The sequence below is a fragment of the Magnolia sinica genome, chromosome 1 (assembly GCF_029962835.1).
Source record: "Magnolia sinica isolate HGM2019 chromosome 1, MsV1, whole genome shotgun sequence".
NCBI classification, from domain to species: Eukaryota; Viridiplantae; Streptophyta; class Magnoliopsida; order Magnoliales; family Magnoliaceae; genus Magnolia; species Magnolia sinica.
Window position 1 is genome coordinate 26875758 of NC_080573.1, and position 52100 is coordinate 26927857.

Here is a 52100-nt window from a genome sequence, read left to right on the forward strand (position 1 = left end):
CCGTGCGTCAGGCCATGAACAGGGTAGAACCAAAGCTCTGTTTTAAACTATGAGCAGTCATAGGAATAGCCATAGTTCATGGTTTGCTGCAGGCCTCTGTCCAGACTAAAATCAGGCTTGGAGAAGATGGTGGGAATCAGTTACAATTGAGCTAAAGTCGGGCTCCATTAGGCCACGTTTTTGGCTGAGAACCGACACCAAAGAGGGGCCTGAGTTGAGCTCTCAGTGGAGCTTCGAAGAGGGACCCATCAGGCCATAATTGGATGAAGGTCGAGGCCTGTTTCAGTCCTCTACCTGGCCGTAATCAAGCTTCGATCTTACCCTCTGAACAGAGAGTCGGGCGCTGCATGGGAGCAGCTCTCAGTAAATCTGAGAACATGTTTGGGTGGACTGCACTGTATTATGCCTGCACAAATGCAGGCGGGTCTCAACCAATGTTAGTGGGCTACCCCAACGTGGGCCCTGCAAAATCGCAGGTGGGCTGAACCATCACTCTATTTAAAACAGTGGGCCACACCTGAGATTCCAATCTCAGTGGGCCATGTCAGATGCTGAAAACATGTTCAGACCGTCCATTAAGTGACGGCGTGTCCAGACCATCCATCAGTGGATGTCCAGTACTGGATGACCAGCTAGTATGTTTAAAACAAATAGAGAAAGAAAACATATGTAATAAATTCTAGTAGATAGGTATATATATATAAAATACTGTATATAAGTGGTGGGCTCCATGTGGGACCCACGTTGATATATATATCATACATACGTGATGGCCCTACGTGGGACCCACGTGCTTGGGAAACCCACCTTGTATGGGTGTTGGATACAGACCGGCCAAGGTCTGGACGTAGTCCACCTGGACGCATATCCACTCTGTCCACCTGTGTTGCCAGCTGGGTGGGACCCATCTTGCATGTTGTATATGTGTGGGGTGTGGGGCCTACCATGATAAATGTATTATGTGCCCACCATCTAGGGATTGGACGGTGGGAGGCAGCTTGGCTGGAAACTTTAGCAGGTGTACCTCACATCCTACCTGGGACCCACCAGGTGCTCATGTTTGTGTGTGTGTGTGTATTATACTTGATGTATACATATATACTATGTGATACACATATAATGTAATGTATACATATATACTATGTGATGAGCTCGTCCATATGGCGGTGGGCCACGTATGTGGACCCCACCATGATATAAATGTTTATCTCCACGGTCTATGCAGTGGATCCCACCAACTAGATAACTGTATATTCACATCAGGAGGCCACCTTTGGCCCCGTTTTGATGGGTCAGGTCAGGCCCAAGTTGAGCCCACTCGTTGGGACAAGTGTTGTTGGGCCTAGACTCCTCTCAAATGAGAGTCAGACTATCATGATTTGGGCCATTCAACCGACCATTGGTGTTCTAGAACTTTAGAACTTATCAGCTAATGCAAGAGATTTCTTTAGGGGTCTGTTCAATTGACGTGGAGGCGCTAGCTTCTCAAGAGAACTCGCACCAGGGGACGCCCTACAACGTATCTGGTGATGATTTCCTCCCCTTAAGCTTTCCATCCCTAACTAGACCAGAAATAGTAGTTTTATGAAGTTTAATGGATAGTTGGACTAAGGATAAATTGTGTGTATAAATGAACTTCTTTCACTTGACATATCTATTTAAATACAATGATTCTCATGCTTACTATTATTTAGGCTCTTGATTATATATACTTTGAACTATCTAGGTAAACAACCCAACCACTCATGTCATGTATCTTATGTAAATTCAGTTAATGTGTTCTGATGGAAATACATGTATTATTTCTTATTTCCCAATTTATGATAAGATCTATGTTATTGATATGATGGTGTGACACACATATTGCTGAAATCTCTCCATGGGAAGTCCGATAAAAGAAGAGTCCATGCTTGGGGTGTAACTAGCCTAGTTGTGACATAAGTAGGCCCCTAACATGGAGGTTTTGTTGATTGATCACATGTTGGTGGGTACTACACACACCCTAAGATGGTAGTCTCATGGGCTAGAGATGGTAATCATGGGATACTATGCCCGAGCCGTCGGCCTACGCTGGGCCATGTGCTTCCCGTAGTGACTGTGAGCTTATTTAAATTGGCTGGTCGAAATTGGACTAATAATGGGTTGACAGATCATGCATGCATAACACAGACCATCATATATTGCTGTCGTACGTAATATGCAGATTTACCTGTCTAAATGTTTTGCCCGGGGCACAAACCATCATCTATTATTATCGTACATATTTGCCTATCTGGATGTTTTTCTCGGGGTATAAACTATCTAAACGTTTTACCTGAGTCGATGATTACATGGTTGACGACCCCAATGTCCATCAGGATGTTTTACCTGGGATAATGATTGCATTCATATATTCATGCATTTAACAAGAATGCATCTACTGTGTTTTGGAATGTCTACGTGTTTTATGCTATTTCTTATTTAGGGCAGCGGTATGAAATCTTGAGAGGAGATCACACTGAGCTGGCCACTCATTCATCAATGTTCAACTGTACAAAGGATACAGGGACAGATGGACTTATGGCGGATTTATAGGTGGCTGAAATCGAGGAGGAGCCTTACAATGAGGAGCCGTACCAGGAGGCGGCTACTTATTTTAGATTAAATCAGTAAACTATTTGCTTATTATTATTTCAGTTCATTTTGGGATTTGAGGTTTTGTATGTGGACCCTAGCTGAGTAGCCCAGGATATTGTTACTGCTTAAGCTTCATATATATTACGCTTGGTTCCGTTAATTGCACTTTGATTGGGTTTGATTATCCTTTTGCTTATCAGTTAACACCCGGGTTTTGAAGAAATGAGTGGTATAATCGGGTCTCGAAAATCGGGATGTTACATTGTGACCTTCTCTTAGGCCTTGTTTGGCCCATTCTCATCATTCTCCTAGTCGGTTAAACCAAATCATTCGGCCCCATTAATGTTGCATGGTCCATTATCATCGTAGACGGATGGTTCTGTGCTATCAGATTTGACTTATCCATGGCCGAGGGCCGATCTTTATATTATGGTTTGGATCGGCTGTTCATCTATGGATCCCGCCTTGCATATAGGCCAATTATCGATGCCAATTATCGATACCGATTATGAGTAAGTGACAGCATAGCATTATGATACATACACATATGCATCATTTACATGCTTGTGATGAGATGAGGTTAACCATTGCATATACTTTCTGGTAAGTTATTTATGGGACTCCCTGATAGGCGGTGTTATCCCTCATGAGCACACAGTATACACAAGATTGATGCATGACTGGATTGTATGACTCATGCATCTTGCATTGTCTGATATGGTTACTATATGCCCTAGCGACACCAGTGTGGTAACCTTTACAGGCACATCGTGGAGAGCCAGATTGGATATTGAAAATACTGTTACTAGCATCGGGGCGCTATATATGTCCATAGGTGAAAATCCTTAAACCCGATGGTACCAGAGGATGACTCCAATGTCAACACCGAGTAAATAATGAGCGCATGAGGACCGAAAACCAAGAGGACGTGTCTCCCATTATGTCGTGGTCGGTTGGAAGGGGGTGTGGCCTTACCCACCCGAGGGTAGAGGGCAATTGCTAGGCTAAGTATGACTAGCTCGTAAATGTATCCACTATCGATGAACTAGATAAGTATTAGCAGGCTATTGGCCAGGCGGATAGTGAGGTTTCTTGGATCGCTTGAACTGCGCTCTTAAGAAAGGGGCAATGCCATTTAGAGTGTACTAAACCCCGGTGATTATTTAGAGTGAAAAATGTACTGATATTTGATGCTCTAGTGATGAGTTGCATTGATATGTGGATTCGGATGAGGACTACTATGCTTAAGTTGCATCTCGCATCGCATGGCCTTGGTATGGCGGACATCATTCACGCCTTGCATCATATGGCCGATTGCATTCATACCTTGCATCGCATAGCCTTGGTACGGTTGATAGTATTCATGGATTCGCCAGCATATTCCACATTACTCTGATATTGCATTCTGAGCACACTTATATTGCGCACACACTCTCACCACCCTCTAAGCTTTTTATAAGCTTATGCATGCTGGTTGTGTGCAGGTGATGTTATGACACTGCAGCAACATTGAGATTGGAGCGTAGAGCGGGCTTTGAGAGCTTCCAATTTTGTTGTTGTATTTCCCTTTATATGCATTGAACCTTAAAGTTTTTTATCATAGTAGATTTTGTGATGGTGTCTTGGTTATTGTTCATGGGTTATGCTTATGGTTATACATGTTACGGCGTTGAAAATCCTCTTTGTAGGATCCCAGGATCGGAACCTGGTATATGGATGTCAGGAGTCGAAAATGGAGTACTACGGAGGCTGTCAGCGCCAGTTTTGGCGATCGGGAATTTTGTGAGCCCAGTTTCTAAGTTTAGAGTATGACACTTGTTGTTGAACTACTTCTCATTGTTTGATATAATAGTCTGAGAAAATCCGAAATGGCAGATAATGTTCTTCCAAATAAAATTTGTAATTTTCTACTTGGTTATCTTGGTCAATGGTTCGGCATCGACCCATTTGGTGAAGTAGTCTACAGCGATGATGGCAAACTTGGTCCAACCTTTCCCTGTGGGGAAGGGTCCGATGATGTCGATCCCCCACTGAGCGAAGGGCCATGGCCCAACCATGGGAGTGAGCTCTTCTGGTGGCTGATGAGGAATGGTCGTGAACCTCTGACACTTATCACAACTCTGGACGAGCTTTCATGCATCATGCTGGATAGTCGGCCAGTAATAGACTTGTCGTATAACCTTATGGGCTAAGGGTCGCCCTCTAGAATGGTTTCCATAGATGCTTTCATGAATCTCCCTTAAGATAAATTCAGCTTCGTCAAGTTGCAAACATCTCAGGAGGGGTGCAAAGAATCCCTTCTTGTATAAAATTCCGTTAAGCATATTGTACTGAGTAGCTCGGATTTTTAGTCATCGGGCTTCGGCTCGATCCTCAGGCAGCTCGTCAGTCTTGAGATACCGAATGATAGGGTTGACCCAAGTAGGCCCCGAGTTAATGGGGAGCATAGTCGTGGAGTTGGTTTCATCAACGCTCGGCTTGGCGACATACTCGATCGGGACAGACTTGGGGATATCATGTTCATCGGTCGATGCGAGTTTTGCCAGAAGGTTGGCTTTAGCATTCTCAGCTCACGGGATTCGGATGACGGTGTCATGTTGAAAACCGCCGATCAACGCTCTGGCTTTTTTTAGATAAGCTTTTAATCTCTCTTTTCTGATCTGGTAAATATTGGCTATTTAGTTGACGACCAGCTGTGAATCACTGTATATGTTGAGGTACTGACTCCCAAATTAGCTGCCAAGCGAAGTCCGAGGAGCAATGCTACATACTCCGTCGTATTATTGAAGGCTTGAAATCCAAGTCTCAAGGCATACTGCATGTAGGTATGGTCAAGTATTTCTAAGACGACCCCTACCCCGCTTGCCTTAGAGTTGGATAAGCCATCGACGTATAGTCTCCACTTGGGTGGCGCAGGAAGTGAAGAGGGCTCAAAATTCTCTTGATCTTGCAAACGATCTGCCTCGCCGAGTGAGTTGCCTGCTACTGACTCAGATTTCTCTGTATTTTGTAAACGTCCTGACTCTCCAAGAGAGTCAGCTGCGACTGGCTCGGATTGTCATGTGCCTTCAACAATGAAATCGACCATGGCTTGGCCTTTGATCGCCATTCTGGGTTTGTACTGGATATCAAACTTGCTCAGTTCGATCACCCATTTAGTGAGGCATCCAGAGGCTTTAGGTTTTTGTAGTATTTGTTGTAGTGGTTGGTCAATCAGGACAATGATCGAATGAGCCTGAAAGTATGGCCGTAGGCGTCGGGAGGAGATAACCAGCACCAGGGCTACTTTTTCCAAGGTCGGATACCTCATTTATGCAGGGACAAGGGCTTTGCTAACATAATAAACTGGGAATTACTGTCCTTCATCTAAGGCTCATTTCATCCATAGGCTTTTGCGGTCCTTCCGGTCAAATTTCGGTAACCCTCGACCCGTATCTGACATTTGAGCGCAATCCTAAGCTGAGTCCTACATCCAAAATCGGCTTAATCCGAAACTTGTACCCTAACGACCGTGCCGTCACCGCGGTTTTAACGTCGTGACTCGTGCACCAATCTGATACCCAGGCTAGAAGTTGTGGGCCCGCGTTCATTTCAAGAAAAACGCCGCGCGTGCGAATTTCGAGAGAATCTCTACGACCTATCCTATCAAGTACATATCAAGTACACATCACCTCACACCCTATCCCCAAGCAACCTCATAAGTCAACAATTTCTTACACAATTCATACCCTTCTTACACAATCTACCCCAAAAGTTAACAATTTTTTACACAACCCATCCATCTCTCTCATCCATCACTGCATCACCTATCTCTCTTTCTCCTTACAACCCTCCCCTTCTCATTTTCAAACCCATTTCCAAGCAACCCAAAAAAAAAAAAATCTCACGTCCAAGCTCTTTCTCCCAAAATATGTGTGGCCCACTTTCTTAATCTCTCATCTCCCATCTCAACCATTCATTCATCATCTACCACCATCAAAGTTGAAGGCAAGGAGCATATGAGTCTAATGAGCTAAAGAAGGATGCCGATAGGTGGGTGATCCACCGTTGATTTCAATTCTAGGGCCCACTTGTTGTGGGACCCACATTGATGTATGCAATATAGAGATGAGCATATAGTGGCGGGGTCCCTCTATCTCACTGTTTCTCTCTCTCTTTTTTTTTTCTCTCTCTCTTCCTCTCTCTCTTGCATGGATGGTGTGTGTGTGTGTGGCCCACCACGAAGCATATATTTTATCCATGCCATCCACCTTGTGGGACCCACCTAATGGATCCGTTGGACGGAAAAATGCAAATATCGGCTCTTCTTGAGCTGGTGGGTTACACATGTGGGACCCATCTAATAATGGATTAGCTAGTGGCCGTTGCCATGTGGGCCTTACCATATTTGAGGTGTGTGTTTTATCCCCACCATTCATCTAGGATGGTGGGATTTCACCATGAAAATTGTCCAGCACACTGGACTAGCTTGTTTCAAAAAAAAAAAAAATGTATATATAATATAATGTATATGCATGTGTGTGTGTATATATATGATGAGGTGGGCCACACGTATGGATCCACCACGATAGGCGCATTAGATCTGCGCCGTCCAGAACCTCGAGGGGTCTAGACGGTGGACTCCTTATATCTTATATATAAGATATTATATTATATTATAGTATGTATATATATATATATATATATATATATATATATATATATATATACCTTCTGGAGGTGGGCCACGTACGTGGGACCCACCTTGATGCAAGCAATCTGCACCGTCCAGAGTTCTGGACGGTGGGCTGACCACCAGGTATGTACAATATCAGGCCGTTTAATCCATCCTAAATTCCAAACCGTCCATCCATTTTACGGTGGGGCCTGCCCAGCTTGATGCATGCGTTTATATCAAGCCGTCCATCCATCATAGGTCCCCACCGTCCGTCTAATTTGAAGGTGGGGGCAGGGCCAGCAGCGGATACCAGCTGTGGCTGTACATGCAACAGTAGTACTCTGGGACAGAATATCCATGTCATCCGTCCGTTTGGATTGGACGCCACAATGATGTATGAGTTTCATTCCATGCCATCCAGCTCACTGGAGGGGTGGACCCCACCTCTGATGGATGTGTTCTACCCATACCGACCACCCATCTACGTGCCTCAGGCGCCCCACTTTGATGTACTTGTTCTTGCCATGCCGTCCATCCATCCGACGTTCTCATGGCCCCACTCTGATGGATGTGATCCATCCAAGCCGTCCATCTATTTGGCCACCTCGCCTCACAGCCTGAGACTGAAAATAAGGCAGATCTAATATCAAGTGGACCACACTGCATAAAACAGTGGGATGAACGTCCACCATTGAAAACCCTTTTGGGTTACAGGGTTCAGGTCCTGGACCAATGTTATATTTGTTTTCCCTCTACATCCAGGACTTTGTGACGTTATGAATAGTATGGATGGGAAATAAATGCTATGGTGGGCCTTTTAAACTTTTAACTATGGAAATCATTATCACCGCTATTAAATGTGGTATGGTCCAGTTGATCTCTTTATATGATTCATTTTTTATATACTCTATACTGATTTCTAAAAGTAGATGAATTTTGTTGTACACAGCTATTTGATTCGTCCTATTTGACTCGGCCTATTCGACTCGGCCCATTCGATTTGGCCCATTCGACTCGGCCTATTCAACTCAGCCTATTCGACTTGGCTATTCCACTCGGCCATTCAACTCGGCCCATTCGATTCAGCCTATTTGATTCAGCCCATTTGTGTCGGCCCATTCCATTCGGCCCATTTGTATCAGCCCATTTGATTCGGCCCATTTAATCAGCCCATTTGAGTCGGCCCATTTGATTGGCCCATTTAATTTATATGAGGCCCAATGAGACGTATGTAAGGCCTTTGTATGGGCCGAATGTGATGTAGGCCGTCTAGGTCCCTCTTTGTTATGAACAGGATCCATCACCACATAACATGTTTAGTATAGTTCTATGATTCATGCTCATACGCATTATATGTATGCTTGATATAAGGAGTGACTGATCATAGCATATGCCTTAGGACAGATTGTTTATGGGCCCCTTGATAGGCGGAGTTGCCCTTCATGAGTGTGCGATATGCGTAGGATTGTTGCATGACTGGTAGTATCATTCATGCACTCCGCATTTATATGACATGATTTCTATACGCTTTATCAACATTGGGGCTATGACCTCCACAGGCACATCGTGGATGGCAGGATCAGACACTGGAAATATTGTTACTAAGCATCGGGGCACCATAAATGTCCCTGATGAAAATTTCTAAACTCGATGGTACCAGAGGATGACTCCAACGTCGAGACCGAGTGGATACATAGCGCACAAGGGCTGAATACAGGGAGAATGCGTCTCCCACTGTGTCGTGGTCGGTTTGAAAGTGGTGTGGCCTTACTCACCCGAAGGTAGGGGGCATTACTAGGCTGAGTTTGACCAGCTCGTGAATGGGTCCGCTATCGACGTGCCGGATAGATATTAACAGACTATTGGCCAGGCGAAGAGTGAGGTTTCTTACGCTCACTTAGACTGCGTGCCTGGGAAAGGGGAATTGTTATTTGGAGGGTACTAAATCTCGGTGATTATCCAGACTGAGAACCATACTGATATTTGATGCTCTAGTGAGGAGCTGCATTAATATGTGGATGAGAACTGGCATGCAGGAGTTGCATTTCGCATCGCATGGCTTTGAAATGGCCGATAACATTCATGTTTTGCACCGCATAGCCTTGGTACAACTGATTGCATTTACGTACTCATCAGCATGATTTTACATTACTCTAACATTGCATTCTGAGCACGCTCATGTTGCGCACACACTTACACCGCCCTCTAAGGTTTCCATAAGCTTATGTATGATAGATGCATGTAGGTGACTCTAGGACGCCACAACAACGTTGAGATCGAACCATGCAGCAGACTTCTGGAGCTTTTTGATTTTTGATATTGTATTTCCTTTTACGCTTGTACCTATTGTATCTTTAAAGTTTTTGATCATAGTGAATTTTGTGATGGTGTTCCTTTGTTTATTGTTCGTGGGTTATGCTTATGGTTCTGCTCATTACGAATTAAATTAATATTAAAAATCCTCCTCGTAGGATCCCAGGATTGGAACCTGGTATCTGGGTGCCGGGAGCTGAGAATGTGGTACTACGGAGGCTGTCGGCGCCGGATTCGGTGATCGAAAATTTTGTGAGCCCAATTTTCCAGTTTGGGGCATGACAGAAGTTGGTATCAGAGCGTAACTTGAGAATAACTCAGGACAACATCACTATCTAATATGAGACCAGGCCAATTAGGTCTCGAGTGCGTACCTTCTGATCTAGTACTCTAACGTGCCTTCGAGAGTTCTCAAGGATTGATAGGCACCTTTGTTCTCCCTTGTAGGACATGGTGGTTAGGAGAGTGGCTCGAGCGAATCCGCTCCACCACTTGAGTACTCCCGCCCTACCACCTAAGACTCCCACTACACCTCTAGAGATCCCTTTTCTCCAGCCTGAGGATGTCATCCCTCCACTTGAGACCGTTGCGGATCCAACTGTACATGTGAGTGCCTCCCACTTACAGCAAATGTTGCAACCTGTGACCGCTGCGCTTCATGGACAGGGCAAGCGCTCATTTTTTTCACCAGCACAAGCAGAGCAAGAGCGTGCGAGCGCTCTACTTCGAGAGTTCCAACAGCTCGATCTCCCGCGTTTCCAAGGCAAGCCAGATCCAATAGTAACCAAGAGATGACGCTCCGATGTGGAGAAGATTTTTGATACTATGGCATGTACGACCCAGTAGCGAGTCCGGTTGGCCGTATTTATTCTCCAAGGTGAAGCCGAGCATTGGTGGACCTCCATTACCTGTGTTGTAAGGCTTGATTTTGTGTAGATATGGGAGGATTTTATTGACCGATTCGGGCAGCGGTACTTTCCCGACCACATTCGTCGACAGCGAGAGTTAGAGTTTGAGACTCTGGTGTAGGCGGACATGTGCGTGGCACAGTATGCGGCCCGTTTTGTGGAGCTATCGAGGTTCGCGCCATATTTAGTTGATGATGAGGGGTGGAAGCCTGCCGTTTCGAGAATGGCTTGCGTTACGGTCTTAAAGGCCGTGTTGTTGGGCATGAGCTCCTGACTTTATAGGCGGTCGTGCGAAGGGTTTAGATTTATGAGACTGAGTGGGCCGGCGGGCAGAGTGATCGAGATCAGAGGAGGGGTTGGGAGAGGTAAGCCCCCTCTAATAGCTCCTAGCAGCATCGATGACCATAGAGGTACAGGAGCCACCCATCTGCCAGATCACCAGCAGCACCGGCGACACCTCTAGCACCACCCCAATAGCCGTTTATAGGGACTTATTTGGTATGTGGTGGGATAGGGCACTGCGTCTATGAGTGCCCTCACCCTCATCTGCAGCAGTCAGGGGGGCCAAAGCAGCCTCCATTGGCTGGAGTGTCCTCGCCTTCAGCTCCAGTAGCAGCAGCCGAGAATACCATAACAGCTGAGGTAGCAGTTCCTTCTGCAACCGCAACAACGGCAGCAGAGACCTCAAAGGGGACATGCACCTCCCCATCCAGCTCAGTCTAGGTTCTAAGCGGCTCAGCAGGATCCGTAGTCATCTGAGGGAGTCATTGAGGGTATTCTTTTCGTCTCCGCATGTGTCACACGTGTACTATTTGATTTCCGTATTTCGCATTCATTCATGTCCAAGGATTTTTATCATTCAACTGGATTGCCGACAGAGTCTGCTTATGAGGGGTTAACCGTATCGATGCCCTTTGGGAAGACTACAGTGTTGGGCCGTTTCTTTTCGTCTTGCCCAGTTCTGGTTAGTGATATCTTCTTGCCCACCGATTTATTTGTGCTGCTGATGTCAGATTTCAATGTTATCCTGGGAAGAGTACTACGCCATTTTGGACTGTTCCGCGAGGACCGTCATATTTTATATACCCGGCTTGCCTCAATTTCAGTTCGTTAACGAGCCCAGAGGAGAGTCGTTGTCTTGTTTGATGTCCTACGCTGTTGAAGAGCCTATTGCCGCATGTATTGATCAGTTGCCGATTATTTGTGATTTCCCCGACATGTTCCAGGAGATTCTAGGGTTACCGCCTCATCGGCATATTGAGTTCCAGATCGATTTTATGCCTGATACCGCGCCTATTTCGAAGGCCTTGTATTGTATGACACCGATGGAGTTGAGGGAGTTCAGCGACAGTTGGACGAGTTGCATGAGTTGGGATTCATTCGTCCGAGAAGTTCTCTGTGGAGAGCGCTGGTAATCTTCATCAGGAAGAAGGATGGCTTGTTGAGGCTCTTCGTCGATTACCACGAGCTCAACCGGGTCACAATTAAGAACAAGTACTCGCTTCTGAGGATAGATGGTTTGTTTGATCAGCTGCAGGGTGCACAATTTTTTTTAAAGATTGACCTGCGTTCCAGTTATCATCAGATTCGAGTCTGAGAGGAGGACATTCCGAAGACCACCTTCAGGACACGTTATGGTTATTTTGAGTTTCAGGTCATGTCCTTCGGACTGACCAATGCACCTGCGGTCTTTATGTAGTTGATGAATGAAGTCTTTTATCCATATCTTGATCAGTTTGTTGTGGTATTCATCGACGACATCCAGATATATTCGAGAACCCATAAGGACCATATGCAGCATCTGGAGATCACATTGTAAACCCTTCGTGCCGACCAGCTGTATGCGAAGCTAGAGAAGTGTGAGTTCTGGCAGGAGGAGGTGAAGTTCCTCAATCACGTGGTGATGATGGAAGGTGTCGCAGTGGACCCCTCGAAGGTTGAGACAGTGCGTTAGTGGGACCAGCCCACAACCGCGTATGAGATCCGTAATTTTCTTAGTTTGATGGGCTACTATCGGCGTTTCATTGAGGGCTTCTCCCGTATCGCAGTCCCATTGACCAGGTTGACTCGGAAGGGTGCAGAGTTTGTTTGGAGTGATGCCTATGAGCAAGTATTTATGGAGTTGAAGGATCACCTCACGTCCGTTCCTATCCTCACTCTTCCCTCTATGAGTGATGGATTTGTTGTATTTACTGATGCTTCGCGTATTAGCTTAGGTGTTGTCCTTATGCAGCATGGGAGACCAGTGGTTTATATGTCTCATCAGCTCAAGGTCTATAAGCTGAACTACCCTATGCACGATTTGGAGCTAGCAGCAGTCATCTTCACACTGAAGGTGTGGAGACACTATCTCTATGGGGTCAGGCAAGAGCTTGAAGTACTTATTCTCTCAGTCCGAGCTAAACATGAGGCAGAGGCATTAGATGGAGCTCCTGAAGGACTATGATTTTAATCTCCAGTACCACCCAGGCAAGGCGAATGTGGTGGCAGATGCCCTCAGCCGTCAGCCACGAGGCCTGTTGGTACACATGATGATTCAAAAGTGGAGGATGCTCGAGGATATAGTAGAGTATGACTTCGATTTTAGTTTGTAGTCTTCTATCGTTCAGCTACCGAGCCTATCGATTCAACCCTCTCTTGTCGCTAGGGTAATTAAGGCTCAACAGACAGATGAGTCATTACAGGATTACCAAGCAGAGGCCACATCTGAGAGTCATACAGATTGGTAGATTGGTTCTGATGGTGGACTTCGCTTTAGAGGTCGATTGTGTGTCCCGAATATTCCTGAGTTGTGCAGAGATCTTATGACCGAGGCACATCGATTGTGATTTTCTATCCACCAGGGCTCGATGAAGATGTACTGTGATATGAGGAGGTAGTATTTTTGGGTGGGGATGAAGTGTCAGATCGCCAGTTTTGTGGCCGAGTGTGACACTTGCCAACGTGTCAAGGCTGATCATCAGAGACCCCCTAGTCCATTGCAGCTATTGAGTGTCCCGACGTGGAAGTGGGAGCACGTGTCGACTGATTTTACCATAGGCTTGCCGAGGATTCCGCGTAGTCACGACGCCATCTAGGTCGTCATTGATCGTTTGATGAAGTCAGCACATTTTCTTGCGATTCGTGCGACTTGGCCTTTGGACCGTCTTGTGAGGTTATTCATTGAGGAGATTATGAGACTGCACGACGTTCTAGTCTTAATCATTTCTGACCGAGACCCGAGGTTCATGTCTCAGTTCTAGAGGAGCTTTCAAAGAGCGATGGGGTCTATTTTGCAGCTCAGCACCGCGTACTATTCGCAGATCGATGGCCAGACGGAGAGGGTCAACCAGATCCTTGAGGATATGCTTTGGGCTTGGGCGATTGATTTCCGGGGTAGATGGGATGAGAATCTGCGATTAGCTGAGTTTGCTTATAAAAATAGCTATCAGGCGACCATCGCCATGGCCCCTTTTGAGGCATTGTATGATAGACCACGCAAATCTCTGAGTTATTGGACCGAGGTCGGAGAGCGGTGTCTCTTAGGTCCCGAGCTTGTGCAGCAAGCGTCAAAGGCTATCGATATCATCAGGCAGAGGATGCGCACAGCTCAAAGCCGGAAGAAGAGTTTTGTTGATCACCGACATCGTCCCTTTGAATTTGATGTAGGGGACCATGTTTATCTCAAGGCCTCACCCATGAAGGGCGTAGTTCGATTTGGAACTAAGGGCAAGCTTGCCCCGAGATTCATAGGACCTTTCGAGATCACTGGGCATGTTGGTGCCGTGGCCTATTGGCTTGCCTTGCTATCTCAGTTGTATGGCGTCCACAGCATTTTCCATATCTTATGCTGAGGAAGTGTGGGTTAGATATCGTTCCTGTTATTGATTGGCAGCCGTTGGAGGTTCGTGAGGATGCTTCTTACATTGAGCAGCCAATTCGTATCCTTGATCGGAAGGAGCAGGTCCTTCGGACTAAGGTCATTCCCTAGGTGAAGGGTCAGTGGGGTCACCATTCCGTTGATGAGGCGTCTTGGGAGCACGAGTCCTAGATTCGAGAGCGCTATCCTCATCTCTTTGATGATTGATGATATGTTGTATCTTGTATGCTGTCTCCGATTTTATATCATGATGCTATGTTTCCTCTTTCTTTTTTGAGTTATGTCTAGTTGTGATGATTGTATAAATTTTGAGGATGAAAATTTTATTTAGAGGGAAAAGTTGTAAGGCCCGTGTCATAGACCGTATCGTTCTGTAGGCTTCCGCGGTCCTTCCGGTCCAATTCCTGTAACCCTCGACACGTATTCGACATTTGCCCGTGATCTTAAGCCGAGTCCCACATACCAAAATTGGCTCGACCCAAAACATGTACCCTAACGACCGTGCCGTCGCCACAGTTCTAATGCCGCAACCCACGCACCTATCCGATACCCAGGCTTGAAGTTGTGGGTCCGCGTTCATTTCGAGGAAAATGCCACACGTGCGAATTTCGAGAGAATCTTTACAACCTATCCCATCAATCAATCAATCAATCCCATCAAGTACACATCACCTCACACCCCATCCCCAAGCAACCCTATAAGTCAACAATTTCTTACATAACCCATACCCTTCTTACACAATCTACCCCAAAAGTCAACAATTTCTTACACAACCCATCCCTCTCTCCCATCCATCACTCCATTACCCATCTCTCTCTCCTTACAACCCTCCCTCTCTCATTTCTCAAACCCATTTCCAAGCAACACCCCAAAAAAAATATCCCACGTCCAAGCTCTCTCTCCCAAAACATGTGTGGCCTACTTTCCCAATCTCTCATTTCCGATCTCAACCATTCATTCATCATCTACCTCCATCAAAGTTGATGGCAATGAGCATAGGAGTCAAATGAGCTAAAGAAGGAGGTCAATAGGTGGGTGATCCACCGTTGATTTCAATTCTATGGCCCACTTGTTGTGGGACCCACTTTGATGTATGCAGTGTAGAGAGGGGCCCATAGTGGTCGGGTCCCTCTATCTTACCATTTCTCTCTCTCTTTTTCTCTCTCGTTCTCTTCCTCTCTCTCTTGTATGGATGGTGTGTGTGTGTGTGGCCCACCACGAAGTATATATTTTATCCATGCCATCAACCTTGTGGGACCCACCTAACGGATCCGTTGGATGGAAAAACACAAATATCGGCTATTCTTGAGCTGGTGGGTTCCACATGTGGGACCCATCTGATAATGGATTAGCTAGTGGCTGTTGCCATGTGGGCCCCACCATATTTGAGGTGTGCATTTTATCCCCATCGTCCATCATGGAAGGTGGGATTTCATTGTGAAAATTGTCCAGCAAACTGGACTAGCTTGTTAAAAAAAAAAAAAACAAAAAAGAATGTATATATAATATAATGTATATGCATGTGTATAATATATATATATATATGATGAGGTGGGCCAGACGTGTGGACCCACCATGATAGGCTCATTAGATCTGCACCGTACAGAACCTCCAGGGGTCTGGACGGTGGACTTCTTATATCTTATATATATGATATTATAATATAATATAATATAATATCTTATATTATATTATAGTATATATATATATATATATATATATATATATATATATATATATATATATATATATATATATATATATGGATATGCATACCTTCTGGAGGTGGGCCACGTACGTGGGACCCACCTTGCACTACAACAAAATACGGTTTAGCCGACTGATGGGCTTACCCTTTGCCCGCAGCCCATTTTAACAGCTGCGGGTAAAGGGTCCCTAGCTATTAAAAAAAAACCCTAAAGCCGTATCTCCCTCTTTCTCTGCCTCTCCCTTGCGCCGTATCTCCCTCTCCCTGCCTCTCCCTGTCCACTGCATCTCGCTCTCCTTCCCTCTCCCTCTCCCTATCGCACGCTCTCCTTCTCCCTCTCCCTCTCACTCTCGCGTGCTCTCCCTCTCCATCTCCCTCCTTCTCTCTGCCTCTCCGGCCCACTCCCTCTTGCGCGCTCTCCCTCTCCCTCTCCCTCTCCCTCTCTGCTCGCTGTCCTCTCACTCTTTGAAGTTTCAAGTGTTCCTTCATCTCCACGGCGGAGATCGGAGGAGTTGGTAAAAAACAAAAAAAACCCTAGATCTCTTTCGCTCGCTTTCTGTGAGATCTCGATCTTCCTTCGATTCCATCATAAGCAGGTGATTTTCCCATCTCTGCCCTAATTTTTCTATTTTCTGCACTGGATCTTCTGTAGATGCGTTTTCTTGATGCGATTTTCAACTTGAGGCTATTTTCTGTGCACTGAGGGTTTCTGTATTTGATTTTGTAGAATTGACAACTGGAAACGTGAACATATACGGCAGTTCCTGAGAGAGAAGGTGAAGCTGGTGCATCAGCAAGCTAAGATTTGAATCTCAGGTTCCGTTTCTCCTCTCTTAATTGCTATATAGGAGTCTCCATCCTATTTGATTTAGTTTCAATAATTAGATTTACTCAAAATTTCAAATTTGCAATTATGATGTTGTTGGTTTGTTAAATTTAGATTTCGTTTCATATGTTCATATGAAGATTGTTCTATGGTATTGACAAACAGGTTTCTAGCTCAATCTGAATGCTTTCTCATAACACAGATAGGTTACTATGTAGCTCGAGCATTCAACACGAGCACAATACGGTGATCAAGAATACAAAAGCAGAAAATCAGGAAATTTTCATTTTTTTTTCCAAATTCCATATCAGTCTGTCGACTGTGCTCTGTTCAATTGTGTTAGCTATTGCGATTGTAGATTCCATTTCATGCATTCATGTGAAGATTATTCTATGGTACTGACAAATGGTTTTCTAGCCAAATCTGGAAGCTTTTCAAAAAACAAACAAACAAACAGATCAGTTACTATGTAGCGCAGGCATTGAAGACAAGCACAATAAGGTAATCAAGAACACCAAAGCGAAGAAAATTAGGAAATCTCATTTGGGTTTTTCCATATTCCATGTCAGTATCTGTTGACTTTGCTGTGTCGAATTGTTTTAGATATTACCTTAGTAGATTCTGTTTCATATGTTCATATGATGATTGTTTTATGGTACTGACAAATGGTTTTCTAGCCAAATCTGAAAGCCTTTTTTTCACAAAAAAGAGTGGTAGCTATGTAGCTCAGGCATAGAACACAGGCACAATAAGGTAATCAAGAACACCAAGCCAAAGAAAATGAGGAAAATCTCCTTTGGGTTTTTCTGATTTCCATGTCAATGTTGGTTGACCGTGGTCTCTGTATCAGATTGTGTGAGATATTGCGATTGTAGATTCTGAATCATACGTTCATATGAAGATTGTTTTATGGTACTAACTAATGGTTTTCTAGCTAAATCTGAAAGCTTTCCTCACAAGTCAGATTGGTTATGTAGCTTAGGGACTGAACATGAGCACAATGCAGTCATCAAGAACACCAAACCAAAGAAAACATGGAAAATCCCTTTTGGGTTTTTTCCAAATTCAATTGCAATGTTGGTCCACTATGGTCTGTGTTGAATTGTGTTAGATATTTCCATTGTAGATTCCTTTCATATGTTTGTATGATGATTATTTTATGGTACTGACAAATGATTTTCTAGCCAAATTGAAAGTTTTTTCTCACAAAGCAGATTGATTGTTATGTAGCTTGGGCATTGAACACAAGCACAAAATGGTCATCAAGAACACCAGAGCAAAGAAAATGAGGAAATTTTCATTTGGGTCTTTTGAATTCCTTGTCAATGTTTGCTGAACGTGCTGTGCCGAATTTGCATTAGATATAGTGATTGTAAGACTATGGAATGTCAAAATTCCTCCTACACATTTCCCAAACTACCATCATTGCCTAGTGCTGGTTTCAGCTGATGTTAGATTCTATGATACCTAGATATGGATATGATTCAATGGGTTACAGCCTTTTCTTGTGAATCCTGACAATCCTGACATTGCAAGGTGGAATGAGAGAACAGGATTCATGTAGCCAACCTCAAGTAGTTGGGACACAGCTTAGATGATGATGATGATGAACATGTCATCGTACAGATAAGTGGTCCACTAATGGGCGGTCAATGGGCCATAGGAGGTAGACATCTCAACTACCTGCTACCAATCAGTATACTAATCGCTTGCAAACCAACAAGCATTGTCTCACCACTCTCTAATGCATGTATACACAACCATTGAACTTTAAGAAGCATGCAGTGTAAGCTATGAACTTTATAGATATCAAGACAATTGTATTTCAATCACACAACATCAGATTAGGGAATTCAAATGAAGGTATTCATATGAATGAACAGAGATCCCATTGGAAAATTAAAAAAAAATAAAATCAACTTCCCCCTCCAGTCTGATCATCTTTGTTTCGGGATGCTTTGGATATTTTTGATATTAGACACTGATTATTTCTGTTGTTGGTTTGGTTGATTTTGAAATCTGGGTTTTTTTAGGGGAATGAGAGGGGAAACTGGCTTCAGAACCTCAAATATGGTGTTTTTGGGCTTGGAAACAGGCAGTATGAGCATTTTAATAAGGTTCGGGGAAAAAAAAGACATTAAATATTACGGGCTTTTAGTCAACACTTCTTTTACCTTTTGGCTGCTGCTGACATTTGGTTTATGCTGTGTTTTAAAAAATAGATAGCTAAGGTGGTGGATGACTTGATTGCAGAACAGGGTATGTGTTTTGGATAGCCTGATTCCCTTTTCTTTTTCTTTATTATTTTTTTTTACGTTTGGACGATATGGGCTTGTTGAGGTCATTGAAATTGATTAAGTGATATGTGACTGTGTCATCTTTGTATGCATTGTTAAATACCTACCTATTTCCATGAATTAGTTACAAAATCCCATCTTAACCAATGAACTTGCCTCTATCAATGGTATCTGCCTTACATTTGCTGGATTAATTTTATGGTTTACTTCAATTGATGAATTCATGACCCATTGTAATTGGTTGGAAACTTTGTGTCCTTTTCTGTTGAAATAAAAATTGCAGCACTGATTCAATTGGGATTTTGATCAATTTAGTCATTTGTTACAGATTAATAAATATGATTTGTATTAAGTGCCATTCATTTCTCCTCATTATGTTACCTGTTAACGTCATGAGGAAAATGTGTCTTTTTAACCGATATAGGGCAGGGTCTTGTTCATTAGCTTCGTATTTTTTTGTTTTATACTTTTTAAAAAAAAATTCTCTCATTTATCGTTGTACAATCTAAACCGATATTTTTCTATTGCAGGAACAACTTAATGAACAAATTTCTCAGCAGCATGATACCTCACAGAATAGCACAGGAAGGAATGACTTGTTCTCTCAAGTAATGGGAGAAGATCGACATGGCCGAGTCCGCACTTATGGGTTAGGCCCCACTCCTACTGATTTGTGGGGAACAACACGTAGCCAACGAAGGATTGCCTCCACTGCTCAGAGTAGAAATGAAGAATATGAAGGACTGCAGATTGAAGTATCATCCCTAAAATCGGAAGTTTCATCCCTAAAATCGGAAGTATCATCCCTAAAATCAGATTTTTCATCTTTTAAAGAATCCATGGCGCAGCTGATATCCTCTAGGACAAATCTGAAATCCACAGTATCAGATAATTCAGCTAATCTCAACCTAAACCAACCGGCCTCATCATCAAGCCAGGTAATTATATGATATATATGCATATATTTACATGTGTATTATGTCCTATATTATATAGAGTTTAGTCGGTATATGATGATTGACATTGATTTATCATTTGTAGGGACACTTAGCGAAAAAGGGAAAGACTACGACTTGCAGTAGTACCGGGGTAAATTTTCACACAAATCAAATAGTTCTTTTATTATGTTTTGAGATTATTGTGTTCTTAATTAGATGTGGTATAAAAATGATGCAATGTATTGTGTTAAATAGTAACTTTTATTTGTAGGACGTAATCGAAGTTCTTCTTACTAGTATCCGTGGGGTTACTGTCGCTAGAGGGATTGTCTTGAGTAAGGATCCGCTCACAAAAGTAGGCGGGTTCCCACTTGGAAATGGTTTTTGGGAAGTATATATTCAGGTGGCAATTGTACGTGAAGAGACTTTAATGAGACCCTATGGATGATACAGAACAATTGGGGATGCAGATGGAACAAGTATTTGTTGGCCTGATTGTTGTTGTTTGGTAAGATTTTTTTTTTTCATATACAATAGAACTTATATAAGATTGTAAATATTAACTAATTTCTTCTTGTTATTTTATTTTGTAGGTTGTGACAACTATGGATTGAGCTAAATGGAGGGATCTCTCTCTCTCTCTTTTTGTTATTTCTGAAAACAAAAATAATTGATTTTGACAGTTGGTTGTGATAGCTAATGTTTGTTTCATGTTAGTAGTTTTGCTTGACTAATCTACAAAGATTTATATTGTGATTTGTTTCAGCTTTTCATCTTCTTATGCGTAACAGAAGGTACACATTTCTATTATGATTTGTTTTGATTTTTTCTCTACTTATGCGTAAAATATTCTGATTTAAATATTAAGAACTACATAGTGGCTTGATCCCAATCTTCCGAACATTGGGTACGTAGGCAGCCGTTCATACTAGACCGTATCGGTGCAGCCACAAACTATTTTTTTTCCCCTTCTTGTAGTGTAGATGCATTTTCATCAGGACTACTTGGTAGTAAGAGAGGTGGATGATCAATATATACCCTTGTGTTCAGTTTCTATGCAGGTAAGCAGATATTCCACCCCGTAAGTTTTTGACATGTTTGTTTAATTGGAGCTTCAGTGAATCTGACTGTCATAAGAGAAACTTTAATGCTCTGGCATGGTGTGATGGATGATATGCAGGGTGCTAAACACAGTCTTTCAAAGGCCCTATCATGATGTATGCATCCTCCACGCCATCCACATGTGGGACCCACCTGCCTTTAGCTTGGCTTGGGTCTGCTAATCTAGACTGTCCATCCATTTAGTTGTTGGACCACATGCATGGCCCCCCACCATGATACATACGGGACGGTGGGCTAGTGATCTCACCCGCTATATAGCTGCTATGTTAATCGGCAAGTCGGTGGGGACCCGTGTGACGTATGTGTGCATTTAAACCATCCAAGACCCAATGGTCCGATCGTATTGAACCCACCTCGATGTAGATGTGTGGCCTCCAACCAACAGTCAGGCGGACCACCTTGGGGGCCGCCTAGATGGGTCAGATCAGACCCAGATTGGGCCACTCCTTGGGCAAATCACGGCTAGATCTGGGCGCTCCTTTAATGTGAATTGAACCATTGTAATTTCAGGTCATTCAATTGACCCTGGTGTTTTGAAAACCTTAGATTGATTATCTACTTGGTAGTTTGGTTTGATGTTTGTGTTTTACTGGTCCTTCAATTTAACAATGTCAGAATTGTCTGCAGTCTGTTTAATATTGATTAATATCGTGTTCTCCAAACATTGTGGATCTCATGTTGAAAGCTATCTATCAGGTGGATGGTAACTTATGATCGGATGCCATCATTTCTCATACACATAAGCTCATGTACACACATGTATATTGAAAATGATCAAGTGCAAACATTTTCAATACCACAAACTTAAGTACAAATGACTTGTGTGGGCTCCCCTTAACATTACTTCGAGAATTTGGCATGCAACCCAATTTCAATTTGTTCCTTGCTACAATACCTTGTTTTGGCATGCAACCCTTTGGCACTTAGCAAACTAGATTTCTAAAAAAGACAAATACGAGTAAAGACTTGCAGTTACTCTTTTGTTCAGCTGAGAAAACTGAAAGGGCATTTATTCAGCTGAAAAAACTGAAAGGGCATTTATTCATCAATTGTTAGGGACTGCCAATTCCAGCACTAGTAAAGACTTGCAGTTACTCTGTTGATAATTTATCTTCCGAGATTTTGATTGTTTTGGATCTTCCAGTTTCACATTTTAGATAACTAGCCTGGTTTTTGGGATAGGTTATCTACAATGGGGCCAACTGATTTTCGTATGTTCCACATCCTCATCTGCATGTGAAGATGTACATGTGAGCTAGCAAACATCCACTATATTTTTTTTTTCTTTAAGTAGTTCTAAGTTCTTTTTTGTTATCTTCTCCACATGTTTCATTTATTACAATTTGCAAGCAGGTATTGTATTTATCGAGCTTTTCATTTCTTTCAGAGCTGTCCCGCATCTATTTCAAAGCTAGTCAGCGAGTGCATGGGGAGCCCATTGGAAGATGTCAGTGGCATGGTGTCTTCTTTACTGTCATTTGGGGCATATGGAATGAGAAAAATAAGAGAAAATTTCAAGGGAAACAATTCCCAGTCTGTGGCATCCTTTGTAGGATCAATGGAGGCCTAGATTGGGCGACGACCATCCAGCACTTTAGAGGATTCTCAAGGAGGATGATCTATCAGGGCATGCACTAGCAATGGTAAGCAATTTTTTTAGGTGGTAATTATTTAGACATTATAGGGAACTATACTATGAAACTATTATGTTCCTTAGTGTTGTATTGTTATTCGTGAATTGTAGGTGTTCTTCTTTCTTACTTTCCATAGAAACCAAAATCAAGCCTATCCAAAACATGGAGGGCCACAAGGATGCCTAAGTAGAGTATCTTAATATCACATGGTGGACTAACCAATTGCCAAAATGTCTAAGTTAATATCTGAATGCCAATGGCCTTTTGAGGAAGGGGAAAAAAAAATTGAGTTGAATTGAGTTTTTTCTCCAGCTTTTCCTGTTTGTGTTTTTGTATATTGAGTTGAAGTGATTTGATCATTCCTCAATGCCGGGGTATTGAACATGCTAACTCTTTTAAACAGGCCCAGAAGAAGCTGTCGGCGATTGGATCGTGGGAGAACACAAAGAAGGCTTCTGTGGAAGCTCAGTTGAAAAAGATAAGAGGTAAGAAAGTTATGCTTTTGCATTAGATGTAGAGGAATGATCCAATACTAAACATTCATAGCTAAGTAAGTTAATCAAGCCTTCAATCTTCTTACTCGAGGGGCACTTGTACAAGATCTGGGCCATTCATTTATTTTGACCTAATGCAGATGGGCCATGTCGCTGAAAAACAGTCCAATTTCACTTTTATGCATTTATGATCTTCTTCTTTTATTTTTCATTTTCTTTCTTTCATTTCTTTCTTTTTAATCTGTAGATGGGAAATGCTGCAGCTGCATTTGGTGGAGGCTTGCCTCTTGGAATGACAAGAGTGAGAGAGGCAATGAGAAACAGAGGAGTTCAGAAACCAGAGCCAGGTAACAGCCTCATCGAGCTACATCCAACAATTTAGCTTAAATCAGAATTTTCAAGGACTGTTGTGGATGCATTTCTTTCTTGTGTAGCAGATTTTCTATATATGTTGTTAGACTTCCCTCTTCTCTTTCTGTACTTTTCTCTCCCAACTTTTCTTTTCTTTTTCTTTTTTTTTTTTTTTCATTTTCTTTCTCCACCTGATTTGAAAATAGAAAGGGAATTCATATATATTACTCTCCTTCCACTGATAGACAATTCACTTTCTAGGATAAAATGGTAAATTCAATAGAGCTATTGCATCTATTTGTTTTTTTTTTTTTTTTTGGCACCATTTAAAAATTGGCAGTGACTCATCCACCTTACATATCAGATTGATTTACAGCTATACACACCATCCATATTGTGGATCTCATTGTTGATGGAGCATTTCTAAAATTAGACATTTCTAAATCACACTGATCAAGCAATCCTAACCATCCAATTAATGTATATCATATGGATAGATGGTTAAAAATAAAAGTGAATGGTCCAAATTTGGAAGGACAAATCTGATGGTTAATGTTATCTTCTCAGTGAAGATTTTTTATTATGCACTTATGCTCCATCCATAGATTTGGATGGTCTGGATTGCCATACAAGCATGCCATGTGTATGTCTAAAGTCTCACCACCATTTTCTAAATGGTGCAAAACTAACTCTTGACTCCCCTTGCTCAAGACCTGACAGATGACTCTTTTTTTTTTCTTTTTAAATTTATGGGCAGTGAAAATTATAATGATGGAGAAATTCCAAGTATCGCATGGTAGCTTATGCTGAGGGTTAAAATATTTCAATGGAGATGTATCCTATGGCAGTAGGATTGCGCCTACAACTAACCGACCGGTAAAAAATGGAAACAAATCTGTTGGGATAGTGCCCTTCATGGTGATGCTGGTTTTTTGAATTGGCCACTTGGATTCTGATTCACCCTAAGCAGAGTAGCAGACCTCCTTGAGTAGTAAACCTTGATGATGGTGATGCTGGTTCTAATTGAAAATAAGTTGGTCCATTTGTTCCACTCAAACATCTTTCTTTGGCAGTCCAGCAGACTATGAAACTGAACCTTTTCTGGGTCAAACAATTTGAGCTTGTTTTAGTTCTTTCATTTAAGTAGAGCAAGTTCGATTGGATCTTGCTTGCAGCCAGATGAATGCATAATATTTCTCAATTGGTTTTGATTAAATTATTGTTTGGTTTTATCTGAATTTTGTTGGATCTGAATTGGCATCAACCAATTCTCATTTTACCTTTGATTTGTTGTAGGAAAAATCAATGAACTGGAATTATCAAATGATAATGCTGAGAGTTCAGCGGATTTTTGTTCCGTAGACTCGGATTGGTCTTCTCCTGATAAGAGATCCATTTCATCAACTAATGTGTATAAGGTGAACTCCCAAGGAAGCTCAACAAGAACTCCAAATTCCGAGTTGTCTACAAGGTGGAGGCATACCCGCAATTTCTCATCCGCTGCAAGCCAGTTAACACTCTACAAGGTAGAGAATCTCTTACAGCCTGTTTGAAGGCAAGTAGAGTGAACCTCAATGGCAGCTACACAACTCACCAAAGATCGACAGAAGAAACCAGTCCCTTGGAAACAATGGCAATCATTGGCAATGAGGAGATCATTGACATTAACCAAGGTATTAGCTGCTTAGATTGGTGTATAATTTTTAAAAAAAAAACTAGGATACATGTGGGTCACCTTTTCTTTTTCTTTTTTTCTTTTTTTTTTTAATACTTTTTGATAAGAAAGATTTTCTCTATTGCTACGGATTTTAGGTCACCGTGATCTCTATAGCTACGGATTTAAACCGTAACAAGATTTAAAGGGGTGAGATCCCATGGCTACGGTCGTACTGTGAGATAGTCATCTTTAGCTACGGATTTTATCCGTAGCTTTTGACCTATAGTCTGGTAGTGTAGCAAAAAACTGATAATTTAGCGGCGTCCAGCACAACTGTCAGTAAAGGTCCTGACCGCCGGTAAAGCCTTTACCGGCTGTTAACTAACCGCGGGCAAAGGATTTGCCCGCGGTTTTCTGGGCCTTTACCGGCGGTTTTGACCGCCGACAAAGGCCAGTTTTCTTGTAGTGTTGATGCAAGCAATCTGCATTGTCCAAAGTTCTGGACGGTGGGCTGACCACCAGGTATGTGCAATATCACGCCATCCAATCCATCCTAAATTCCAAACTGTCCATCCATTTTACGGTGGGGCCTACCCAGCTTGATGCATGCGTTTATATCAAGTCGTCCATTCATCATAGGTCCCCACCGTCTGTCAGGTGGGGCCTGGGCCAGCAGCCGATACCAGCTACTGCTACACATGCAGCAGCAGTACTCTGGGACAGAATATCCATGTCGTCCATCCGTTTGGATTGGACGCCACTATGATGTATGAGTTTCATTCCATGTCGTCCAGCTCACTGGAGGGGTGGACCCCACCTTTGATGGATGTGTTCTACCCATACCGACCATCCATCTATGTGCCTCAGGCGCCCTACCTTGATGTACTTGTTCTTGCCATGCCGTCCCTCCATCCGACGTGTTCATGGCCCTACTCTGATGGATGTGATCCATCCAAGCCGTCCATCTATTTGGCCACCTCGCCTCATGGCTTGAGACTAAAAATAAGGCAGATCTAATATCCAGTGGACCACATCGCATAAAACATTGGGATGGACGTCCACCATTGAAAACCCTTTTGGGTTACAGGGTCCTAGTCCTGGACCAATGTGATATTTGTTTTCCCTCCACATCTAGGACTTTGTGACCTTATGAATAGTATGGATGGGAAATAAATGCTATGGTGTGCCTTCTAAACTTTTAATTGTGGAAATCATTATCACCACTGTTAGATGTGGTATGGTCCAGTTGATCTCTTTATATGATTCATTTTTTATATACTCTAAACTGATCTCTAAAAGTAGATGAATTGTGTTGTACTCGGCCATTTGAGTTAGCCTATTTGAATCAGCCTATTCAACTAGGCCCATTCGATTCAGCCTATTCGACTCGGCACATTCGACTCAGCGATTCGACTCGGCCTTTTCTATTCGGCCCATATGTATCGGCCCATTTGATTCGTCCCATTTGTATCGCCTCATTCGATTTGGCCCATTTGTTTCAGCCCATTTAATTTGGCCCATTTGTATCTGCCCATTTGATTCGGTCCATTTGATCGGCCCATTTGATTCAACCCATTTGATCGGCCCATTTAATTTATATGAGGCCTAATGAGATGTATGTGAGGCTTTTGTGTGGGCCGAATGTGATGTATATGAAGCCCATTGCGATGTGAGATTCCACCATGATGTATGTAATGATGTTTTTGGCAGTCGTGACTTGGGAGCAATGATGGTTTGATGTCCACATTGTAAGAGCAATGATGGTTAAATATCTGCATTGTAACTCTCCATAAGGCCCATTGATAGGCCCGTACTTGTAGTGTGTAGGCCGTCTAGGCCCCTCTTCATTATGAACAGGATCCATCACCACATAACATGTTTAGTATAGTTCCATGATTCATGCTCATACGCACCATATGTATGCTTGATATAAGGAGTGACTGATCATAGGATGTGCCTTCTGGCAGATTGTTTATGGGCCACCTGATAGGCGGAGTTACCTTTTAGGAGTGAGGGATATGTGTAGGATTGTTGCATGACTGGTAGTGTGATTCATGCACTCCGCATTTGTATGACATGATTTCTATATGCCCTAGCAACATCGGAGCTATGACCTCCACAGGCACATCGTGGATGGCAGAATCAGACACCGAAAATATTGTTACTAAGCATCGGGGCGCTATAAATGTCCCTAGGTGAAAATTTCTAAACCCGATGGTACCAAAGGATTACTCCAATGTTGAGACAGAGTGGATACATGAGCGCATGAGAGCCAAATAGCAAGAGGCCGCGTCTCCTACTGTGTCGTGGTCGGTTGGAAAGGGGTGGGTCCTTACTCGCCCGAGGGTGAGGGGCATTACTAGGCTGAGTTTAACCAACTCATGAATGGGTCTGCTTTCGACGTGCTGGATAAATATTGACAGACTATTGGCTAGGTGGATAGTGAGGTTTCTTACGCTCACTTGGACTGCACGCCTAGAAAGGGATAGTGCCATTTGGAGGGTACTAAACCCCGGTGATTATCCAGACTGAGAACCATAGTGATATTTGATGCTCTAGTGAGGATCTACATTGATACGTGGATGAGAATTGGGATGCATGAGTTGCATTTCACATCGCATGGCCTTGATATGGCTGATAGCATTCATGTTTTGTATCGCATAGCCTTGGTACGGCTGATTGCATTTACGTAATCATCAGCATGATTTTACATTACTCTGACATTGCATTCTGAGCACGCTCATGTTGTGCACACACTTACACTGCCCTCTAAGCTTTCCATGAGCTTATGCATGATTGATGCGTACAGGTGACGCTAAGACGCCACAGCAGCATTGAGATCGGAGCGTGCAACGGACTTCTGGAGCTTTTGAATTTTTGATATTGTATTTCCTTTTGCGCATTGTACCTATTGTATCTTTAAAGTTTTTGATCATAGTGAATTTTGTGATGGTGTTCTTGTAATTATTGTTCGTGGGTTATGCTTATGGTTATGCTCATTATGAATCAAATTGATGTTAAAAATCCTCCTCGTAGGATCCCAGGATTGGAACCTGGTGTATGGGTACCGAGAGTCGAGAATGAGGTACTACGGAGGCTGTCGGTGCCAGATTCGGCGATCGAAAATTTTGTGTGCCTGGTTTCCGAGTTTGGGGTGTGACAGAAGTTGGTATCAGAGTGTAACTTGGGAATAACTCAGGACAACATCACATATCTAGTATGAGATAAGGACAATTAGGTCCCGAGTGCGTACCCTTCTGATCTAGTCCTCTAACATGCCTTCGAGAGTTCTCAAGGATTAATAGGCACCTTTGTTCTCCCTTATTGGACATGGTGCCCAGGAGAGTGACCAGAGCGAATCCCGCTCCACCACTTGAGACTCCCTCCCTACCACCTACGACCACACTCCACCTCCAGAGATCCCTTCTTTCCTACCTAAGGATGTCGTCCCTCCACCTGAGACCGGTGCAGATCCGACCGTACCTGTGAGTGCCTCCCAATTACAATAGATGTTGCAAGCTGTGACGGTTGCGCTTTAGGGATAGGGCAGGCGTCCAGTTGTTTCACCAACATAAGCAGAGTAGGAGGCCACGAGCGCCCTACTTAGGGTGTTCCGACAGCTCGATCCCCCACGTTTCCAGGGCGAGCCAGATCCAACAGCAGCCGAGAGATGATGCTCCGATGTGGAGAAGATTTCTGATATTATGGCATGTACGACCCAGCAGCAAGTCCGGTTGGCCGTATTTCTTCTCCAGGTGAGGCCAAGCACTGGTGGACCTCTGTTACCTGTGTTACAGGGCCTGATTTTGTCTAGACATGGAGGATTTTATTGACCGATTCAAGTAGCAGTACTTTCCCGACCACATTCGTCGCTAGCGAGCGTTGGAGTTTGAGACTCTGGTGTAGGGGGACATGTCCATGGCGGAGTATGAGGCCCGTTTTATGGTGCTATCGAGGTTTGCGCCGTATTTGGTTAATGATGAGGGGCGGAAGGCCCGCCGTTTCGAGAACTACTTGAGTTACGGTTTTAGAGGCCGTGTTATTAGGCATGAGCTCCCAACTTTTCAGGCGGTGGTGCGGAGGGCTTAGATTTATGAGACTGAGTGGGCCGGCGGGCAGAGCGATCGGGATGAGAGGAGGGGTCAGAAGAGGTAGGCCCCCTCCAGTAGCTCCCAGCAACATCGACGGCCGACAGCCTCCTTAGTACCCCATTCTCGGCTTCAAGCGCCCATACGCTAAATTCCGATCCTGAGATCCTACAAGGAGGATTTTTAACATGCATTTTTTGGTGGACAAGCATAACTACAAGTCTACCCAAATCACAAAGGCAACATCATCATCACATATCTAATAATATCAAAAACTTGAGTACCATACATGAAAGAGAAATACAAGATAAATGCCAAAAGCTGCAGAAGCTCTGTCGCACGTTCCTGCCTTAGTTGGACTGCATCCTATCGTCACCTGCACGCATCTATTGTGCATAAGCTTATAGAAAGCTTAGAGGGTGGTGCATGTGTGTGTGTAAGATAAGTGCCAAGCACACAAATATCAGCGTAAGTGGAATACTGGCAAAACTGTAAGTCATTCAGTATTAGAGTATGTAATGCAGATCGTCTATGTAATGCAGAGTCATAATGAACCAAATATCAGATACCAATGATACAATACAATATGCAATTTTGAAAAGCCACGAATACCATGGGCCTCACCTACGCTATATAAATACAGAAACATAACAACCCAAATGCCATATGCCGCGAATGTAATGCAATATGTAGATCCTGGCTTGTCCATAATACCATCAACCTTATTTAGGCTATGCAAAAAAGAAGCATAGTAAATCATATGCTATGTGATGATGATGCAATTCAATATGCGGCGCGAATGAAATGACCAGGCTGGAGTGTGAAGTCAAGATAATAGTACGTAATATTGCAGAGTATGGGGTCTATCACAAGGGATTTCTATCTAAACCAGTCTCATACCTAAATTTGGATAGCTAGACTCAATGTGGTAAACTCCTTATCTTAGGTTGGTTGCGCGCCCCAACCGAAATCCTGGCCATTGCGAAGGTACACATAACAAATTAGTTACACACCACCATCCAGAGTGGATAATGAATGAATGAATGAATGAATGAGTAAAATGTTGAGTATACAACTCTTGCTCAATAAGACCACATATTAGTACCGTACACTTTGAGATCATCACCGGGGTCTAGTACACTCTACGTCAGCTTATCGCCCTATCAAGCGCATAACCAGGTAAGTGGAAGAGATCTCACTATCTGCCTACCAATATCGGCCCGGCTTGTCGATAGCGGACCCATTTACCAACTAGTAAGACTCAGCCTAACATTGCCTACTCCCTTAGGTGAGTAAGGCCACGCCCCCTCCCAACCGACCACGACACAGTGAGAGACATGACATCTTGGTATTCAGCCCTCATGTGCTCATGCATCCACTCGGTCTAAACATTGGGGTCATCCCCTGGCCTCGAGAGTTTAGGAATTTTTATCCATGGACATCTATTATGCCCCGATGCTAGAACCAAACATTTTTGGTGTCCCATCTAGCCGTCTACGAAATGCCTGTGGAGGCCATGACCTTGATGTCGCTAGGGTGTATGGTGGTCATATCACAAAATGCGAGATGCATGAGTCATACTATCTAGTCATACATCAAACCTACGCATACCGCGCGCTCATGTGGGGCAACTCCGTCTTTCAGGGAGTCCCATAAACAATCAGCCAAATGGCACATGCTATGCTTAATCTTTTCTCATAACAAGCATGAGGATGATGTGTATGGGCATGTATCATGAAGTATTCCAAGCATGATTATAATCACATGCAAGATGGTGAGCCAATATAAGACATCTCATGGCCTGTATAAGTGAATGAGTGGTGTGCACATAATCATCTACAAATGGTGGGCTTCACGTCATCACAATTGGGCATCACACATACAATGGACCTCACGCATATAATGGTCCTCACACATATGATGGGCCTCATACATCACAACTGGGTCTCATACAATCATAATGAGTCTTGTACAATCACAATGGACTTATATAATCACAATGGGCCTCATACCATAATAATGGGCCTCATATAATCACAAAATGGCCTCATACAATCACAATGGGCCTCATGCAACACACAATGGGCCTTATACGATTACGATGGACCTTATATAATCACAATGGCCTCATACAATCCTAATGGGCCTCATGCAATCACACAATGGCCCTCATGCAATCACACAATGGGCCTCATACAATCCCAATGTGCCTCATACAATCCCAATGTGCCTCATACAATCATAATGGGCCTCATATAACCACAATAAACCTCACAACGACCTTATACAATTATAATGTTATGCTAACACATACTCAGTGCATATACTAACATAGTCGCAATCAATAATCGGCCTATGTATGACAGGGTCCATAGAAGGACAGTAGATCTAATCCATAACATGAGGATCGGTCCTCAACAGTGGATATGTTAAACCTAACACTACCAAAAAAAGGGCCAAAGGCTACGGATAAAATTCGTAGCCATAGACCTATGGCTACGGACTAAAACTGTAGCTAGTCCGTAACACGACCGTCGTTGTAGGTGCCATAACAATAGGTCCGGAACCTATGGCTACGGATTTAATCCGTAGCTATAGGTTAAATAGCTATGGATATAATCCGTAGCAATTATATCTGTAGCAAAAACTTCAAACAGCTATGAATATTATTTGTAGCTGAAAGTCCGTAGCAATAGGCCAAAATTGAAAAGGCTACACCTGTCTGATTAGTGGCTACGGATTTAATCCGTAGCTATAGGTTAAATAGCTACAAATATAATTCGTAGCAATTATATCTGTAGCAAAAACTCCAAATAGCTACGGATCTTATTTGTAGCTAAAGGTCCGTAGCAAAATGCCAAAATTGAAAAGGCTACACCCGTCTGATTAGTGGCTACGGTCAATATCCGTAGCTATTTTGTACATTGAAAAGTTAAATCATTTGTTCATTCAATTACCACCTATACAATCATTCATTCATTCAATTACAATCATTCATTCATTCAATTACAATCCTTCATTCAATCAATTACATCATTCATTCATTCAATTACAATCCTTCATTCAATCAATTACAATTACAATCAATTACAGTTACAATTACAATAATGCTGAAAATAATCTTTGACTTCATTAGAGAAATGTGTTCGACTTCACCCTGAAATTTCAACAGCTACTAAAATTACATCATCCTACAAATAATCATATCATTCATAAATTAGAATGCCCATTGGGGAAAAGAAAGACAGTGAAAGAAGTGCATCACATATAACCACTTTTTTTCTTCTTAATGAATTTAAAAAAAAAAAACTCAAAGAGGAATGTAATTGACACAAAAGAAATGGTCTCACCATATGATTATAGGTTTTGGTTTTGGTTTAGGTTATACGTTTAAGTTAAGGTTAGGCTATAGGTTATAATTAAGTTTAGGTTATAAGTTAAGGTTTAGGTTATATGTTATAGCTTTTAGAAACTTAATTATAGGTTAAGGTTTAGGTTTAGGAAATCGGGTTCGGGTTCGAGATCGGGTTTAGGTTTGGGTTTTCAAGTTTAGGTTTAGGTTAAGCAGTTGAGATTAGGATTAGGTGTAGGTTTGGGTTTAAGGATTTGAGAATACATTTAGGTTTTAAGTTTAGGTTTAAGTTAAAGGTTTAGGGAAAGGTTATAAGTTTAGGTTAGGTTTAGGTTTAGGTTTAGGTTTAGGTTATAGGTTATAGCTTTAGGGAATTGAGAATGGGTTATGGTTTAGGTTTAGGAAATCGGGTTCAGGTTCGGGATTGGGTTTAAGTTTGGGTTTTCAAGTTTAGGTTTAGGTTTAGGTTAGGGAGTTGAGATTAGGATTAGGTGTAGGTTTAGATTTAGAGAATTGAGTTTAGGTTATAGGTTTTGGGATTTGGGAATAGTTTTAGGTTATAAGTATAGGTTTAGGTTAGGTTATAGGTTAAGGTTTAGGCATTTGAGTTTAGGTTATAGAATTAGGTTACGGTTTAGGTTTAGGTTATAGGTTTTGGTTTTGGTTTTGGTTATAGGTTTTGGTTTAGGTTATAGGTTTTTGGATTTGAGAATGGGTTCGGGTTTAGGTTATAGGTTTTGGTTTTGGTTTAGGTTATAGGTTTTGATTTAGGTTATAGGTTATAGGTTTATGTTAAGGTTTAGGTTTATGTTAAAGGTTTTGGGATTTGAGAATGAGTTCAAGTTTAGGTTATAGGTTTTGGTTTTAGTTTTGGTTATAGGTTTAGGTTTAGGTTATAGGTTTTGGAATTTGAGAATGGGTTCGGGCTTAAGTTATAAGTTTTGGTTTTGGTTTAGGTTATAGGTTTAGGTTAAGGTTTAGGTTTAGGTTATAGGTTTTGGGATTTGAGAATAGGTTCGGGTTTAGGTTATAGGTTTTGGTTTTGGTTTTGGTTTAGGTTATAGGTTTTGGGATTTGAGAATGGGTTCGGATTTAGGTTATAAGTTTTGGTTTTGGTTAAGGTTTAGGTTTAGGTTTAGGTTATAGGTTATAGCTTTTGGAAACTTGATTATAGGTTAAGGTTTAGGTTCAGGAAATCGGGTTCGGGTTCGGGATCGGGTTTAGGTTTGGGTTTTCAAGTTTAGGTTTAGGTTAAGTAGTTGAGATTAGGATTAGGTGTAGGTTTGGGTTTAAGGATTTGAGAATACATTTAGGTTTTAAGTTTAGGTTTAAGTTAAAGGTTTAGGGAAAGGTTATAAGTTTAGGTTAGGTTTAGGTTTAGGTTTAAGTTTAGGTTATAGGTTATAGCTTTAGGGAATTGAGATTGGGTTATGGTTTAGGTTTAGGAAATCGGGTTCAGGTTCGGGATTGGGTTTAAGTTTGGGTTTTTAAGTTTAGGTTTAGGTTTAGGTTAGGGAGTTGAGATTTGGATTAGGTGTAGGTTTAGGTTTAGGGAATTGAGTTTAGGTTATAGGTTTTGAGATTTGAGAATAGTTTTAGGTTATAAGTATAGGTTTAGGTTAGGTTATAGGTTAAGGTTTAGGGATTTGAGTTTAGGTTATAGGATTAGGTTAGGTTATAGGTTAAGGTTTAGGGATTTGAGTTTAGGTTATAGGATTAGGTTACGGTTTAGGTTTAGGTTATAGGTTTTGGGATTTGAGAATGGGGTCGGGTTTAGGTTATAGGTTTTGGTTTTGGTTTTGGTTATAGGTTTTGGTTTAGGTTATACATTTTTGGATTTGAGAATGGGTTCGGGTTTAGGTTATAGGTTTTGGTTTTGGTTTAGGTTATAGGTTTTGATTTATGTTATAGGTTATAGGTTTATGTTAAGGTTTAGGTTTAGGTTAAAGGTTTTGGGATTTGAGAATGAGTTCAAGTTTAGGTTATAGGTTTTGGTTTTGGTTTAGGTTATAGGTTTAAGTTAAGGTTTAGGTTTAGGTTATAGGTTTTGGGATTTGAGAATGGATTCGGGTTTAGGTTATAGGTTTTGGTTTTGGTTTAAGTTATAGGTTTTGGGATTTGAGAATGGCGGATTTAAGTTATAAGTTTTGGTTTTGGTTTAGGTTTATTTTATAGGTTTTTGGATTTGAGAATGGGTTATGGTTTAGGTTTAGGAAATCGGGTTCAGGTTCGGGATTGGGTTTAAGTTTGGGTTTTCAAGTTTAGGTTTAGGTTTAGGTTAGGGAGTTGAGATTAGGATTAGGTGCAAGTTTAGCTTCAGGGAATTGAGTTTAGGTTATAGGTTTAGGGAAAGGTTAGGTTTAGGTTATAGGTTTTGGGATTTGGGAATAGTTTTAGGTTATAAGTATAGGTTTAGGTTAGGTTATAGGTTAAGGTTTAGGGATTTGAGTTTAGGCTATAGGTTTAGGTTTAGGTCTAGGTTTAGGTTTAGGGAATTGAGTTTAGGTGATAGGTTTAGGGAAAGGTTAGGTTTAGGTTATAGGTTTTGGGATTTGGGAATAGTTTTAGGTTATAAGTATAGGTTTAGGTTAGGTTATAAGTTAAGGTTTAGGAATTTGAGTTTAGGTTATAGGATTAGGTTTAGGTTATAGGTTTAGGTTTAGGTTTAGGTTTTAGGTTTAGGTTTAGGTTTTAGGTTTGAGAATGGGTTCGGGTTTAGGTTATAGGTTTTGGTTTCGGTTTAGGTTATAGGTTTTGGGATTTGATAATGGGTTCGGGTTTAGGTTATAGGTTATAGGTTTTGGTTTTGGTTTAAGTTATAGGTTTTGATTTAGGTTATAGGTTAACGTTTTAGGTTAAGGTTTAGGTTGAGGTTATAGGTTTTTTGGATTTGAGAATGGGTTCGGGTTTAGGCTATAGGTTTTGGTTTTAGTTTAGGTTATAGGTTTTGGTTTAGGTTATAGGTTTTAGGTTTAGGTTATAGGTTATAGGATTTGAGAATGTGTTCGGATTTAGGATATAGGTTTTGATTTTGGTTTTGATTATATATTTTGATTTAGGTTATAGGTTATAGGTTTAGGTTTTAGGTTTTGGTTTTGGTTTTGATTTAGGTTATAGGTTATAGGTTTAGGTTAAGGTTTAGGAAAAGGTAATAGGTTTTGATTTAGGTTATAGGTTATAGGTTTAGGTTTTAGGTTTAGGTTTAGGTTTTGATTTATGTTATAGGTTAGAGGTTTAGGTTTAGGTTATAGGTTTTGGGATTTGAGAATGCGTTCGGGTTTAGGTTATAGGTTATAGGTTTAGGTTAAGGTTTAGGTTTAGGTTATAGGTTTTGGGATTTGAGAATGGGTTCGGGTTTAGGTTATAGGTTTTGGTTTTGGTTTAGGTTATAGGTTTAAGTTATAGGTTTTTGGATTTGAGAATGGGTTCGGATTTAGGTTATAGGTTTTGGTTTTGGTTTAGGTTATAGGTTTTGATTTAGGTTATAGGTTTTTGGATTTGAGAATGGGTTCGGGTTTAGGTTATAGGTTTTGGTTTTGGTTTAGGTTATAGGTTTTGGTTTTGGTTTTGGTTATAGGTTTTGAATTAGGTTATAGGTTAACAGTTTAGGTTTAGGTTATAGGTTTTTGGATTTGAGAATGGGTTCGGGTTTAAGTTATAAGTTTTGGTTTTAGTTTAGGTTTAGGTTTAGGTTATAGGTTTTTAGATTTAAGAATGGGTTATGGTTTAGGTTTAGAAAATCGGGTTCAGGTTCGGGATTAGGTTTAAGTTTGAGTTTTCAAATTTAGGTTTATGTTTAGGTTAGGGAGTTGAGATTAGGATTAGGTGTAGGTTTAGCTTTAGGGAATTGAGTTTAGGTTATAGGTTTAGGGAAAGGTTACGTTTAGGTTATAGGTTTTGGGATTTTGGAATAGTTTTAGGTTATAAGTATAGGTTTAGGTTAGGTTATAAGTTAAGGTTTAGGGATTTGAGTTTAGGTTATTGGATTAGGTTTAGATTTAGGTTTAGGGATTTGAGTTTAGGTTATTGGTTTAGGTTTAGGTTTTAGGTTTAGGTTTAGGTTTGGTTTAGGTTATAAGTTTTGATTTAGGTTATAGGTTTTTGGATTTGAGAATGAGTTCGGGTTTAGGCTATAGGTTTTGGCTTTGGTTTAGGTTATTGGTTTTGGTTTAGGTTATAGGTTTTAGGTTTAGGTTTAGATTTAGGTTTAGATTATAGGTTATAGGATTTGAGAATGTGTTCGGGTTTAGGATATAGGTTTTGGTTTTGGTTATATGTTTTGATTTAGGTTTAGGTTTTAGGTTAAGGTTATAAGTTTAGGTTAAGGTTACGGTTTAGGTTAAGGTTGAGGTTTAGGTCATAGGTTAAGGTTTTAGGTCATAGGTTTTGGTTTAGGTTAAGGTTTAGGTTTAGGTTATAAGATATAGGTTTAGGGAATTGAGAATAGGTTAAGGTTTAGGTTTAGGAAATCAGGTTCGGGTTCGGGATTGGGTTTATGTTTGGGTTTTCAAGTTTAGGTATAGGTTTAGGTTAGGGAGTTAAGATTAGGATTAGGTGTAGGTTTAGGTTTAAGGATTTGAGAATACATTTAGGTTTTAGGTTTAGGTTTAAGTTTTAGGTTTTAGGTTAAGGTTTAGGTTAAGGTTGAGGCTTAGGTTATAGGTTAAGGTTTTAGGTCATAAGTTTTGGTTTAGGTTAAGGGTATGGTCCCTGTAAATACAGATATAAACACGGCCATCCGGTGCAAATGGCCAGGCCCTTCCAATGCTGTCCATAAAAAATGGACAGCTTCATCGTGGTCATAATAGCGGTTCCCTCTTTCCAGGGAACCCCGCTCTTTCGAATAGCTTCGACGCACATCCGGGTCTGCTCCATCAATTTCGAGTAAATAAATAAACATGGCCTGTCCAAAAGGCCAGGCCACTCCAATGCTGTCCATAGGAAATGGACAGCTTCATCATGGTTATAACAGTGGTTCCCACCTTCCAGGGACCCCCGCTCAACATCCGGATAGCTCCGACGCACATCCGGATCTACTTCATCAATTTCGAGATAATATATAAACATGGGCCTGTCCAAATGGCCAGGCCACCCATATTGTTGTCCATAGGAAATGGACAACTTCATCATGGTCATAATAGCGGTTCCCACCTTCCAGGGATCCCCTCTCAACATCCGGATAGTTCCGACACACATCCGGATCTACTTCATCAATTTCAAGATAATATATAAACATGGGCCTAGCCTGTCCAAATGGCCAGGCCACTTCATCAATGAATCATATAGTATGAAGGAAAGAAGACTCACCAATTTAGCAAGCAAGGAGAGAGTGTGAGTGCTTGGAATGTCGCCCTTTCTTTGAATAATGGATGTATATTCCACAATGCAATCTGAGAATGAGTAAGTTTTTTTAGTTTCTCAGAGAATGCATATGGGCACAGATTTACAAATAAATAAAATAATAAATAAATTTTAAATCTGCCTTCTAAATTGTACTTACCGATAGTTGGAATTGTGGTAACAATCTCCCCCAGCTTGAGCTTGAGTCTGTTTTCTATTACAATTAGCGAAATCAATACAAACTTACAACAATAGGTACCAGTTCTTTGGTCCAGGGGTGATCCACAATAAAAGGTACCATTTACCATGAACTAAAACCATACATTATCCATACCTTAATAGGACTCACTACAAGGGTAATCTTTTAATGATGGCCCACTGCTTCTGATAATCACTACAGGGGTAAGAAAATTACAAATAGTAAGACTCATGAGATGACATATGTACAAATAGTGACAAGACTAGCTGGTAATGACAGGAGGCTAAGACATCAAATTATTTATAAAGAATAGGAAAAAACAAAGATAAAATAAACAGTTAAAAACTTGTACCATTTCAATATTGAACCGTGGCAACATTAAACAACTAAGATTGGAAAAGAATATGAACTTTCAACTAAAGGATGAATATGTACCAATTTGAAGCTCATATCCTACACCAACTTGCCAAAAGGAAAATACAATAGGACATGCCCAACTGAAAATGGAGCACAGATCTATTATGTTTGTAATAATTCTGAGAGACTAGTTTGCATAAACAACTTCCTAATCCCTGAAGAGATTTCAAAAGCAAAATTAGTTCTATTGGCACAAGAAGTAATTGGTTTTAAAGATAGATAAACAAATATAGTGGGTTTTCCTTTAATGAAATGACCTCCATTCATCCAATAACTATTAAGGAAAATGAATTCATTCCCAATCATACTTTGCATGGATGCTCACAATTAGTACTACCATGCATTGATATTAGAATCAAGAACCCTCATGATAAGAGGAATTATAGCGTCCAAATGCATCAGGTCATGCTCAGCATTCTCATGTGCTTAGTTCATACAAGTCAGACCAATAGAGAGGAGCCCATCAAGAATAAAACAAAACTCTGCAAGGAAGCATTTCACAATTTCAAGACTGATGCATTTGATGCATTATGTCTAAATAACACAGTCAAATGGAAGCACGAGTGGCCTATCTATTTGCGAGTGTAGCTGTGAGACTGATGCATTTGACGCATTATGCATCATACTCTTTGCAGTGTTCCATTTAACATAATATTGCATATCTCCAATAAGAAATACAACTCTAGATAAACTTTTAAGATTGATGTCCCATGCAGTCATACTAAGAAATTGTACCTTTTACACTGTGATGCAGGAATTCATTACTTGAGTGTCACAAATTCATATCATTAAAGGGCATACAAGTATTTAGGACCTAGGTCCCCTGATTCAGGACAACTCTCATAATAAGGATTACTTAAATGGCCAACCTAGGACAAATGTACCTCCCCTGTAGTTCATCAGAAGTAAATTGATGTGTATTAGTTGGATAGAAAACTAAGTATATGGATCTACCTGTCCTGGAACTGAATATTCTTTTCTTTTGAAATCAGCCTGCAAGGAACAATGCTGGAGAAATGAAGGGTCTCAATTCGTTTTATTATATCATTTTAAAATATTATAAGAATAACTCCAGAGATAAGAACATCAATAGTACAAACATACTTAAATATTTACTAGTTGTGTGCTTGCAATACTAGAACACAAATTGAACATGTGAGCTGTGAAGAGAGCAAATGGTAACAAACATCTCCATACAATCTACATCAGCTGGTATCTGTACAAATGGGAGGACAAATAAAGAGGAGGTGATTGACAAAGGTCGTTCTTGTAATGAAATTAAGTGGGAGTTCTTTGTAGAACTGGGCCCATGGAGACTCCATTTATTATCACTGAACTTTGGGTTTGTTGTCAAAGAAAAACTTGTCTCGTGCATTAAGGGATCAAATGAGATATACAACAATCTTACATGAGATGGAGCGGTCTTTCTTCGCTTTCCCAGTGTTCTTTTTCTTTAATAAAATCGTCTAAAAAAGTTGAGTACTTCAACCATTCTAACGGGCAGACATTGCTTAATTGAGAAAGAAGTTAATATTTCAACCATTTCACAACATACAACATACTGCCACCAGCTGCCATCCATGCTATAAATCAAAGGTTAACTAAGCATGCCACAAGCAATATTTGTGCTGATCAATCTGTCCAAAGGCAACAAAACAGCAATACAGCAACATTACAATTTTTTTTCTTCTTTTCTTTTACATTTCAGCATGACCAACAAGCTACTGTTAATATGTGGATAAAATTGAGCTTTGTAAACCACACCTTGGACTCCAGTAAAGAAATCTCAGAACGAAGTTGATCACCCTCCCGCTCCAAAGACTTAATTCTCCTCGCTTCATTATTCAGCTTTTCATTAAGCAACTTTAGTTCATCATGTTGGCTAGTAATGACTTGCCTTTGTTCGTGTAAATTACACTCCAGTTCTCTTACAATGCATTGCCTTTCAGAAAGGGATGACTCTAGCTATCAATATAGACTGCATAATGGACAAATAAATGCCAAGGAGAGTTGTGTACCTTGACAAGGGAATCATGTGCCTTTCCACCCTCTGCTTCCCCACTCTTCTGCTTTTTCCATGCAATAACATCCTTTATTAGTCTCTCTCTTTCTTCAATGGCCGAAGAAAGCTGTGGTTCCACAGAGAAAAAATAAAAAGAAAAAGAAAGTTGTGATTCCACAAGGAAAACTAACTAAACAAATGAACAGAGACAACAGAGACAGAAGGTGCTCTGTAATTTAAAGGACAAAAAAAAAAAAAAAAAAAAGGAAACATGTACTCATAACATAGAACATAATCCTATAATTATAGACTTTTTTCTACAAAAAGGAATGGCAACATAGAATCCTTACTAGACGTAGGCGTATCATGCATCTGAATACCTAACAGACCATCATCTTAAAGTAAATACCAAAGAAATCCTTGCTGATAGCATAGACAAATTAGAAAAGATACTGTAAAGAATAAGAGTTAGCAAAATCATATAAACACTTCCTGAAACTCTAAAAGTGCAGAACTTTCTCAAAATCCTAGTAATAATTTAAAAATGCAATTCTGACGGATTCTTGAATTTCTTGGACATGCAAAAATATATCATCTGACTTTGTGGCTTCATTTCTTAGATTCTGAATCGTCTTAGAAACAGTAACAAACTTTTTTTTTTAATCAACTGAATGTAACCAGAATGAAATAAAGAGTCTAATGTTTTTGCATTTGGTACATCTCCAACATCAGATATGCCAAAGTTCATCAGAAGCTGAAAAAATAGAATAAAATGGAGACATGCAAGTAAAACGGCTCAAAACTTGGCTAAGGCCCTAGCGAATTCATCAGATTTTGATGGGCCAAATAGAGCAGGATCAACGAGCTGGATGTGAATGGTAACTTTTGGTCCAACGAGCTGGATGTGAGCATCTCTCATTAAATAAATCAACCAAAGTTCCTTGGAGTAAATCTACCCATCCTTTCTAATTTTTAGTTATAGACCTATACATTTGTGTACACAATACTAGATGCTTGTGGGACCCACAAAACAAGATAACCATCAACAATCAAGAGAGTGAAATAGCGGACCCCACAAACTAAAATAACCATCATCATCATTAAAGTAATAGTAATTACCTCCCATCTCCAAGGATGGAACTCAAGGACACTTCCATGAAGAGATATGTCTAGATGTACAGCACTGAAAACTAGGAGGACCTTCCATCCACATGGAATTGAATAATCTGGACCACAGAAATTGAGTTTCTTAATACAGATTGTGGGATCATTATAATAAATGTGCTCTTATATGCATGATTCTATAAACATATATACAAAAAAAGGTCCACCATAGGTGGATGGTGTACCTTTAAATCTAACATCCTTGAGGGCCTTTCGGTGCACAAACTTGACTATGTTCCCACATATGAGAGCTTCATTAATGACCTTCAATTAAAAAAATAAAATAAAATAAAATAAAAAAATCCATACACATCATTGGAAACATGCTAGAAAGTGAGAGAAAAAATAATAAAAAGAACATTGAGGACAGATAGAAAAAGCAATAAACAAAGGTGCTAATCTTGCATGTGTGTTTTGCACCATTCATTAAAAGTAGGCAAGTAGGCTGATCCACTATAAAGCTTTTCAGCTTGAGTTTGACCTACAATTCTACATGTGGGCCCATTTTGAATTGTTAATGACGTCCAATCTAATTAACAACCTTTGGGCCTCTTCATGTTCTCCTTGGCACTCAAAAGAAACTCACTTGATCCAATTGATGGTATTATAGGGTGATCCAATTGAAAATACTATCCCGAAAGAAAGCATTCATTGGAAGCACAACAATCAATAGCTGCCACACAAGATAAGGTGAAAATACTTCATTAAAACAACATGACTGAAGGTCTAAAAAATGAAAGCAATTTCATCTACTTTGGGAGAGAACAAATTAATAAAACAAATGATGCCACATAGTCATACCTTGTTTGGAGCTGAACAGTAGACTGACCATTGACAGGAGGGCCCTTTCATGCCATAACAGCCTTAGCAATTTCATGCCAGCATCCAAATGTTCCCCCTATTCAGCAACAGCCAACAAACGTGAAATGGGCCCACTTCATGACATGATATCTAATTCATATGCCAACGGATCAATGGTGGATTCCTTATTGCCCAAAATATCATTAGCAGCAGTTGCTTTTTTGGGGTGGCCCAATCAGTGTGTACATGGCCCACTTTTTCCACGTGTATGGTTGATTAGCATGGCTCTAAATGAAACAACAATAAGATCTTCCCATTTAGTCACCATTTCAAATTCTACATTGGAGTAGGGTCCCTGAATCTAGATGGTTCATTTAGTGGGCCTATCAAGAGTGGCCCACAAAACAAGGGAAATATGAAAATGATGAATCCTACATTTTCTATTTTCAGTGTTCGTGTGCTTGATGGCTAGGCATGTCTTTTTTTTCTTCTTCTTTTTTCTTTTTTTCTGCCACAGCTCATCAACAGCGTGGCCCACCAGATGGACCATCCACATTCACTGACTGAGCAATGTTGGTTAGGAGCATGAGTTAAGGTCAGCCCCAAATAAAAGAATGCACACAAAGACACTCAACATAGTCTTAAAACCTTGATGGGCATGGACACGAGTTACGGTCTGACCGGTAAAACGGGTAGGGACAGTTGACCCATCAGGATTTTGGCATGGCCCAGTATTGGAAAGGCTTGGGCCTGATTTCTATGCCTATGCTTCAATCAACCCATTTCTACAAATTAGGCCCCTGGTATGGTGATCCAGACCGTTGATCTTATGTTCCCTACTCCTGATGGGGGATTTTACAAATTATGCCCATCTTGATTTTCTGGCTATGGCGCATCCGTATGATGATGCACCAAACCAATAGTGTCAATCACCATCCCAAGTGCCACGTGTACAGTGATGTCGGGTGGCACACTTCACAAAAGTAAATGAACTAAATGCACCATAGTAGCATTGCTGAAAAATGAATGAAAAATGGAATTTCAACAAGATATATAATATTTTGATCTTAACTGGGCCTTAATGAGCTCATCGATTTCATGCTGGCTGTCGATTTGAGTCTCCAAATCAGAAATCCTCTGTGTATGAGAAGCATAAATCCTATACAAAAAATACCCACTTCCCAAAGCTCCCGCAACAAAAGCCTTCCCTTCTATGCCTTCTCCAAAAATCCCTATTTAAAAAAAAAAAAATCAAATATACAATTTTTTTAAGGGTTAAAGCTTAGATGATGATAATGAAAATGACGATTGTGATTACTCCAAAAAGAAATTAGTAGGTAACAAAAAAAAAAAAGAAGGAAAAATACCAAACTGACCTTAAAGAAAGCATTTTTGAATGTCAGGAAAGCCATGAAATCATTGCTAGAACTTCATTTCCTGAAAACCCATTTGGATTTTGAAGAACATAGATGGAAAGGAAGGAGACTGAAGCGTTTCTATGGAGTAAGTGAGACTCTCACATCTGTTATGGGCAAAAGATGAAGAAGAAAGAATAGCTGATTTGAGAGAGTGCACTGAGAAGCTGTCAGAGTTTTTAGGCCATCTAACATTCGCAGGAGCTTGAGAGAGGGAGAGGGAGACGACGAGGGCGAGGGACCTCAAGAGAGGGACAGGGAGACGGCGAGGGCACTGACGGTGGGAATGGAGAGAGAGAGGGATGAAGATGAGAGAATGAAATAAGGAATGGAGGGGAGATGATGGCGCGGCTCTGTTTTGAGCGCGCGCCCAAGTTTGGGCGTAGGGCATGCACGGTCCTCTCAGGGGCTCCGTGGGGCCCACCATAATGTATTTTCTTAATCCATTCCGCCCATTAATTTTAATAAAATACTTTAGTTCATAATCCAAAAAATAAAGTATATTGAAAGTCCAAGTGGACCACACCATAGGAAGCACATGTGATGTAATATCCATGTTTCCTACCGTGTGGTCCACTTTAGCCTTCAATCTAGCTAATTTTTTGTTTCATGTCTTATAATAATATTTAAAAATAGATGAACGGCTTAGATAGAACAAATATATATTTTTAGGCCCTGTAGATCCCCTTACATCACCGTTTAGTATTAATGGTGTGACACATTTTTAGCTACGGATTAAATCCGTAGTAAATATCGCTACGGTTTAAATCCGTAGCAAAAAACTAACGAGGTCTGTATCCTTTACCTGTTTTTTTGGTAGTGTAATATCACTGATTCTTCTACCTATGACCAGAGGTGATGATGCATCCTCCTGATAATAAGGATACCTCTAGATGGCTTACTCATGGGCCTAAGAGTGGGCTTTCCAGTTTGGGTATTTCTATTAACATCAATAGGGACCCAAAGAATTGGAATAACCCAATAAGGCGAGATGGATCATACTAATAATAATAGGGGCCCATCAATTTGGGTTAGCCCACTAAGGGAAAATGAGAATGAGCCTAATACAATCACACTGGGCCTCATACCATCTCAATGGCTTCTATCATAATGTTATACAAGCACGTACTCATAGTTGGGATCGATAATCGACCTATATATAAGATGGGATCCATAGATGGACAACAGGCCCATAACATGAAGGTTAGTTCTCAATGTGGGTATAACAAATCTGATAGTATAGATCCCTCCGTCTACGACGATGATGAACTCTCCTCATATTAAGGTTAGGCCTAGGTAGCCTACTTACATTCCTAAGGATTCGGAAAGGGTTCCTTCTCCATACTATCATATAGCCCTACTAGATGCCCTAGGGGGCCCAAATAAAATCTAGATGAACTTCAAGATAAAAGAAATAATCCTACTAACAACCAATGAAGGCGCAACATCTTGGGATAGCCCAATAAGAATAGATGGATCATGCAAATGGGGCCTAATGATTAGGGTCAACCCACTTAGAGAATGATGAGACTGGGCCTAACAAGGGCTAAGGGAAGGTCACAATGAGGACATTCAACCATGATTTCCCATCAATATGTACATTTAACCAACATTGCTCCCAAGGAGTGGCCCACATAGAGCCAAACATATAGTGGGGCCCATGGCCTAACTTAAGGGCCTCACATACAACATAATGGGCCTCACTTATGGGCCTAAGATACTTCTCAATGGGATTCATCATACGGGTCTCGTATACATCACATCGGGCCTTATCGTATGGGCCAATATACATCACATCGAGCCTCATCATATGGGCCAATATACATCACATCGAGCCTCATTATATGGGCCACAAATACACCATATTGGGCCTGATCAATGGGCCATAAAACATCATATTGGGGTCGGCCCTACACATTCCAAATGGGCCACTAGATGAACAACATGGGTGTATAATACCTACATCAAGTGGGCTGCATGTCCAGCGGTCCGGACGACACTGATAAAACACTTAATTCACCTGGGTCCCATGTGGATAGTAGGGATGAAATACAAACATTAGGTGGGCCCGGTAAATGGACGGCATGGTTATAAAACACATACATCGTGGTGGTCCCCACCATCCAGACCACTGGACGGTGTGGATATAAAGCACATATATCATGGCTGGCCCCACACACGTGGCAGGTGGGTGTCATACATACATGTAATGCCCCGAATTTCGAGGGTCGAGCAAAGCTCAACTCTCGAGATCCAACGCATCACTTATGTAACATAGATAATGATGTTTAAATGTTGTCCATATTAGTGCATTTAACATGAGTGAGATTATACTAAAACAACATATCATACTCCAGAGATAATTTAAATTAAGCAGGCAGAAGACTGAGATAGGTATATAAAGTATGTAAGTTTTTCTCAATCTCCAGAGTATGAGTATGATTCCAGGTTGAATATGTACATGTATGATATGTCCAACTAATCTATAACCCTGAAATCTCGTTGATCAGTACATGATCTACATAGACCAGCCTGATAGCTGTACATAGGAGAACTCCTTCTCCTCGTCAAAGAAGTCCATCTCAGATATATAGACTCCGTCATCACATGCATCTACAACAGAGTCTAGTTGGTGTTTTAAAACATCGTGCTAGAGTGGGAGTGAGTGATCAACTTAGTGGTACTATAAGGTAAAGGTTAACATGTTATCAATTCAGTCAAGCAGTAATGATAAAGCAGTACAACAAGCATTTCCTAACTACTCTGGTTAATGCAAGGATGATATGTGGTATAATGCATGCCCTCACCTGTAATCCCTCAGTGACTTCATTTCACGATCGCGCATGGCAAACTCCCTAAACATGTGCTTCCTCACCAAAGCACATGCAATGCGGTTCATGGTCGTGTTAGCCAAGTAATTGATTAAGCTTATTCCTACAACAGATTCAGGAAGCTATGGTACCTCCCTTTATATCATTAACCCAAACAGAGATCCATCTAGGGTCGTCAATCCTAGTTAATCACATACGTTAGGCAAGTTGTAGGGCATCACCCCTAATGAAAATAATGGATAGGCAAGTTCAATTGATTATACTCGAGGTCACAATGGGAGGCTCGTCACCTGAACGTAGGCCGACAGCTCGAATACAGTGTCTGATACACCACCATATTCAATTCACGAGTTTAGATTGCTCACTGGCCACTAGGGGAGGCTCGTCACCCCAACGTAGGCCGAAAAATTGACCACGGTGTCCCACACACTACCATGCCCAGCTCATGAGTCTTAGTAGATCATAGTACCATGGTTATAACGGGTTGTTACATCAGTAAGCGGTACCTTAGATTAAAGAAATAGCGTCCATACATGGTAAATACACAATAAGCGCACGCTGAATTAATCGACATGGAGTGCGTAAGCACTCCACGTGGCCTAACCACTATCTACTATCACCATACAGCTTGGATTCATCAAAAGTATCCAATGTGGCGAGACTAGTTCGGCTACTCAATCGGAAACTATTACCAATTTCCTGGACTATGTAGTAGTCCCAATCATACTCCAATGTAATAGATAGTCACATGTGATATTCAAAACAACATTTAACAAACAATTTAAATATAAATCCCATTTGAGCATTTTATCAAACACATCAAAGATATTGTTGTACATATGCATTTTTCCATAAATCACGTAGTAACGACTTAGATTACATGAAGGAAACTGTAAATATGGATAAAGTAGTTAAGAATCCTATCTCAACACCCTTATTAAATACAATTCATCAAACAATTTCTCATTCAGACATTTTGTCAAACACTTAGACTACACCTTACTACATACATGAACTAACTTAGTTATAGCATATATTATGGCAAATCCTTTTACCAAGGAGTTGTTATAAATACAACAAACATGTATTCTAGGTTAATAGTCATGCCAAGCACAAATCATAATTGCAATCTCATTCAAACATTTCAACAAACACATGGAATGCATTTTATATTTGCATAGTTCACACACATGTATAATTTATCAAATATATCGTAACTAAAATTATATGGCAGCAATCAAGTCAGACATAAATCATTGCAGATATTGAAAGCTTTGAAAACCATAACCTAAATATTTATAATCCGCACCTTTCATCGGATTGCTCGTTTGGAACTCGGTTCATATCCTACGCTCCCGTCTACAGAACAATGGTTACCTAAATCACGAAATAGGTTAGCTATTTCGTCAATTTCTCTATCTGGATTCTAAAAACAAGATTAGGGTTAGGATTTCTTACCCAAATTGAAGTTGGGAACGCTCGTGTAGCAATGGTAGGGAGGTGATTCGGTACGTGGAGTAGTGGGAGTGAATCCTAGCAATAATCTCTATCCTGTGTAAAGGATACTTGTTCTTGATCGTGATGTGATTCAATCTGCAATAATTAATACACAACCGCAGTGATCCGTCCTTCTTCTTTACAAACAACACAGGTGCTCCCTAAGGAGATACACTCGGTCGAATGAAACCTGAATCCAACAGATCATCAATCTATCTCCTCAATTCCTCCATTTCACATAAAGGCATGCAATACATCGGTAGAGAGATAAGTGCCACACCAGGCACAAGGTCGATAGTAAAGTCGATCTCACACTGAGGAGGTAGTCTAGGTATCGTCCTTAACATGTCCGTGAAATCTTGAATTGCAGGCGTGTCCCCAAGTGTCGGACTATCAAAATCTTCAAACAAAGATGCGTAACAATGAACGCGGTAAAGACAACTGACCTAAACGGGAAAAGTGAAAGTCGTGTTCTCGGGCCCATGTGTCTTCACTAATCTGGTATGTAGTCAATCTCGGCCTTCATTTTGGTGAGTCAATCCATGCTGAGGATGACGTCGTAATGATATAATGATATTACAATCAGGTCAATAGACACCACCCTACTTCTTAAGTCCATCAGGCAACCCTTACATAGCTTAGTGGCGTCAATAAAAGTTCATGTCGTTGCGATAACTCTCACCCCAACTATAGGGGTAGTATTCAACCCTAAACGCTTGACCGTAGAGTATGATATCATCAAAATAGTGGACCCGATGTCCACCAACAGAAATACTGGTGTACCTTGGATGTGGGCAGTGACTTCAAAAGCTAGCGGTACTGTAGCCGCTGATTCAAATACTTCGATTGTGAGTGCATGTACACACGCTTGTTGTGGACGATTTGCCTATGTGGCCATAGGTCGTTGAGGTGGCTTACTTTGAGGTATAGGTGGTCGGTAGAATGGCTGTGCTGGCGGTGCCGACCGTAAAGGTGGGGCTAATATAGCTAGTGACAACTGATGGTTGATCTTTTGAGGCGGCGTAAAGCCGTCGTCCGTCATCTTTGTAAAACAATAAGTATCTGTGTGGCCCATCCTCTTATAGTAGGTGCACCATAGATCTGATCGTCTCTGCTAGGTCGGTGGAGCCATAAGCCTAGGAGGTAAATCTGCACGTGGTCTCTTAACAAGGAACGGTCGATTCGGTAAATTAGGTCGAGGCCTCGGGCCCATGGGCATACGTGTACGAGACAGTCTCTCTCCATCCTGCTCAGCTCACAGGGACATGTTAACTAGCTCAGCATGGTTGGAAATGCTAACGCAACACATCTTCGCATGGATATCAGGCCGCAGACCCTCAGAAAATCATCGCATTCTCACCGGCTCATCTGCTAAGTTCAAAGGATCATATCTGGCTAGCTCAGTGAAGCAATTCTCGTACTCAACCACGGTCATTCCTCCCTGTCAAAGGCGAAGAAACTCACCCTCCTTTTCATTACGGTAAGTGAGGGGGAAGTACTTTCCTTGGAAACGAGTTTCAAACGCGGTCTACATCCACACATACCCTAAGGGGATGGTTCGTAGGATACTGTCCCACCATAAACTAGCCTCCTTCTCAAACATATATATCACCAACTCTACTTGTTCTGCCTCAGTGCAGTGCAGTGGCTTTAACATCTTAGAGATGCGATCTAGCAAGTATTCAGCTTCCTTCAGCCTATGAGTGCCCACAAAGGTAGGAGGACGGAAACACTGGAAGTGTTCGAATAGACTGTTGGCATTCATATTTCAAGTAGGGTGCACAGTGGTGCAGGCGGGACCATATTTAGGTTTTGGGCAATGACCTCTGTAATAGTGGCCCAGACTTATTGCTGCTGCTGCTGCTGCATTAGGAGCATCATCTGCTCTAACCTATCAGGTGGAGGAGCCACCTGAGGTATATGTGGCATCAACATAGATGCACGGTTCTGTTCCAGAATCGGTGGTGCACAAGGTGTTGGCCCATTGGTGGGGCCAGTGGCCAGTGGTGAATCCGGCATAGTTTCGATGTCCGGGCCCAAACTGGGGTCCGTTTGGCTATCGTTCAGGGGAGGTGCCTCATCAATCGATACGCCAAGTGCGAGACGTGCAATGTTCCGAGTGTTTTTAGGAGGCATCCCCTGTATACAACACAGGGTGCAACATGTGTAAGATTTAACATAATAACACTCAACTTTTCCAAGCATTCTATGCATTCCAATTCAAAAGAAATTTCATGCATCTCATTTACCCAAAAATTGTCACAATACATGAGATATAGTATTACATGAATCATGAAAGAAGACACATGTGAGCTAATCTAATACAAGTTTTAACATTGACTATCCTAACACCCAACTAAGCCAACTAAGGCCATTACATGGTAAAGCAAGAAATAAAAAATAAAACCAAAAGATAACTGCAGCATATGCCTAGTCTTTTGTCTTCGGCGAAGGTGGAGGAGTACCCTTGTCCTATATACAACACATGAGAGTCTTCAAGGTGCGCGATATTCTCTTGAATTTCTGTTTTAAATAAGCCTGACTCTCCTTGACCTCCTGTCTCAAGGCGGCCTAGTTCTCTTCAATCTGAGTCATGCGGGCTTCTAAGGTAGCCCGATCACAGCGGTCTTCAAGTGTAGTAGGAGGGCCCTTATCAGAGTCTTGGGCCTCCTCTTTTTCTCCCTGATCTTCCTCTTCACTGCCTTCCTCACCACTTCCTTCTTCACCATCACCACTTTCTTCCTCACCTTCACTTCCCTCGTCCTCTTCACTTTCTTCTTCTATTTCGTCACTCTAGTCATTGAGTCAGGCTTGGCGTTGCCTAGGGCCAATGCCCATGTTGTTAAGCATGTTCTCACTGATAATATGGATTGGGGCTACGTTATCCATATGGAGTATGGAACTGAAGTGACGGAAAATTTTAGAACGAGTCCGCCAAAAGGTAGCGAGGAGTCTTGCCTAGTAGACCGTGCAGTACTGATTATCTGAGATAGGACAAGAGTAGGCAGGCATACTTTCTCTCCTTGCTCGACTCTATACAAGAAGTCCACCATGAACCTTATACATTTGGTGCAGTTACTCCACCTAGGATACACGTTATACGTGCATATGTGGTGTAGCGGGCGGCAGTCGTCTGTCATCTTAGATGAAGCAAGTCTATTTCCTTGCCTCCAACGCTCAAGTCGGCCACATAGGAAACATGTGCAGCATCTTCTCTCTCGCTTACTAGCGAGGTTCTTCCATTGGCATGTACAACACCTCTTTCAATACCCAGAATGCGAGCCATCACGTCCACATCTACTATGGCCTCCTACCTCCCCAAAGGGATCGTAAACTGGAGAGACTCTAACAGTGGGTTCCGTATGTGGGCATAGAAGGTTTGCATAGCGCCTTCACTTGCATGAGTGTTTCCCTCAAATATGGGACCCCACCCTTTTCTAGGAGAAAGTCGATGACTGGATACATCCCAAACATCTTCTCATTGATGTGCGCTTCAAATACGACCTTGTGATTGCGGAGCTTACCGAAATTAATGCCGACGGTAATGATCTTTCCACCGAGATTTAAGGATCAAGGTCCTTCTTAGATCTTCGTTCTCGCTCGGCGCTCGTACT

At 41.4% G+C, this 52100-nt stretch overlaps 2 protein-coding genes and 2 long non-coding RNA genes across 5 annotated transcripts; 3 read left to right on the forward strand and 1 right to left on the reverse strand.

Moving 5' to 3' along the window:
- Positions 1-16996: 16996 nt before the first annotated feature.
- Positions 16997-18378, forward strand: LOC131237648 (uncharacterized). The gene is made up of 2 exons (XR_009167369.1): positions 16997-17388; positions 18118-18378. It is a non-coding gene; the product is annotated as an uncharacterized LOC131237648 (long non-coding RNA).
- A 1356-nt stretch (positions 18379-19734) lies between these two features.
- On the forward strand, positions 19735-20597 carry LOC131237703 (uncharacterized). Its single transcript, XM_058235656.1, has 3 exons — positions 19735-20122; positions 20226-20273; positions 20394-20597. The coding sequence occupies exons 1-3, from the start codon at positions 19796-19798 to the stop codon at positions 20568-20570; spliced, it is 552 nt and encodes a 183-aa protein (XP_058091639.1). The 5' UTR covers positions 19735-19795; the 3' UTR covers positions 20571-20597.
- A 12856-nt stretch (positions 20598-33453) lies between these two features.
- LOC131237765 (uncharacterized) lies at positions 33454-35806 on the forward strand. Its single transcript, XR_009167419.1, has 3 exons — positions 33454-33554; positions 35509-35603; positions 35758-35806. It is a non-coding gene; the product is annotated as an uncharacterized LOC131237765 (long non-coding RNA).
- Positions 35807-40722: 4916 nt separating this feature from the next.
- Positions 40723-44264, reverse strand: LOC131237808 (cytochrome P450 724B1-like). Of its 2 annotated transcripts, none has more exons than XM_058235916.1 (7): positions 44120-44264; positions 43816-43975; positions 42744-42840; positions 42484-42615; positions 42128-42193; positions 41898-42004; positions 40723-40905 (listed from the first exon to the last, which is right to left on the reverse strand). In XM_058235916.1, exons 4-7 carry the CDS (start codon positions 42497-42499, stop codon positions 40738-40740), a joined length of 357 nt encoding a protein of 118 aa, XP_058091899.1. In that variant the 5' UTR covers positions 42500-42615; positions 42744-42840; positions 43816-43975; positions 44120-44264; the 3' UTR covers positions 40723-40737. The 2 variants fall into 2 exon arrangements, with proteins under 2 accessions (XP_058091899.1, XP_058091827.1); XM_058235844.1 differs by having other exon boundaries at positions 42484-42571; positions 44120-44263.
- Between the last annotated feature and the right edge of the window lie 7836 nt (positions 44265-52100).

What these genes read in the sequence shown, in the direction of transcription:
- LOC131237703 (XM_058235656.1), top strand. Translation starts at nt 19,796, where the DNA reads ATGGGAGAAGATCGACATGGCCGAGTCCGCACTTATGGGTTAGGCCCC. An exon ending in CGGCCTCATCATCAAGCCAG is followed by an intron (nt 20,123 to 20,225) that starts GTAATTATATGA and finishes TATCATTTGTAG; the next exon opens with GGACACTTAGCGAAAAAGGG. An exon ending in CGACTTGCAGTAGTACCGGG is followed by an intron (nt 20,274 to 20,393) that starts GTAAATTTTCAC and finishes TTTTATTTGTAG; the next exon opens with GACGTAATCGAAGTTCTTCT.
- LOC131237808 (XM_058235844.1), bottom strand. Translation starts at nt 42,794, where the DNA reads ATGAAAGGGCCCTCCTGTCAATGGTCAGTCTACTGTTCAGCTCCAAAC. An exon ending in ACTGTTCAGCTCCAAACAAG is followed by an intron (nt 42,572 to 42,743) that starts GTATGACTATGT and finishes CTTTCGGGATAG; the next exon opens with TATTTTCAATTGGATCACCC. An exon ending in GAACATGAAGAGGCCCAAAG is followed by an intron (nt 42,194 to 42,483) that starts GTTGTTAATTAG and finishes TCATTAATGAAG; the next exon opens with CTCTCATATGTGGGAACATA.